We start from the raw sequence: 72089 nt of genomic DNA on the forward strand, positions 1-72089 counted from the left end.
AGGTTTTTTAATTCTTGTAAACGCCAGTTCAAACATTCACATTATATGTGTGTATTTTTTCACATGTATGTTCTTGTATTTGTAACTCCTTCTTTCGAAGTTTACTTAATTTTTAACACTACTAATGACAGAGGTAAAGACATGAAGATAAATGAATAAAAACATGATGCGTCTTATTGCGCCTTTATGTTCTTTTTCTTTTAAATCTGATCATGATTGTTAACTTTGATTGAAGTGTCTTTGATGTTTCTAATGTAAGCAAAACTTGCACCTGAATTTATAAAAAAAAATATATAATTTTTTTTATACATTTCAAATATTTTGTTTCTGCTCAAACTAAAAAATTATATTGTTGGTACTAGTATTAATGAAAACATTTATACAACACAAACACGTTTGAATATTTGTATAATATAGGGATTCGGGGCCATCTATTTTCTAGACCTTATTAAAATCGGGATTGTTAAATTTTCAATTGCAAAAATATTTGATTTGTAAGAGAAAAATAATGCTGGTTTATTTATTTTCTTCATGGTGTTTATGTTAGTTTGTTAAATTAAATCTAGTATATTCCAAACATCACTAGTCTAGGAACTGCTTTGACATCTGACGATGTATTTTACTGTCAACAGGGATAGACCAGAATGCATAATGTATTATGGAGAACACAGATATTGACTATACTGAGTAGGGCAGGCACGATTTGTTGTCTATAATTATTGATCAGATAAATCATTTTCTTCACAAATATGTAATTTGTATTCTCATGTAAGGTCTCTTGAGAATTCGTATCCATTGCAACTGATGTAGGTTAATAAGTTACAATGCGCAAAGTAAACAAGGTAAACAAAGAGGCCACATGTGTTAAGATATGCAGGTAATCGGGGTCATACGCATAATATTTGTGACAAGAAGCATGAAGCTAATGACAAAATCAGTAACTTTTTTAAAACAATAACTTATGTACAGAATTCAATACCAATAAGATAACATTATCAAAATCGTCGCCTTTTGAATATGTTATATTTATCTGGATTTCTGATAATTGAAATTATCCGTGATGATAGTCATTTCTTATCAAAATCTGACACACGTAATGAATGATGTACACAATGTATATGACCTTTCGGCATGATGGTTTTTAATTTCTTTCTGTTGGGTCTTTTGTAAAAAGCGTCAACATACGGTCAACAAATAGTTTAATTTGAAAATCTAAATATTAACACATATATGGAATAACACTTTTTCACAAAACAATAACTACTTCGTCAAAAAATATCCATGAAACCAAAGAATAATAAGATGTCTGATAAAACGACAAAACTTTTGCAAGGATACACATAATTGCAAAACATACAGTGAGAGAAAACAACTGAGCAACACGAAACCCGCATATAACCGGAGGCGGTTCCGAAAGAGTCAGATCCTGCTTTACTTGTCACCGCCGTCCTGTTTTTTTCTTTTAATCTGTATATACAACCAAACTATTCAGAGTTAAGGTCTCTCCGATTCGTCTAATTCATGACAACACAATAGGAAGTTTCAGAAGAAATCTAGCAATCTTGTTTTCTCTAACGAGGAAAAACATTTTTTCAACACCGATTAAGAAAAAATACCACAAAAATTAGAGAAAACAATTCTATCGAAATAATTTTATTGCAAATCATTGAATTATTTTACATACACACTTCTGTGTTGAAATAAATATCATTGATATGGTCATAATTATAAATTAACTGTTCAGTGTATTAACAGAGTATACACAGTCTGCACTAGACTCGTTTCTTTATGCACTACTTTTAGCCGACTAACTTGTGAACTCATGAAGCAATTTTATTCAGAACATTTTCATAGACAAAAAGAAAATCATATTGCAAAGTTTTCACATAAAAATTTATGATATTCTGTCACTCTATGTTATAATTTAGAAAACTAGCCCATTATGTTTTTTTCAAATGTCAACACTCAGGGAGTTATTACACCGTTTTATGCACGAACGTAGGAAGATACAATCTACCTTAAATGTATTTTGTCAGTAATTGGATGATAATAGGGTAAGGAAACAATCTTACGTCTTTTCTTTGATGATATTGTGTCAAGTGGATATGACTGTTAAGTCTGAAGTCTTGCGGACATAACATAAAATCTATTCAAGAGTCAATATCATAGAATTTCTGTCATTATCAACAACCAATATTTCAAGAGAAGTCAAGTTGACCGCCCAAGAAAATGTTCATAATAATAGTCAAGGAGCAAAACGAAAGACTACAACACTGCAACTTATATTTGTTTTTCTTTGGTAGTTTTCATATAACTACATACATGTACAATGAAGATGTACAGACAACATGTATTGGTAACTTTAACGTATTACCGAAAGCACTGGCTTCTTATTTTGCAAATTTCTGTCGTTAAAAAAGGTATTAGTTTAGAATAACGTGTTCGATTTGTTGTTCATACTATTAATAGCAATTGAAGAAACTAGCTTATATCATTACCTAAAGATGCAGCGTAATTTTCGTACGTATGATTGGAACCCGTTGACTCATTGATAACCTTATTTGACCGATTTACAGAAAAGACTTCATAAACGTGTGAATTTGTTTGTTAGCTTTTTGGTCATGAATGTTTGTCTCTAATATTTAATTAACTGTGCATTTGTATTCAGATATCGGAGATCAAATTTATTCGTTCATTGTGTAATCATACGTTTTTTGATTGAGTTAAGTCTGCCAATTGATATTTTATGTATTTTTTTCTATGTTCTGATGTTATGCTATTGTTTCAGAAAAAGGGAGAAGGTTTGGATCCATAAAAACGTTTAATCCCGCTGCAAATGTTTGCACCTGTCCTAAGTCAGGAATCTGATGTACAGTAGTTGTCGTTTGTTTATGTAATATATACGTGTTTCTCGTTTCTCGTTTTGTTTATATAGATTAGACCGTTGGTGTTCCCGTTTGAATGGTTTTACACTAGTAATTTTGGGGCCCTTTATAGCTTGTTGTTCGGTGTGAGCCAAGGCTCCGTGTTGAAGGCCGTACTTTAACCTATAATGGTTTACTTTTTAAATTGTTATTTGGATGGAGAGTTGTCTCATTGGCACTCACACCACATCTTCCTATATCTATATAACAACTAAGCACCGATAAAAAGGGACAATATTAAACTCCAAATAGGTAACGGTATGTGCTGGCTATAGGTCTTAGTCGAACGCGGTAAAAACATGCGATCTTTTTTTAATTCGGGCCGGTTCGTCCTTGAGTTTATATGGTGTGTTTTTCCAGGTATTGTTTGTCATTATATTAACGCTAATTTAGGTACATATATGTTAATCAAGTTTTGGAGATTATAACAGATCTTCCATAAAAATTCAAACGTATTTTTCTCAAAGCCTACTGTTTTGTTGAATAAACAAACATTTTTTTTAGAGGGTAGGCAGGTTGAGTTCGAAGATACAATGTATTGTGGTTAATACAATTTGCAATCTTAAAATCAACCATTAAAATATATTTTAAACGTTTAAAGACATTATTCATCCTAATAGCCATATATGATATAAAAAGAAGGTTTAGTATAATTGCTAATTAAACAAATTTTCCTCGGATTTATGTATTTTAGTGATTTTACTTTTTATTGCTTATGTTTTATAGGATCTTTATTTCAAATCAAGTATGTATTATCTTATATTGACAGTATTTGAAATGGTAGAAAACGCCTGTTCGTATAACATTGTTCTCCTTTGAAATTAATTTCCCTGCATTGTTATCAGCTTCAAAGAAATAATTAATTGGATTGAGAAAAATATTCTAACACGAGTGGATAAAATGTCAGACGTCAATGGTATCTAACAAAGGGGTGTATAAGCCTTAGTGGACTAATTATGCCTTATCGGTCTCTTGTGATAAATATTTTCTTTTTCTTTTCTAAAGATAGATCGAAGGTTAAAACAAATGATAGAAGATGAAAGAATGTGATATTTAACTAGCAGTTTCCTAAGATTTAATACATGAGTAGAAATCGGTCAGGAGTTACTAAACACAATATAATATTTCGCTTATACAACTGCCTATAATATATCATTGATCACCATTAATAGTATCATCTGAACTAATGTAATTTATTAATGTTGATTCCTCAAAGAATGTGTTAAAATGGCAGCTAGTCACATGCATCACAAAAAATAATGAATCTACTAATCAAGCGACATTTCATAAGAATTCAGTAATTTATTCAACATAATAAACAACATGAATAACTAACAGAATATAAAGACAAATAAGATAACACGAAAAAAATTCAAACAGTGACAGATTTTTTATCAAGATTCGATTTTAAGCCAAAAGAGGATAACAGATATATTTATATTCACTTGCATAAGTTCGATTTCTATCTGACGAAGCCCATACGTTGATTAATGTTATTCCTCAGAGATTGTTTAAAAATGGGAGCTAGTCACATGTATCACAAGAAAATAATGCATATAATAATCAAGCGACAGTTCATTATAATTCAGTAATTTATTCAAAAGAATAACTTACATGAATAATGTACAGACTATAAGTTTAAAAAAGAAAACACGACCAAATTGATCTGATTTTGAATATGTTATGTTGATCTGTTGTGAACTAAAAAGGGGCAATGTCTTATAATTTGAATAATTCAAGATGTATGTCCTTTTAGATTGATTTTTTCAAATTGCTGTTGTAAATAGCTTAAAATACAGTCAAACAATACTTTAATTAAAAAAGCGGAAGATAAACAGATAATTGATTAACACCCATCATATTTTTACAAAACAATATAGTTTGCTCGATAGAAAGTAGGCAACAAAAAGTATAATACAATATTTGAAACAACGACAAAATTATTGAGAAGTTAACTATATATACTTGATACTACTCAGATAGAAAAGAAATCTGAGCAACAGGAATCCTACACAAAATCGAAGATAGTTCCAAAAGAACTAAAACAGATTCTGTCCCACTGGTAATACCCGTTCTGTCTGTAATGGTACTTACAAATAAGATGATAAGTTAAATACAGTGATAAGAGATAACAGGATTATAATGACATAATCATGATAATGTTAAACATATTTCTGGAGTTCAGGTGATTGATATTTTAGCCAAAATTCTGTTAAAAAGGGAACATTCTAGTTCAGGATGATGTCTTTTAGACATGTTCCCCATTATTTCCATTCTCAATTTAATTATAAATTATCATATACTTAGCATTGATTGATATGATAGCTTTTGCTTATGTGAAATGAGCGGAAGTACACAATCCATAATTTCCCCGCGGGCCGATAACCCATATCCGGTGCATCTCGTGCAAAAACCCCATGATAGTGCATCTCGTGCAAGTTACTTCCGGTGTTTCCGGTATCGGTTGTTTACTTTTTCATTGTGACGTCCGATATTTTTTATGACGACGTCGAAATTTAAGGGAAATTTTGTGGGGATCGTTTAGTACTTTCTAACAAAATGCCATTGACCAGTACATGTATGAAACATTTTATAGTACAACAAACATGGAGTAATAATGATCATAACAGTCTTTCAAGTTTTCAATGTTTCAAAATGCCTCTATAGGAAATGTAACCATAAATATATATGGAAGTAGCGGCGATGCTTTTGTCGGACAATTACAGTATATTTGATTCATCATTTAAGTTCTTTATAAAGTTTTTGACTGTTTTAGTCCATGCCTTTTTTTTATTTGCCTTACATAAAACTATTGTCGGAAGTATATGATAAAGCGATTAATACATGGACTTTTCCATATCAGCCTGGGTATCTTCCCGAGAACCATATCAGCACCTCGACTCCATCTCGGGCTGATATGGGGGTCTCGGGATGATACCCAGGCTGATATGGGAAAGGCCATGTACTGATCTCTATTTATCGCTGCACAATACAACAATTGAAAAATGTATCAATACGGTTGTTCTTCAATTTATCCAATCACCTTACTGTCCTATACGATAGGACTAACAATAACTAATAAAGGATTTATAACTGTGCAATTTGTTTGAAACAATCAATTCTGAATCGTGTAACATGTTGAACTACTGCATTACAATTTAGTTGTAACCTCACTTTAACTCTTTGCTGACATGAATTATCATTGATTTGGTTATATTTATAAATTAACTGTTTACAAAATTTAGCATTTTGGAAAAACTAAGGCTTTTCTACCTCAGACATAGATTACCTTAGCTGGATTTGGCAAATCTTTTAGAAATTTTGGTCCTCAATGCTCTCCAACTTCGTACTTTATTTGGCCTTTTTAACCTTTTTTTTTATTCGAGCGTCACGGATGAGTCTTTTGTAGACGAAACGCGCGTCTGTCGTATATACAAAATTTAGTCCTGGTGTCTATAATGAGTTTATTCGTTTGCTGAGGATCACAATAATTGCAAAATAAATGGTCGGTTTTTCATTCTATGAATATCTCGGAATGATATACGACAATACTAACCTAACAAATCTTCATTACGTATAATTCTAAGTGAAGAATTTTATATTTTCAAAAAAACAATTATCCTCATAGTATTGCATTAACATAACACATGTAAATAACTGTAATACCATTTTACGCGTTGATTAAGAGAGTACACGTGCGTTTACTTTAAATCAAAAATGAAATAGGCATCAATGTTCACTGCCTGTATTAACTAAAGTTTTGAGATCAACAAAGGTAGTTGAAACGTATAAATGCAGTGAACGTACGTTAACATATTTTGAATATTACCAGACATATAATACATAAACGTAGTCTGCATCAAACTGATTGTGCACTTCTACTGTATTGTTTGTGTACTCATATGAAGCATAATTCCTAGATAACCTTCTCAAACACGAAAATACCATTCATCTTGCAAAGTTAATTTCCCTTTCGTATGTACATGAAGATTGGCGATACTCTGTCATTCAACGGGATATTTATGAAATTATCACTCTATGCTTATCTATAATAATTGCTCTTGATGTGTTTTGTTGTCAACAGTACTTAGATATTATACAGTATTATGCAAAACGGAGAAAGTCAATCAACATAAATTTATTGTGCCTGTAATTGGATTTAAAGGACAAAAGATAACAATTTTTTTTATTTCCTTCTGTTTAATAGATATTATTGTTAAGTGTTCAAAATAAACCAATTATCTTATATTTCTGTAATAATTGACACAACCAATATCTCAAAAAGAAAAATGTCATGTTGACCTCACAATGGAATAATCAAGATATTAGTCTAACACGTCTAAAAAAGTACAATAAATCTTGATTGATTGTCCTTTCGTAGTTTCCATATAACTCTGATGAAGGGAAATTTATATCTGCTGATACATATATCATAGATTTGTTCTGTTCGACGCAAACGCTGAAGAAGTAATTTGACAAAATAGCTCTTTAAAAACTTGTTTTCTCAATTATGCAAAATCAATTACCTTTATTGATTTTGTACATGTATAAACAGAAATTTGTTTTACTTAGCATTAATGACATCAATAAAAGATCCATTTTTTTAACTACAAGTTGAACTTTATCGGCTATCCATTGTATTTAACATTGATAAATTTTAATCTCTACAATCATAATCGGGAAGTTGTTATACAGTATAAATGGTGTTCGCTCGTAGGAAGATAATCTACATAACATGTATTATATCAGCGGTATTTACCAATTCGAGGCGAAGGATAAAAGTAAAGAATATCATATCTTAATATTACTACCTTCTGTTTAGTGGATGAGAGAAATTCAAATATGACTTGTTGCACATTAAGTTATAAAAAAAATGTACTTCAAATTTTCTTGTTACATGTATTGTGACTTTTCTACATATCCCTCATTGACATTATTGACCAATTTAAAAGTATTCCGATGTTTCAGATGATTGTTTTAATGCATAATATAGTTAAGTGAAAGTGGTTTATCTTAAAACAGCTGACTTACGTCCTAATATGATAAAACACATTTTTGTTGCTATTTGTTTTATACATTTAGTCTCCAGGGATGAGAATTGAGTTCATTCCAGATAAGAAATGCGTCCTTTCTTATACCTTATCATACTTTCTTATCCAAATTGTTTTATGTCACCAGCATTATCATACAGCATCCGTGTGAATATTTCCCTCATATTTAAAATCACTTGTGCTGGAAAATTCAGGTCACAAATGAAATCATACGAAACCTTTCCTCAGATAAGATATAGCACTTCGTATTTTAATGAGGATTTTTATAGAAAACAGATCATTTTATATGATTTTTTTTAAATTGAAGGTATGACTGAAGGTGATTCACCTAGTAATTAACTGCAATTATTATGGAACAAAAAAATCATAAACTTTTCAATTAAGTTGCATTTTTTTGTTATAACCATTTCAAAACTTTCACATTATATATTTGTATATATGTGGTATGTAATAAATAAAAACTCCGAGAAAAATTCGACACATAATTTCCCAAATTAAATGGCAAAATCAAAAGCTAAAACACATCAAAATAATAAATAACAACTGTCATATTCAAAACTTGGTAGACATTTACTATGTAGGAAATAATGAGTTAACCCTGACCCAATTAATATTCCATTATATTGAAAACAATGTGTTTCACCTAAGAGTTTGATTGTCTCTCTCGTATCTTTCCCTCTCTCTTGCAAAAAAGGTCAACACGAATGGTTTTTCATTATATCAATTTTTCTATATAGTATAAGACAAGAATAACCTCAAAATATGCATTATATATACTCTAACTCATAAACCTCATATTTGAAAAAAAAGAAATGCGTTATTAACATAATGATATTGCATAAGACAGTGTTTTTATAGCTGAACTCCCTTATCAATGCGTTAAGTACACATAATTCAAAAAATAGAACCGGCACCATTTTCCAGATGACATGTTTACTTCTTGTTTAACTAACGTTTTTAGATCAACATAAGCTTAACACTTTTAGAACATACCCGGACATTTACATAGTAATACCTAGTATGTACCTAACTAGACTCATTGTGCACTTCTACTGACGACATAGTTGTGATCTCATATGATGTATTATTCTTACATAACCTTCTCAAAGACGAAGATAAAATCAGCTTGCACTTTACTATATATATATTGATGACAGTCTGTCACTAAATGTGATATTTATGACACTAGCCCTCTATGTTTGTCAAACATATTTGCCCTTGATGAACGTTTGTTGTCAACAGTTATATTCAGAGTGTTTTTATACCGTATTATTCACGAACGTAGGAAGAACTTATCTACCTAAAATGTATTTTGTCAGTAATTGGATGATAATAGGATAAGGACAGAATTATGAGTTTTGTCTTTGATGATAGTGTGTAAAGTGGATATGACTGTTAAGTCGGAAGTCTTGCAGACATAGAATGAATTCTATTGAGGAGTTAATATCATACAATTTCTGTCATTATTGACACAACCAATATTTCAAGAAAAGTCAAGTTGACATCGATCGGAGAAAAAATACTGATATAAGTCAAATAACAAAACAAAATACTATAATACAGCAACTTTAACTGTTTGTCTTTGGTAGTTTCCGTATAACTACATACATCTACAACAAAAATGTACAGACAAAATATATTGTTCACTTTTTTTTTTGATGAAAGCACTGGCTCCTTAATTTGAAAATTTCTGTCGTTAAAAAAGGTATTAGTTAAAAATATCATGTTCGATTTGTTGTTTATACTATTGATAGCAATTGAAGAAAGTAGCTTTTATCATTTCCTAAAGATGCTGCGTAATTTCCGTGCATATGATTGGAACCCGTTGGCTTATTTATAACATGATTTGACCGGTTTACAGAATAGAATACATTAACGTTTATCAGAGAATTTACCATAGAACAATATTTAACTACAGATGAGTAACGTTATGTTCTGGCGATAGGTCCTAGTCGAACGCGGTAAAAACCTGCGATCTTCTTTGAATTTGGACCGGTCTGTCCTTGAGTTTATATGGTATGTTTTCCGGTTATTTTTTGTCTTTATATTAAAGCTATTGTAGGCAAATTTATGTTAATCAAGTTTTGAAGATTGTACTAGTTCTTCCATAATAATTCAAACGTCTTTTTCTCAAATCCTACCGTTTTGTTAAAAAACACACACATTTGTTTGAGAGGGTAGGCAGATTGATGTCGAAGATACAATGTATTGTGGTTAAAACAATTTGCAGTCTTTAAATCAACCATTAAAATATACTTTAAACGTTTAAAGACATTGGTCATCTTAATAGCAATATAGGACTCTAAAGTGCGATGCTACTCTAAAGTGCGATGGTCACGCTTAAGTGCGATGATATACGCTAAAGTATGATGGTGTCTAACGCTAAAGTTCGATTGTTGTTTTTTTTTGCTAAAGTTTGATGGTATAGCACGCTAAAGTGCGATGGAACAACAGAGAAAGGTTCAAGGGCACTAATGTTAAAAACAAGCCTTTTTGCAAAATCTAGTTTGCTATGATCAGATGATATAACATATAATGCGATAGGCTTTTACATTACCGGTCTGATATGACTGTTTCTAAATTAAGAAAACTGACCTAGAAATAATTGCTAAAAAGTTTTTTTAGGTGCCACAAATTACTATATTTCCTTGAAATGAATGTTTAACAATTCGGGCGTATTGGATTGATTGTTGGTTGCTTAACGTTCAGTGTCAAATAAGTCATGTATGTTCAGGACGAGGGGCGCATTGGATAATTGATGTAGCTTGCCGTTTACACAGCCTATTAATGAATATTCCCCTTTAAGTTGTCAGTTGCACATACAAAATTAGGTCATTGTTGGAATAAATCAAATGTATCTGTACAAGCTTTAATTTAAATGCGAGAGAAAGGGGTTGTTATTCGAGCTTTCCACTTTTTTTTAGCGAGTATTAATATATGTTATATTTTAATACAATGTACACACTGATGAACAATTTATGATTTCCGCTTGAACACGTGTACCTTTATTTTATCGACGTTTATACTCTTCAATAAAAAACGACAATATTTTAACGTAAACGTAAACATAAAATATATATCTGATATCAAATATTTATTTCATCTTCCGGCATGTTCTGTTTTGGTTTGTATAAACGACTGTTAACGTCATAATCCAACTACGTTTCGTACGTATATCATTTCCCGGAATTGTTATCAGCTTCAAGTAAATAATTAATTGGACTTCGAAAAATATTCTAACATGAGTGAATCAAATGTCAGACTTCAATGGTATCTAACGAAGGGATTTATAAGCCTTAGAGGACTAATTATGCCTTATCGGTCTTTTGTGATTAATATTTTGTTTTGTTTTTCTTTTCTAAAGATAGATCAAAGGTTAAAACAAATGATGAAAGATTGAAAGAATGTGTTCTTTAACTAGCAGTTTTTTAAGGTAAAATACATGAGAAGAAATCGGTCAGGTGTAACCAAAACTAATATAATATTTCGCTTATACAACTGCCTACAATATGTCATTGATAATAATTAAGAGGCAATGTCAGAGAGCACCAGGCAGGACTGTTCAACTAAAAAAAAATAATTTGGTCAAACATGTATTTTACCCTTTCAGTATAACATACTGACTGGGAAAATATGATTTTTTTTTAAATTTGTTAATTTGACATTTTTTTTAAGGAAATTCAATATAAGGGCTCAAACTGCTAATTTTCATTGAAATGTATAGGGGAAAAGCCAGTTTCTAACCGTTTTCAATGATCCATCATCGGAGAAAAACAACACTTATGACTAAACTACCTGTATGGAAGTCTAGTATTATGTTGGTGTAAAAAATAATGAAAATAAAAGTTTGGGTATCTTTTGGATTTTTTTCTAAAAATAAGGTAAAAAAATGCTAAAATAAGGAAAATTGAGTATATTGAGAAAAGCCAGTTTCTAACTGTTTTCAATTATCCATCATCGGAGAAAAACAGCAGATATGACTAAACTACCTATATGGAAGTCTAGTACTATGTTGGTGTTAAAAATAATAAAAATAAAATGTTTGGTATCTCTTTGATTTTTAAAAAAAAATAAGGTAAAAAAATGCTAAAATAAGGAAAATTGAAAAAAAAACCAGTTTCCAACCATTTTCAATTATTCATTACCAGAGGAAAACACCACTTATGACTAAATTACCTATATGGAAGTCTAGTTCTATGTTGGTGTAAAACATAATGGAAATAAAACTTTTGGTATCTTTTTTATTTAAAAAAAAATAAGATAAAAAAAAATGCAAAAATAGAGAAAATTGTAAAATTGAAAAAAAATTATGTTTTGGCAAACCAAAATGGTATTAAATCGATTAAGTTGCAAAATATCATAAACTTTTGCATCTTGATTGCATTAATCATGTTTAAGTGATACTTTTTGATGAAAAAAATTAATGAAAAAAAGTTGCAGTCTCATCACCACTTTGTTCATTTGGTTGCCATAGCAACCATAAAATGTATACTATACATTTCTTGTCCTTTTTTGTACAAATTTTCACCATGAAAGTACTTAGTTGGAAAATGCAAGAACATTTTCATTGAATTGGTATGTAGATCATAAGTCAATGCCACAGATACCTACAATACAATTTTTGGCTGTACTTTGACCTTTGACTTCAAAGTAAAAAGATGATTTTTGTTTACACTTTTGTGTCGGGAGCATGATTTGTTTGCCCTGTGACAAAATCTTTTGATATTTGGAACATGTGTGCAGCACCTCAAGATAATGTGTAGTGTTCCATGGACCATCATCCCCAAATTTATCCCAACCTTCCTTTTGGGGGTATTGAACCTTCTTACTAAATTTCATAGAAATCCATTCATTAAAACTAAAGTTAATGTCCGGAAACCAATGTGTCTTTAGACGACAACGATGACGACATAATACCATTATGTGATCCCAAAAATTGTTTGCAGTCATATGAAAACTGATTAGATCCTCATTTTTTAACCTAATATATTCTGAAATCATAACTGGCATGACCATCATGACCATAGACCTTGTCAATTTAATTTTTTTTTTGGGGGGGAGGAGGATTTAAAATCATTTTTCAAAGGTCAGCTTTGGTTAGAGGACGGACACAAGATGAATACATCAGTATATGCACATATATACTTGATAGTGACAAAATAAGCATGCTCTTGGTTTTTGCAAATTCAAATATGATATGCAGAGTGGTTATTTCTTTATTAAAGGCTGTACCTATTACTATAAACTTTTACATTGTATGGTCTCTTAATGGAGAGTTGTCTCATTACAACTATACTACATCTTCTGATTTTATTGTGTTCCATAGCAGTTTCTTCACACCCTTTGGAAATAGAAGCATTGTTTATCTTCATCACTTGGTTTGTATAAAAGTCAGAATAAGACAACAGATAATTCTTCCCATACGTCACAAGGATTATGACGTAAAGATAACTATGATAGGGACCGTACATGTAGCTGTGAAATTGGCAATCATATCAAATCCCCCTTTTTATAAGATGGATAACTTGGCCTGAGTAAATGTGACATATACTTAGCTACAGTGTTAACATAACAATTAGTTTATCATGTTTATTCAATCGATGGATTTTGAACAAGATTCAAATGCATGTACTGCACAAAACAAAAAAAAAACAAGGGCATACCACAATGATACTAATATACATTTTTTTTTTGGGTGCACATATTTCCAAATAGCACAGAAATAAACACAATTATTTTGAAAAATACAACTTTTTCCTTTTTTCCCCCTTTTAACAGATTTGTTTTAATATACATTAATCCCATTTTCTGTTACTCTGTAATAATTTGGATTTTTTTTTAATCAAGTTCAACACATACACATCTTTTTTTTAATTCATATACATGATATTAACCCTTGCTTAACATAAATTACATACATAAATATTTGCCTATAAACACATGAAACATAATAAATATCTAAATAGTTTCAGAAGAAATTGAAATATTCTTTTAGACATCCAGTAGTATTTTAAAAATAAAGATCTATTTACAATAAAGTTGGTAGTCTTATAATTGTCCTCTATCAAAATTGTCATTTTCAACATTGATGTGTCTCATTTACTGAAGAAACTGACCAAATATTACCAAAAGTCAAACATATACATAAAAAACTTAAAAAGTATTCAAATGTTATGTTGGTCACTTTGATGGTGCCAAACTGGTTTCATTTTCATGTGTGTTTTTCTTTTAGCTTAGTCACCTGAAAAAAAAGGAACAGTTAAGCTATACATTTATACATCAGTTTTTTGCTTGAAAATGTTTTAAATTAACTATATTAAATAAGATGAATTTGAATATTATATATACATGTATTCAAGTACACATATTTGAAGTTTAATATAATTTTTTAGAGGATTTCACATTCAGGACTTCATATTCATTTGTAGTTGGAGATTAAAACCCTTCTTGTATATCTGGAGTACATGGTCTCATTAATTTTTGTCTGTGTGTTCTGTGTGTTTTATTTTTTTCTTAAATTAAGGTGACACGGGTCATCTAATAATTGTTTAACAGTTCAATTGTTATGCCTTCTTATTATGATTTGCATTATGTACATGTACATATATGTACTGATGTATAATGTCTAGTATATATACTGGATTTAAGATTCCACATACTTTATCTTATATGGTACTCTATCTAAATGAAGATAAACATGTAAAAAATGTACTTTAAGAGATACTGCTACTCACTTCTGATTTTTTCATATAAATGCAGTAGGTTAACTTCAAAATCAAGTTGATCTATTTCTCTAATTAAAGGCTCCTCTACATGTTAGTCTGTCAGCTGATGTATCTTTTATCTGTTTAAAGAATTACCAGCTTATCAGGTGATCAATTATTCTTTGAATTGAATTTGGAAAATTGTATTTTTAAAATATCAAAATAGTTATTTTATTATCCTAAGAACCTGTGGAAAATATATAATGATCTCTTAACATCTTACCATATCAAAACATAGAAAACTTATTCAACCTTTCAAAGTTACAAGACTTTTTTGTATGATTAATTCTATTTTTAAATGGACAGGTTAATGTACAAAATGATCTAAATGAACAATTTAGAACAGAAAGGTAAATTGTGATTTACTTATTACTTTAAAAGTTTACTTGATATATATTTGAGTCATTAAAACTAACCTTATATGCTCACCATGATCATACATGTACATGTACAAATGTACAATGATGTATCTGTAAATACTAATGACAAGATCTCAAAATAAGCTATTTTTTTCTTCAGTTTTGTACTAAATCTTAAAAGTTTGAAATCCTTGTATCATGTACATGTATCAGAGGCGGAATTGTGGGAAGGGGGATTTTTTGGGGAAAATTTGGTTGCTTATATAGGGAATCATTGAAGCATGACTGGAGCAGGCCCCCTCATGTGTCAGTCAGTGGGCCCCCACTTATGAAAATTTCTGGATCAGCCATTGTGTATATCATGTCCAGATTTTGTTTCTAAGGACATGAACATGATGAAGGACAATAAACAACAAAATTATGAAACAAAGGTATTGCCGTCCCAAAAGAACCATCTAAATAGTGGATTTACAATATTATACAATTATCTAAGATTTGATATACAAGTTTTATTTTTTTAAATAAATATATGCAATAACCAATTTAAAATGTATGTGTCTTTCGTACAAATGTATGTCATAAGGTCATGTAAAATATAGGTACATTGTACATGTATATGTAGCAATCAAAATTACAAAAAAAAATTTACTCTCATTATTTTAAAAGCAACAATTTGCTCCTGCTTTTTAACAAATTAAGCTTACTGTTTACATGTATATCTGACATAAACATATATGACTATCCTGATAACTGTAGGATTGTCTTCTATAAATTGTGACTTGGATGGAGATTTTTATCATTGACACTCATACCACATCTTTTTATACATGTATCTATTCTACATGTATATACAAATGTATTCATTTGTAGTTGCTTACATGTACAGAATGTACAAACTGTATATGTACAACAATGTACATATTAATGATAAACATGATAAACATAATGAATAAGATGACATGGTCTGTTGTGTATATAGAAGATACATGTAGTTGTACATGTGATTTTCTCATTGGCAATTATCATGATCATACAAAATCTTCTTCTTTTGTAACTTTTGAGTCTGATAGTTTGTTTGTTTTTATTTTATATTATTATCCTATTCAACATGTTCAAATAATGTTTGAACATGGTGAATAAAATTGTATAAAATTCCATTCAGATCATAAATTTGCAGATAATAATTTCACATTGTAACTAAAAATATGGGGGAAAGTGGGGATTTATTGAGATTATTAAAGAGGCCTTATGATTATCAGTTGGGAAAACATTGTAATTGGTAAATGACTTCTAGTTTTCAAAATAAAGCAGCATCAAACAAATGAATGTGTCTAGAAAATTCAAACAAAATTTTTATTTTAATTCAATTTAAAAAAGACTTTTTGAAAAGTATGTTTAGTAAAATTTATTTAATCTTCTGAATGCTTTGGTCTGGGACTTATTTATACTAGTTTAAATACTCGTCTGTCTATAAGGATTTATCCTTGTGGTAAACGCATCAACCCGGAAGTTTCCGAATGCTACGTTGCTTTCGCCGAGAAATTTGAATATTCTCACACGAATACAACTGAAGCTGTGTAAGGGTTCTGTTAATCCACAAATCAAAATATGCATGTGATAGAAGAATAATTTCGGAAGAAAATGAGGGCTGTTGTAAGGTATATAGTTATTTATTAATATTTTTAATTATTTTTTATCTAAAGTAGGGAAGGCAATTCAAGATGGCGACTTAGATCCCTTTAAGTTTTTTCAGTATATGGACATGGATAGTAAACTGCACATTGCCAGAAAACAAAGAAATATTAATGGCAACGTTAATTACGTTAATATAGTGATGCAAATAGACAGGAAATAATAAAAAATAAATTAAAAACATTGATTTACAAAATTTTAATCCACTAACCGAGTCCCTGTGATTTATCCCAGAAGTAATTTCAAACTTCCATAATTTAAACTATTACCTGTTCCAACTGGTATAACTGTCGCAAAGAATTCTTTAATACATTATAACTATCATCTGCTTCAAAGAGATCCGCCTTTCCAGTTTTCAAGATGCGAAAAATTATGGCATTTAGATTCGTTGTCTTTGGTGTCCTGTCCATGATATATCATGTACTGTTTTAAGGTGGGAGCAAACTGTATCATTTCCAGCTGAATCATCAAAACTACTCACGGATGGTTTTAAATTCCTCATATTCCACATTTCCAGAAAAAAGTACAATAATTTCAGTCTTATAAATAATCCTCATTCCCGTACAGAATTTGTAACTGCCTATATTAAACCAATGTGTCTAGGAATAGATCACCCGTACATGTATGCAACAATCTCTTGATGAGGGAAATAAGTTTCCCAACACCACAAAGTTATATACTTTTGTTAAATCGTATCAAAATGGTCAATTATGTATAAAAATATGCAGCAGAAGTTCATTTAACAAAACAGCTGATTACAACCTTTATCGTTTTTTTAATTGAAGAGCATCACTTTTGGTATGTCTAAACACCAAAAAGTCGAAAACAAACTGCTGTTTCCCGACAGTTTACTGCATAAGAACATTGACATATCAACAGATACCAGAGATGTTATAATAATTTCCTGCTGTATTCATGGTCACCTTTTAGAATATATATCAATTGTTATATTGTAGGCTGTTTTTGTTGAGAAATTAATACCCATATAACACTATATAAGCAGTCAAATTTACTGAAAAATCAAATTCATTTTTTTATACATAATAACCCAATATGACTTTTAAAAATGTCATTTCCCAACAAAACAAGGTGGGTACATTACAAAAACATCTTTATCTCAAAAAGGCTGTTGAACAAAATTTCCAAGTTCTGCCTGGTTTTCTCTGGCATTGCCTCTTAATAGTATCATCTGAATTAGTGTAATTTAAAACTGGAACAATTGGTGACAGAAGTGACATATTTGAAAAAATAAAACCTTAAAAAAACATACGTTCTCATACCTATTGGAAACAATCTTTTAAACATAACAAAAAAAAACAACAACACCCAAATCGAAAATTAATATATGTCAAATGTTCATGTGATTGAATGATTGGTCTTTGACAGAAGTTTAAAAACAATACAAATATGTTTAGGGGTCCGATGAAGCGCACATCCGGTGTGGAACTAGAAAAGCTATCGGTGGCCGTCGACTGCCACCTGTACTTTGGTCGGGTTTTTGTCTCTTTGACATATTCCCTATTTCCATTCTCAGGTTTAATGGTATAAAATTAAAAGAAAATATACCTTAGTGAACAGTACGCTTGTCTGCTCTTAATATTTGAGTCTAGAAATTCATGTTTCCTAATATCTATACTATGTTTTAATTGGATAGCTATATATATCTAAACATCTGTGGGATTGATGATTTAGTGTTTGGTATATATTTGAAAATTTAACTGTCTCGAGTGGATAAATATCGTATCAAACTCGATTCAGTGGTAACATGTTTATTTACAGTAATTATCTGACATGTCATGTATTTCTCTACATACTTTCTTTGGTCTATCTATCATTTTTGACCCGTCCGTACCCAACGAGTTTTTCATTAACGAATTGTATGGTTTAAACATAATAAATCCTGGTGTTTGTAAAGAGTTATGTGTCAGTTTTAAAGATGTACTGCTACTGATCAAAATTGTGCGTATTGTTCATATTTTGATACATATCAAGTCAGCTAAATTCGTTTAAAATGTGAATGAAATTATTAAGTAAATGCAAACCTCTTTTATTGTATAGAAGATTTTTAAATTCAATATTGAAAATGTTCTGAATGAGAATTTTAAGACTTCGACCGATAAGATGGGATCGGTTTCAAAACTTGAAATTGTATACGGCTTCTAAATGACTAAAGCTAAATGAGAGTTTGTAAAGAATGTACTTTCTATTCAATCAAAAATTAAAGTCTTTTAGTTTCTTGTTCACTGTATCCTTATAGTATTGCGTTTACAGAACGGTTGCAAATACCTTTAATACTTTTTAACGCGTTAAGTTCACAATTTACACGTGCGTTTACTTTAACCTAAAAATAAAACAGGCACCGATTTCACTGCCTGTATTAACTAAAGTTCTGAAATCAACAAGGGATAATTGAGGCGTATAAATGCAGTAGACGTAAGTTATTATGTTCTGAATTTTACCGAACATATAATACGTAGTCTGCATCAAACTGATCTCATTGTGCACTTCTACTGAATTGTTTGTGTACTCATATGGAGCACTATTCCTACATAACCTTCTCAAAAACGAAAATACAATTCATCTTGCGAAGTTTATTTCACTTTTGTATGTATATTGGCGATACTCTGTCATGCAACAAGATATTTACGAAATTATCATTATATGCTTATCTATAATAATTGCTCTTGATGTATTTTGTTGTCAACAGTACTTAGTTATTATACAGTTTTATGCAATTACGGAGAAAGTTAATCTACATACAATTAATGTGCCAGTTAGTGGATTTAAAGGATAAAAGATTAAAAAAAAATCTTTTACTCCCTTCTGTCCAGTAGATATTATTGTTTAGTGTAAAGAAAATAAACCAAATATTCTATAAATTCTGTCATAATTGACACAACCATTATTTCAAAAAGAAAAATGTCATGTTGACCTCACACGGGAATAATCAAGATATTACGCTAACACGTCTTCAAAAAACTACAATACATAGTACTAGATTGATTTTCTTTCGGTAGTTTCTGTATGACTACATACTCTGTTTAATGAAAATATAGTGATCAACTTAACATGCTTAATACGATAACGATAAGCACTGGCTTCTATTACATTGCTTCATGTTAATGACGTTTCGTTTCTGTAATTTGATTCAATTCCAATACGAGCAAACAAAAATCGGAATGTTTTCTCTATGCCTGTTTGTTTTCTACCAACATGTGTAAAAACATGTATTACTGTTTTTGACTTCCTGATAACAAAGAGTGAACACAAGACAAAAGGTATGTTCAAACAAATCTTAACTTTAAAATCTATATTTAAAAAAGATAGTGTTCACAACCCGATCGCATGATCAGTTTACAAATAGATGAACTCTACCAAAGGGGCAATCAAAGCTTAGAAGTCGAACGAGGACCAACAAATACATGGATAAAAAATAAAACTGAAACGAACAACAAGTCTACAAACCAATAGAAAGACGAAATGATAAAGAACGAGAAACATGAACCCAATCAATCCCCGGGAAATGTCATAGTCAGCAGTATGAAAGGGTATGCAGATTGACATATGATAAATACAAATTCAGTGATAACATTTCGACAAGAAAGGCGGGATAAAAGTTGATCCTGTGGAAATGTGAACGAATCCACAGTCATGTTTGATACAATAATTCAATCAGATAATACTGATAATAAATCTATTTATGCGTTTAAACTTATAAGTCATGAATTTCGATAAATCAAACTGTTATAACAAATAGATTTCTTTCAATGAGAGTATGTTTGTTAATACCACTGATTTAAATTGAAGGAGACCATATTTCTTCACCCCTTTAAAAACCCTCCTTAATATTGTATCAAAATTTTAACTAAATCGAAACATTTTTTTCAATTTAGTCGTCGAAAAAGATAATATATGCTAAACAATCCTTAGTTTCAGGATTTCCATTTTGCTTTGTTAACATGCAATTTTGCATTCTTTTCGCAGTCTGCAATACACATGTTCAATAATATCTGTTGACATCATAGGTATGTACTGCTCGACGCGAAAGCTGAAAAATTGCATTGACACAAATTCTCTTTTTAAACTTGCTTCTCAATTATGCAAGTTTGAAATACCACTTTTGAATTTGTACATGCAGAGATTTATTTTACTTAACATTTAGGACTTTAAAAAGATCCATGTACGTCTTAACTACAACAATGAAACTTAAACGTTTACGGTTATTCATTATGTTAAGCATTGTTGACTTTGCAATTGCTACTGTGATAATCAGAAAGTTGTTATATAGTATAAGAAATGATCGCTCGTAGGAAGATAATCTACATCTAAAATACAATGTCGGCGCTATTCTCCACTCCAGGCTAATTATACAGAATATTTTATCTTTATTTCACTGCATACTGTTTATGCGAGTAGTGGATGTCAAGTCTGGTAAATATAAGGAGTGATTATTCGATACTATTTGTCATAAATGGCACACAAAGTAAGACATAAAGTCAAATAAGACATAACATGATATCAGCAGGTTGTTTTTATATTTGACTAAAGATATGTTCCTTGTATATTGTTGATAAAAAAAACCCGCTTAAAATAGTAGGCAATGCATCAGGTAGCACCAATAGTCCACACGACAGAGATTCGTACAAACAAAAAAGTATAAAAATGGTCTAAAATATACATATCTTAATATAATACAAACGATATTGTACAAGTATGATAGGTTTGATAAAATTAATATTTTGTTTATTAAAGCTCGTTTCAATTGTTTTGGATTTTTTTTTTATTCTTATAGTGTTATGAAAATTTTGTAAATATAATAACATCATTTAAACATTAAAAATAAACGTTAAAAATCAATACAAAAAATCACATTAAATTTTCTAGTTAAGGTCTATGCAAAAAAAAGAATAGTTGTTAGTGGTTCCTCTCATCCTAACGTTGTATATGTTACAGTAAATAGGTGAAATTAGGAATTACATGTAATTACTAAAATTTAGGAATTACAGGTAATCCCCGATGCACTTAGTTAATACAAGTAATTCCTGAAACGGCCCAGTTATTACCAGTAATTACTAATTTTAAAATGAATTTTTACACCTATTTACTGACTGCTAAAACAATGTTGTATTATGGTCAGGTGATCAAAAGTTATGGTAATACTAACTAAAAGATCAGTTAGTACAGTACAGTAAATTTTGAATTGTTGATTTCTATAAAAAAAATATCTTGAATAAATGTGGACTTTCAAATATTTGGTTAAATCCGAGTAACTTTAGTTTTAATACAAAACGGTTCAAGTTGAGCATTAAACAGATAATTTTTGACAAATTTCAGCAGACATGGAAATCAGAAATTAAAAATTCTCCTAAAGTATAATGTTTTAATTTTTTAAAGAAAACTTTGAATTTTAAGAATATTTAGACTTACTACCTTATACAGATAAGATAAAGTTATGTAGCGGGTTAAAAACTGGAACGAACTGTTATGTGCATTAGCTTCGAGATATAATTCTTTTTTTTATATTTTTGTTGTTGTTAAATCATTAATATAAATGATATAGTGAAATTATAATTCACTGTTAGCAGCCAATCTGGTTATATTTTGTTAAAATAGCTGAGAAACAAGGTTGATAAGTTGTGCACTTACGAGGGAATATTTGGACCTCATTGAATACGTATTCGTGTGACTTCCAATTCAACCTCTTGCTGGAGATGGGTTATCGATGTATTTAAAAGCTATTAAAGTTGTAAGGGTTTTGCAGAACAGATAGACTACTTTTGCTGTTAATCGCAGGCTCAACAAAAATGAGGGGAAAATATTAAAATTTTAATCTAGATACTATCTTTTGACTAGTACTGTAAGAAGCTTCTGTCAAAATTGGGTAAAAATCCAGGATGGTTTATAAAACCTAATGTTTTAAAAACTTTAACTGCATAGTGTATGAAATGTTAACTGGAGAAAAAAACTCTAGTCCATTTATAAGTAATATACGAAAAAAGGATTCGTTTTACAAACTTTACTTTTGGATATTAACTTATGATCATAAAAAATTGCTTCTGTCCATGTTTGGTATAAAACCAGGATATTTGGAGAAAGTTATTTTAAAGTTTTAAACCACAGTGCATGATGGAGATTTTAGTTTAACCAAATTATTAAAATCAATTTTAGATAGATATCATTGTCCTGCATGCATATATTTACAGAGTTTCAAATCCGATAAAACAACTATTTTCCAGTTTCAATTCACAAACATTAAAGAGTATGCACTTTTGGTGTGCCTTATATTCCTACATCCTTAAGTAAGCTCCCTTAAAATCCCTATCTCTTAACTGTCTTATTTGGTATTTTGAATTATGTTTTTAATTTTAAAACAAAAACATCAAGTTAGTAAATAGCTGTAAAAATGACAAAAAAAATCAGTGATTACCAGTAATCACTGAAACAACTAGTAAATACATGTAATTACTAAATTGGCTAGTAATTACAGGTATTTACTGAAACGTTTAGTAATTACATGTAATTCCTAATTTCATCTATTTACTGTAACATATATATTATACAGAGATAACGAACATTGATTGGAGATGGGCAAAATTATCTCTTCAAAATTATTCAAAGCTAAAACAAACACATGCCGAATTTTATTTATTTGCCACACATATCACTCCTTTAAATATATCGGACCACAAATTGCCTAATTAAACCCAACTGTTATACATGAATTATATAAAACAAATCTACTTTAAAATGAACATATATTATTTATTGCGATTTTGGTTTCCACAATTTTTTGTTGACACTATCAACCAACTTAAAAGTATTCCCATGTTTAAGATTACAGTTTTCATGAATAAAACAGTTAATCAGAGGTGATTTTTCTGAAACCCTATAATAACAGTACTGCGTCCCAATATGATAAAACAAGATTTCGCTTCTACATATGTTTATACATTTACTGGTACTGGCATGAAATACGGATTTTTTGTGTTATTAAAATTTGCTGTTACAAAATATTAGAAATTATTATAAATTAAGGAATGTATCTCCCTCATGCAAAGCTCTGATTCCTTTCACGGATTTGGCTTTACTTTTTGAACCTTTTGAATTATAGCTCTTCATCTTTTATATAAGCTTTGGATTTCAAATATTTTGGCCACGAGCATCACTGAAGAGACATGTATTGTCGAAATGCGCATCTGGTGCAAGAAAATTGGTACCGTTAATTTTATTACTACCACTGGGTCGATGCCTCTGCTGGTGGACTATTAGTCCCCGAGGGTATCACCAGCCCAGTAGCCAGTACTTCGGTACTGGCATGAAATACGGATTTTTTGTGTTATTAAAATTTGCTGTTACAAAATATTAGAAATTATTATAAATTAAGGAATGTATCTCCCTCATGCAAAGCTCTGATTCCTTTCACGGATTTGGCTTTACTTTTTGAACCTTTTGAATTATAGCTCTTCATCTTTTATATAAGCTTTGGATTTCAAATATTTTGGCCACGAGCATCACTGAAGAGACATGTATTGTCGAAATGCGCATCTGGTGCAAGAAAATTGGTACCGTTAATTTTATTAGTGTCTAAAATAAACAAATAAGTTCATTGCAAAGAACCGTGGCGTCCTATCTAATAATGTAATACCTTATCATACTTTTAAATACAAATTGTTTTATTTCACCAACATTAACATACCACATCATTCTAAAAATCTATATCATCTTTAATATAATCTTCGCTAAAAAATTCAGGTCACCAATGAAATTAGTAGAAACACACCTTAGGTTGAATAGAGCACTTTCTATTGTAATAAAGGAGACAGAAAACCTATCGGCATTATTAGTTTTGATGAAGTTGAAAGAAACACTATGTGATGCACCCACTTAACCGTTAATTTATTACGGATAGCAATGATCATCAGCAAATCCAACCTTTTATTGTTTTTTTAATTCTTGTAAACGCCAGTTCAAACATTCACATTATATGTGTGTATTTTTTCACAGGTGGTGTTCTTGTATTTGTAACTCCTTCTTTCGAAGTTTACTTTAATTTTAAACACTACTAATGACAGAGGTAAAGACATGAAGATAAATGAATAAAAACATGTTACGTCTTATTGCGCCTTTATGTTCTTTTTCTTTAAAATCTGAACATGATTTTTTACCTTGAAGTGTCTTTGATGTTTCTAATGTAAGCAAAACGCGCACCTGAATTAATAAAAAAAAAATGATGATTTTTTTTTTATACATTTCAAATATTTTGTTTCTGCTCAAAGTAACAATTTATATTGTTGGTACTAGTATTAATGAAATGATTTATTCAACACAAACACGTTTTGAATATTTGTATAATATAGGGATTCGGGGCCATATATTTTCTAGACCTTATTAATATCGGCATTTTAAATTTTCAATTGCAAAAATGTTTGATTTGTAAGAGAAAAATAATGCTGGTTTATGTATTTTCTTCATGGTGTTTATGTTAGTTTGTTAAATTAAATCTATTATATCCAAAACATCACTAGTCTAGGCATTGCTTTGACATCTGACGATGTATTTTTCTAAAAGCAATTACTGCTTCGTAGATAATATCCAAGAAACCAAAAGATTAATAAAATATCTGATCAAACGACAAAACTATTGCAAGGATTCACATAAGTACAAAACACAACGGTGAGTGAAAACAACTGAGCAACACGAAACCCACATATCACCAGAGGCGGTTCTGAAAGAGTCATATGATGCCTTACTTGTCACCCCGTCCTGTTTTAATGTTTTAATCTTAATATACAACCAAACTTTTCAGAAAGTAATGTCTATCCGATTCTATTGTTCATGACGACACAATAGGAAGTTTCAGAAGAAATCAAGAAAATTTGCATTGTTTTTCACAAATGAGGAGAAATAGTTATCTCCGAGCGATTAAGACATCAGAAAATACCACAAAAATTAGAGAAAAACAATTCTATTGAATTGATTTCAATGAAAAGCATTGAATTGTTTTACATACACACTTCTCTGTTGACATGAACATCAATGATATGGTCACACTTATAAATTTACTGTTCATTTATCTATGATCAGTTTATAAACTTATTATACCTAGTTTGAACTAGACTGGTTTCTTTGTGCACTACTACTAGCTGACTCACCTGTGAACTCATGACGCATTTTTATGCAGAAAAATTTTCATAGACAAAAAAAATCATATTGCAAAATTGTTAAAATGTGTACTTTTATTGAACAGTAGAATGCTTCTGCTACATAAATATGGGCTGTTTTTGACAATACGATGTACATTTATTGAGTATTAGCACCAGGAAGTCATGCTAAATTACTGAAATCTTCACAATTCTAGCATTTTAGTTCAATTTTAGACGGTTCCCGTGTAAAACGAAAGTGGCCGCATTCGTGTTCATCCAAAATATTTATATTGTATGTTGTATTTGATGATAATACATAACACATATAAAGGTTGAGGATGAACACGGATGCAGCAACTTTCATTTTTGACAAAAAACATCTTAAAAGTGACACTTTGCAGCATATTTGGTATATTTTTTATATTTGCGCTTGAATCGGAGCGTTTTTAATGACTAAATTAGTTAAAATCTTTCACATAAATTAATTGAATCAAATAAGATAGACACTTAAGTTTAAAAAAAGTGTTCAACATCTTTCGTCAGATGAACCTGAAATTTGAGGCCAAAATCGGTCCTTACCGGACCTTCTTCTTTAGTCGGCGGAAAGGATAATATATGCTAAACAATCCTAAGTTTCAAGACTTCTATATTACTTTGGCAGTATACAATACACATGTTCAATAATATCTGTTGATATAATAAATTTGTACTGCTCGACGCAAAAGCTGAAAAATTGCTCTGAGACAAATATCTTTTTTTTTTAACTTGCTTCTCAATTATGCAAATTTAAATTACTACCTTTGAATTTGTACATTTGAAGAGATTTTTTTTACTTAACAATTAGGACTTTAAAAAAGATCCAAGAAATTTGTTATATAGTATAAGGGATGATCGCTCGTAGGAAGGAAATCTACATATACAATATAATGTCAGCGCTATTCTCCCCTCAAGGCTACTTTTATTTAGTACAGAATATTTTATCTTTATTTCACTGCATACTGTTTATGCGAATAGTGGATTTCAAGTCTGGTAAATATAAGGAGTGATTATTCGATACTATTTGTCATAAATGGCACACAAAAAAAGACATAAAGTCAAATTAGACATAACATTATATCAGCAGGTTGTATTAATTTTGACTAAAGATCTGTTACTTGTACATTTGTTATAAAAACACAATCGCTTAAAATAGTAGGAAACGCATCATGTAGCACAAATATACTGAACGCCTTTAAAAACGCCACACTCATTTTGTTGATTATTTTTACCAAATTTTGTTTGATTCTCTTACAAATACTTTTCATGCTTACCGTACTTCTTTTTCTTTACAAAAACTCAAAATCTGATCGACCTGTGACTATTGAACATGCCGGTTTTCTTTAATCGCACGAAATTTGGGACCAATGAAAGATTGTTTCAGTTATTTTTGCTTTGTGAAACAGTTCTGTCAATCCTTTGCCTCACTTACACCAGTTAAAAAATGTTGCATCTCCGTATTGCCAAGACTGAGAAATAAAAAGCTGAATCAGCCTTTTACAATACTGCAAACAAGAACACATAAACGTACTGCAACCATACTGTTTGACTTAGAAAGTCGTCTTACTGTCCTTCCGACAACGATACAAGTAGACATGATTTGTCCTGGCCATTCAAGAACAGATCAACGTGTAGTGACAATGAAACGCCAACAGAATTTGATTACGCAACGTCATCTGCCCGACATGTTTACGGCCGCAATGTCAACTGCTCATCAAATTGTCGAATGCCATTTCGTACAGATCCATGCCATAAATGTTACCCGTCAACTGAAATGCCAAAGAATCGACCAAAGGAGAACATTTAAAGCCCGTAAGTTCCAACCGCAAAACAGAATCCAAAACATGTCAGACAGAATTTGTTGACCTTTCTAACAATAATTTTGCCGTTTGTAAGCAGTCATGGCTTTTGACGGTGACACATTCATTCAAAAATAACAAAAAAAATATCTAGTGTTGCGTTTCTAAAGTCGTTCAGTATAGTCCACACGACAGAGAGTCATACAAACAAAAACGAACAATAAAATATCTAATATATATATATATTTATAGCTTGATATAATACAAATGCTATCGTACACATATAATAGGTTCGATAAAATAGAATATAATTAGCATATGTAATATGTGTGATTTACCCTATACACACGCGATAAATTTGAAAATCTAAAATCAATCTGTTTACATGAATCTATGTGGACGACATTGGTCGCGAAAATAAAAGTTATCCGTGCGTTTCAGAAAAAAAGTCGAAAAGGGACAATAGTAAAGAAATTCAAAAAAATTCAAAAAAACAAAAAGTAGCCAATGATGTATCACAAAGGCAAACAGTAAAACTGTAATTGGTCAAATAACAATAACGAAGCGTTTCACCAACAATACATATTGTATAATGAACCCTGCTTAAATACGGACAGGAAATCATGGGCCCTTGATGGATAAACACATATATCTTTTTTATAAGTAAAGCTCGTGTCAATTGTTTTTTTAATAGATTTTCAATTTTGATAGTTTTATGAAAATTTTAAAACTTTAATAACATCAGTTCAACATTAAAAATAATAAAGACACTAACATTGTAGTTAAAGTCTATGCCAAAAATAGTGGTTCCTCTAGAACGTAACGTTGAATATATAAAACATAGACAACGAACAGTTTCGGAGTTAATTTACCATTGAGGGGATATGGGAAAAATTATCTCCACAAAATTATTCAAAGCTAAAACAACTACATGCCGAATATTATTAATTTGCCATAAATATCACCCTTTTCAATTTATCTTATCATAAATTGCACAGTTAAATCCCACTGTTACACATAAAGTTAATAAAACAAATCCATTTTAAAATGGACAAACGTTATTTATTGCGATTTGATAATTGTGTTTGTTGACACTATTGACCAACTTAAAAGTATTCACATGTTTAAGGTTACTGTTTTAATGCATAACACCGTTAATCAAAAGTGTTTTATTTGAAAACATATAATAGCAGTCCTGCGTCCCAATAGGATAAAACAACATTTTGCTTCTAGCAATTTTTATGCACTAGTCTCTAGCATGTCTAGAGTAAGAGATTTAGTTCACTTCAGAAAACCGTTGCGTCCCGACTAATACCTAATCATACTTTTGATTCCAAATTGTTCTAGTTCACCAGCATAAGTCTCCCTAATCATTCTTAAAATTTATATCATCTTTTAAAGTATATGTGCTGAGAAATTCAGGTCACCAATAAAATCATCAGAAACCTATCTTTAGATTAAACATAGCACTTTGTATTTTAATAAAGAAGACAGAAAACCTATCGGCATTAATATTTTTTGATGAGGTTGAAGGAAACACTATGTGATTCACACACTTAACCGTAAATTTATTACGGATAACAATGATCATCAGCAAATCTAACATTTAATAGGTTTTTAATTCTTGCACACACATTCACATTATATGTGTGTATTTTCTCACAGGTATGTTCTTGTATTTGTAACTCCTTCTTTAGAATTTTACTTAGATTTTTAACACTACTAATTAGAGAGGTAAGGACATGAAGACAAATGCATAAAAACATGTTACGTCTTATTGCGCCTTTATGTTCTTTTTCATTTCAATCTAAACATATTTTTTTTACTTTGATTGAAGTGTCTTTGATGTTTCTAATGTGAGCAAAACGTGCACCTGAATTAATAAAAAAAATGTATATGATTTGTGTTTATACGTTTCAAATATTTTGTTTATGCTCAAACTAAAAAATAATATTGTTGGTACTAGTATTATTAAAATCATTTAATCAACACAAACACGTTTTGAATATTTGTATAATATAGGGATTCGGGGCCATACATTTTCTAGACCTTATTAATAGCGGCATTGTTAAATTTTCAAATTGCAAAACTATTTGTTTTATAAGAGAAAAATAATGCTGGTTTTTGTATTGTTTTCATGGTGTTTATGTTAGTTTGTTAAATTAAATCTATTATATATCAAACATCGCTTGTCTAGGATCTGCTTTGACATCTGACGATGTGTTTTGCTGTCAACAGGGATAGACCAGAATGCATTATGTATTATAGAGAACACGGATATTGAATATACTGAGTAGGGCAGGCACGATTTGTTGTCTATCATTATTGATCAGGTAAATCATTTTCTTCACAAATATGTAATTTGTATTCTCATGTACCTACTTTATCGCAACTACGAAATTGTTTTTCCTCAATATTCAATAAGCCGACATTTTCTTTTTTGATTGTCCATACCATTTTGTTTAACGTAAGGTCTCCTGATAAATCGTAACCATTGCAACTGATGTAGGTTAATAAGTTACAATGCGCAAAGTAAACAAGGGGGCCAAATGTGTTTAGATATTCAGGTAATCGGGGTCATCCGCATAATATTTGTGACAAGGACAATACAATCCAACGAAAGTTAATGACAAAATCAGTAACTTATTCTAAACAATAACTTATGTACAGAATTCAATAACAATAAGATAATAGTATGACAATTGTCGCATTTTGAATATGTTATGTTTATCTGCCATTTACGTGAGGATTCCTAATACAGTAAACCAACTTATTTTCGCGGATACTTTATTTCGCGTTTTACCCTTTCTTGACCACTTCGCGGCTATTTAATTTCGCGATTTTCTAATTTACTTGATGAAGTTTAATAAGGAAAGATCCAAAGTTTACATATTCACGACGATATATATTCGCGTTATTTTTCTACTCGCGAAAATCGCGAAAATAAATCGCTTGCGAAAATAAGTTGGTTTACAGTAATTGAAATTATTCGTGATGATATTCATTTTTAATCAAATTCTTACACAGGTAATGCATAATGTACAAAGGTGTATATGACCTTTAGGCATGATGGTTTTTAATTTCTTTTTGTTAAAAGCGTCAACAGGTTATGATACGGTCAACAAATAGTTTCATTTGAAAATCTAAAGATTAACAAATATATGGAATAACACTAGTCTTTTTTTCCCAAAACAATAACTGCTTGGTAGAAAATATCCAAGAAACCAAAAGAATAATAAAATATCTGATAAAACAACACAACTATTGCAAGGATATACATAATAACAAAACAACTGAGCAACACGAAACCCACATATAACCAGATGCAGTTCCGAAAGAGTCATATTCTGATTTACTTGTCACACCCGTCCTGTTTTAATCTTTATATAAAACCAAAGTATTCAGAAAGGAATGTCTATCCGATTATTCTTGTGCATGACGAGACAATAAGAAGTTTCAGAAGAAATCAGGAAAACTCGTTTTTCACTAAAGAGGAAAAACTTTTTCCTCACATCGATTAAGACATAAGAAAATACCACGAGAAACAATTCTATTGAAATAATTGAACTAATTAATTTTGATGCAAAGCATTGAATTATTTTGCATACACACCTCTGTGTTGACATGAACATCATTGATATGGTCATAATTATAAATTTACTGTTCATTTATCTATGATCAGTTTATTAACAAAATAAACCTAGTCTGCACTAGACTGGTTTCTTTGTGCACTTCTTCTAGCCGACTAACTTGTGAACTCATGACGCATTTTCATGCACAACATTTTCAAAGACAAAAAGAAACTCATATTGCAAGTTAAGTTTCGTTTTAACATGTAAATTGATGATATTCTCTCACTCTATGCTATAATTTATAAAACTAACCCATTATGTTTATTCAAAGTATTTGCTCTTGATGAATGTTTTGTTGTCAACACTCAGGGAGTTATTACACCGTATTATGCACGAACGTAGGAAGATACTGTCTACCTTAAATGTATTTTGTCAGTAATTAGTTGATAATAGGATAAGGAAACAATCTTACGTCTTTTCTTTGATGATATTGTGTCAAGTGGATATGACTGTTAAGTCGGAAGTCCTGCGGACATAATATAAATTCTATTAAAGCGTCAATATCATACAATTTCTGTCATTATTGATCCAACCAATATCTTAAGAAAAGTCAATTTGACCTCACAAGAGAATAATCATGATATAAATCAAAGAGCAAAACGAAAGACTACAATACAGCAACTTAAATTGTTTTTCTTAGGTAGTTTACATATAACTTCATGCATGTACAATGAACATTTACAGACAAAAAATATTGTTCAACTTCATGCATTACCGAAAGCACTGGCTTCTATTGCATTGCTTTTTCATTTTGATAGTCAAAAACAGAATTTGCAGATAACAACTTCAAGCAAACTGTCTTGAAATTATTTTAGAATTATCAAGTATGTCCTTCATTTTTCTTCACCTTCATTTAAGGAACTACTGTATTATTTTTTTCTATCTTTAAAGACATATCATATTCAATGTGGTACACACTGAACAGTTTAAACATATTGTTAAAATGTTATTTCGAATAGCAGAAGAATTATTACATATAATCAATAAATCATTTTTCAGGGGTAAATTATGACAAAACTTTTTATGACGTCTCATAACTCAATTATAGCCATGAGCTAATAAAAAAATTAAACTTAAGTTATATAACCATTATGCAACGGTTCCTATGCTGTACTGTCATGCAAGATTATCACCCTAAAATCATCAAATGCATGCTGTCTTTTATCCAGATTGTGTCATGTTAAATCAGTCTGCATGTTCCTGATTGCATCGTTGACATGCACATTTGTATATTTTTGTATTTTGCAGTAACATTTTTAAAATCAAATAAAATCTGTTTATATTATACATTTTCATTAATCTACAGGAAATGAAAAAATGCTCTTTTTATACGAGTTTCTCTTTTTCCAAACTTGATTACAACATTTGTAAATTTAATTTTTTACTTTTAAAATTAAAAATTAACCTTTAACTTTATTGATTATTTATTATATACAAATTTGCAATCGCTGCAGTAATAATCAGGAAGTAATTATATAGTATAATAAATGTTTGTTCTAAGGAAGTTAGTTTACATGAAATGTATTATGTCAGCGATGTAAATCCATCAAGAATAATTAAATAATTATATTATATGATTATAATTACAGGTTACTTTATCTGTATATTATTGCTACTGTTTATGTGATTGTTGAATGTAAATCTCGTTAACATGACACACATTATGTTGAAGAGTTATCATTCGATACTCAGTGCCATTAATGACACAACTTCAAGTGATAAACTAAAAGTGACACAAAAAAACGGAAACAGTACTATACCTCTTTTTGAAAGTCACAAATCTGTTACGAAAAAACACATTCAGGTTCCAATTTTAGACCAATACAAGGGAAGTACGTGTAACGGAACAAAAAGAACGTTGAAGTGCAACCAACAAAAAAAACATTCCAGCATTATACCATATAGCAACAATATTCAACACGAAAAAGAGTCAAAAGGACTAAAACGATCAAAACATGGTCTAGATAACCTGATATAAAACAAACAATATTTAGGTTTTGATTTGCTTTATTTAACAACGAGCATTGCTTTTTAATTGTAATAAACATTGTAATTTGAGATTACATCAATCTATATACGCCTCTCTATGAGGACGGCATTTGTCTCGTCAATACAACTGATCGGTACGCTGGAGACGCAGGAGTATAAAAAAACATCCATACATTAATATTGCAATAATGAGGTATCCACATCAAAGATGTCAAAGTCAAACTGAAAGATAGACTTTTCTCAGAAGAGGTAATAAACATCATAAGGTGGGAAACTAATTTATCATAAGCAGAGAGCACAAAAGACATACAGGAAAACGGCAATAAGTAAATCAACAATAACAAAACGTTTCACAAACAATTCAAATTGAAAAATAAAATCCCACGAAAACACAGCAGGGATGCCATGGGCTCTGACATGGTAACATATTTTGCTTATCTTAGTGAAGCTCGTGTCAGTCTAACAAGATACTAGTTATAAGTGTTATTAAAATTTACACACAAGGCGTATTATCAAAAATCCTGACCACGAATGGGTCATCACCGGTCAGTTGAAAGAATTTTCTCAACGTCATTCCTCTAAAAAGAAGTTCGTATTGAACCTTTGTAAGAATCAATGCTTTATGACCTTTTTTCTTCTTTAAAACATATTCTAGATCATTTATTTCGTCTCCTTACAATGGTCAATTGACCTTGAAGGTGCTGCGTTGTTTAATATTTTTTACCTATTTGTAAGTAAGCTGAGCATACTGCAAGGCGATTCTTCCAATATATATCAGAAGCATTGGTTTGAATCCCGCCAAGGAAGATCACAAATGTTTGGAACTGATATAAAATTGTTAGGCTGTTATCTTAAGACAAAAAATATATATCAGTACATATTTTTACTTAACGTAAATAGTTCCCAAAGGTACCAGGATGATAATTTAGTACGCCAGACGCGCGTGTCGTCTACATAAGACTCATCAGTGACGCTATTAGAAATAGTTATGAACCAAACAATACAAAGTTGAAGAGTATTGAGGATCCAAAATTCCAAAAGGTTGTGCCAAATACGGCTAAGGTAAACTATGCCTTGGATAAGAAGATCATTAGTTTTTCGAAAAATTCAAAGTTTTTGGAAAAGCCTCAACTTTCAGTTTCATCTGACGAAAGATTTTGATCACTTTTTATACCCTTAAGTGTCTATTTCATATGATTCAATTAATTAATGTGCAAGATTTTAACTTATTTAATAATTAAAAACGATCCGATTCAAGCTCAAATATGAAAAATCTACCAAATATGCCAAAAATGTCACTTTTCAGATGGTTTTTGTCAAAAACGAAAGTGGCCGCATCCGTTTTCATCCTCAATCTGTACATATGCTATGTATTATCATCAAATACAACTTCCATTTCAATATTTGTGATGAACACGAATGCAGCCACTTTTGTTTTACCCGGAAACCGTCTAAAATTTAACTAAAATGCTGGAATTGTGAAGATTTCAGTAATTTAGCACGACTTCATGGTGCAAGTACCCAATATATGTGCATTGTATTGTCAAAAACAGCCCATATTTATGTAGCAGAACCATTCTAATATAAAATAACTAAGTAAAAGATTACATTTTAACAATTTTATAAAACTGCTATATTTCCGGGCCAAAAAGAGGTCTTACTGGACCTACTCCTTTATAAAAAATGACCACATAATTGATATTCATGTCAACACCGAAGTGCTGACTACTGGCCTGGTGATACCATCGGGGACTAAACAAGCAGAGGCATCGACCCAGTGGTGTAAATAGTTATCAAAGGTACCAGGATTATAATTTAGTACGCCAGATGCGCGTTTCGTCTACATAAGACTCATCAGTACTTTTAAATTCTATGTTACTTTTATTGTGATTTTCCCTTGCTGACTGTATTGGTTAACTTTAAAGTATTATAATTTTTGAGGTTATTGTTCAAATCCACATCACAGTTAAGTAGTATGGTTGATATGAACACATATAATAACTATCCTACATTCTAATATAATGAAATAAGATTTTCCTTCTATATATATTATACATCAAGCCTCTGAAGTAAAAGATTTGGTTCAATTAAAAAAAAAAGATTTAAATTGTTTTACTTCACTAGCATTACTATACCGCCTCCTTGAAAACATTTATGTAATCTATGAAATTATCTGAGCTGAAAAATTCAGATCACAAATGATTTCAAAAGAAACATATTCTCAGATAAAGTATAGATTTTTGATTAATGATCAACGATTTTTATAGACAATATATCGGCATTATTGGTTTTTGATGAGGTTTTTATAATTTAAGAAAACACTAAATGATTCACCTAACAAACTTTAAATTATTATGGAACAAAAGGATCAACAGCCATTCAATCACTTTCATAGAAAACTGTTTGTCATTTCTTTTAAATCAATATCAAATCATTCACTTGATATATAGTCAATGTGGTAGGTACATTTTGTTAATTCTGTAAAGCGAAGTTGACTTAGTTTTTTAAACTACTCTTTTTATTTTCCTTTTTGTAAATTACAACTTAGGGTTTTATTTCTCGAAAATGTGTTGCGTTGTTTTAAAGGTGTGAGGTTGATGCGTTTTAATAATAGCTATCAAAGGTACCCGGATTATAATTCAATACGCAAGACGCGCGTTTCGACGCATCATTGTAAATATAACGGAATTTGATGAAACTGTCATTAAAGTGAGAGGGTTAGCGCTATAGAACCAGGTTTTATCCACCATTTTCAACATTTCAAAATGCCTGTACCAAGTCAGAAATATGGCAGTTCTTGTCCATTCGTTTTTGATGCGTTTTGTCATTTGATTTTGCCATGTGATTATGGATTTTCCGAAATGATTTTCCTTTAAGTTTAGTATTTTTGTGATATTTTTTCGTCTACATCAGACTCATTAGTGACGCTGATATCTAAATAATGATCAAGTCAAAAATCAGTCAAATAAAAAGCTGTTACCCTATCCTAAAATACAGCTTTTCATATCTGCGAATCTTTTGCAGGTTTTTTTTTCTTTAATGTATAGAAAAACATGTAAACTAATAAAAGGTTATGCAAAAATTGACAACATCATTTACACCACAATGAAAAAGTAAGGACAAGAAGACAATCGAATAAATATTGTTACAATTCACTGTGTGATTGCCTTATTTTTCTATTTACATGCCAACATTATTTGTAACTTTGATTGAAGTGTGATTGATGTGTCTCATAAAGACAAAGCGTTAGTCTGGCTGATTCAAATTAATAAGTACGTGTTTTTATCTATGGGAATATTTTGTTTCTGCCTGGAAATGTATATTGTAAGATGTATTAAGATCACGTTTTTAACATATCAGACGTCTAAAATAGTTGTGTAACACATATCTTGTGGCCATATGCATATATCCTGTTACAATTCATTATATATTTTATAGCATTGTCATATTTTTCATTAGATACATTTGTTTTTTTTAACACCTACGTTACCAAAAGATAAAAAGTGGTTACTGTATTATTGTTATGGCTAATAAATGTTATTAGTGTACTCTATTTATATCTATATCTATCATATCCGAAGCATCATTAACGTTTGTTTTAAGATTGTAACACAGGGATGACTGTTGTACTTATATTTTGACTATTTTATTGATTATGTTTGATGTGCTTTGTTATTTGATTCTTGCAATGAGATTTCCGATAGAATTTTCCTCGGAGTTCCGTTTTTATGTGATTTCACTTTTTACATATACGTCTATACAACTTTGATATTTTTTTAGGAAATTTAACCTTTTAAAGAACGAAATAAATGAGTAATTTTTGTTTTATGGAACTTATTTTCAAACAGTTACAGACTTTTGATCGAGATTTGATTTTAGGCCGAAAAAGGATAACAGAAATATTGATATTCACTTGCACCAGGTCGATTTCTATTTGACGAAGTCCACACGTTAACTAACGTTGATAACTCAGAGATTGTTTAAAAATGGGAGCTAGTCACATGTATCACAAAAAGATAATGCATATAATAATCAAGCGACAGTTCATTAGAATTCAGTAATTTATTCAAAAGAATAACTAACATGAATATTGTACAGAATATAAAGACAAATAAGATAACACGACCAAATTGATCGCATTTTGAATGTGTTCTGTTGATCTGTTATGAACAAAAAAGGATCAATATCTAATATCTTGAATAATTCAAGATGTATGTCCTTTTAGCATGTTGGTTTAAATTTTTGTTTTACATAGTTTTGAATGGTTTAAATACAGTCAAAAAATACTTCCATTTGAACATCTGAAGATTAACATATGAATTTTTTTACACCCAGCATATTTGCACAAAACAATACAGTTTGCTTGAAAGAAAATAGGCAAGAAACAAAAGAATAATACAATATTTGAAACAACGACAAAAGCATTGAGGGGTTAACTAAATATACTTAATACTACGCAGATAGAAAAAAAACCTGACCTACAGGAATCCTACACAAAATCGGAGATAGTTCCAAATGAGTTAACATATTCTGCCCTTCTTGTAACACCCGTTCTGTTAGTAATGGTACTTACAAATTATATGATAAGTTAATTACAGTGATGAGAGCTAAGAGATAACAGGATTATGACGACATAATGTTAAACATATTTCTAGACTTCAGGTAATTGATATTTTAGCATAAATTCCGATAAAAAGGGAACATTCTAGTTTAGATTGTTGTTTCTTCGACATATTCCCCATAATTTCCATTCTCAATTTTATTATAGATTATTGCTGCACAATACAACAATTGAAAAATGAATCAAAACGGTCGTTCTTCAATTCAACCAAACACCTTACTGTGCTGTATGACAGGACTAATAATACCATAATAAAGTATATATGTTTTTAACTGTGCAATATGTGTGAAACAATCAGTCCTACATCGTTGAACTACTGCATTGAAATATAATTGTAACCTGATTTTAACTTTTTGTTTCTTTGTTGAGGATCCCAATAATTACAAAATAAATCAACATGGTCGGTTTTTCATTCTGTAAATATCTGGGAATGACATACGACAATAATAACTTAACAAATCTTCATTAAGAATAATTCAAAAATTAAAAAAAAAACAATTTATCCTTATAGCATTGCATTAACATAACGCTTGTAAATAGCTTTTATACCTTTTCACGCGTTAATTTCACGAGGCACACGTGCGTTTACTTCAAATTGAAAATAAAATAGGCACAAGTTTCCACTGCCTGTATTAACTAATGTTCAACTAATGTCGAAATTTTATCTCCATGCCTTTTTGTTGTCTACCAAATCTGTATTACTGGTTTTGACTTCCTGATAACAAAGAGTGAACACAAGACAAAAGGTATTTTTAAACAAATCTCAACTGCAGAATATATATTTCAAAATGATAGTGTTTACAACCCGATCGTATGATCAGTTAACAAATAGACGACATCTTCCAAAAGGGCAATCAGAGCTTAGGAGTCGAACGAGGACCCACAGATCCATGGATGAAAAATAAAACTGAAACACACAAAAAGTCTACAAAACAATGCAAGACGAAATAAAAAAAGAACGAGCAATTCAAAGTCTTGCTTTACACAATAACTCCATCCGATAATTGATATACTAAATCTATTAATAACATTTAAACTTATAATTCTTGAATTGCGAGAAATCAAACTGTCATAACAAATAGCTTTCTTTCTAATTTAAATTGAAAGAGACTATCCTTTATATTGTATCAAAATGATTTCGAAACTCGAAATATTTTTTGAATTCGGAAGGCGGAAAGGAAAATGTATGATGAACAAATCCTAAGTTTAAGGATTTTGCGATTTGATAATTCAATACTTTGTTGATAGTATTGATCAACTTAAGTGTATTCCCATGTTTAAAGTACTGTTTATATTTAGTAGCAACATGTTGTGTTATCATTATTTGACGCAGGACTGCTATTATAAGTTCAGTATTTTTGTGATACTACTTTTTAATGCATAAAAACAGTTAATCAGAAGTGATTTATCTGAAAACATATAATAGCAGTTCTGCGTCACATTATGATAAAACGACATGTTGCTTCTAAATATTTTTATACATTTAGTCTCTAGCATGTCTAGAGTAAAAGATTAGGTTCATTTCAGAGAACCGTGGCGTCCTGACTAATACCTCATCATACTTTTAAATCCAAATTGTTCAAGTTCACCAACATAAGCATACCACATCATTGTTTAAGTCGATATCCTCTTTTTTATTATCTGTGCTGAGAAATTCAGGTCACTTATAAAATCATTAGAAACCTATCCTTAGATCAAATATAGCACTTTGTATTGTAATAAAGGAGACAGAAAACCTATCGGCATTATTAGTTTTGATGATTTTTTTATTATATGTTGAGAAACACACTATGTGATTCACCTAATAAACTGTAAAAATGATTAGGGATCACAATGATCATCAGCAAATCTATCATTTTATAGTTTTTGTTTCTTGTTAAAGCATTCTCAAACATTTATATAATATATGTGGTTTTTTTTACCTTAAAAACCGTAAAATCATTACGGATTAAAATGATCATTCAATCTATAATTTTCATAGTTTTAATTTCTTGTGAAAGCCATCTCAAAAAGACACATTATATATGTATTATTTTGACAGGTATGTTATTGTTTTTGTAACTCCTTCATTTGAAGTTTACTTTAGTTTTTAACACTACTTTATGTTATTTAAGTTTTGGTTAAAGACAGCATCAAAGTGTTGTTCTTTCTTTAACGTTCTTGCCACACATCGCGCCTTTCCGTTTTTATTCATACAAATCTGAATATGATTTTTTTTTTATTGAAGTGTCTCTGTAGGTCTAATGTTAACTAAAAGTTCATCTGGCTTAATGATTTTTTTGTTTATACATTTCGAATATCGTGTTTCTGTTTAAACTACAAATTTATAGTCTATTGAAAGTATTACACTCGTGTATTTAACACACACACGTTTTGAATATTTGTATAAAATGTGGCCTCGTGGCCATATATCCTGTTTCAGTTCAAAATTTGTATTATAGACTTTTTTGATATCTGTATTGTCAAATTTGTGATTAGATACGTTTGATTTGTAAGAGAAAATAAACATCGTTAATGTGTGATCGTCTACAGCGAAGACATGTTTTGTGTAAGTTTGTAATAATTACATCTATAATATCCCAAACATTATCAGTCTTAGAACTGCTTAGAACGTCTATAGCGAAGACATGTTTTTGTCTAAGTTTGTAATAATCACATCTTTTATATTATATATATCGTTTTAAACACCTTCGTTGCATTTAAAAAATGTTGTCTTTATTAACCCTGTTTATGCATGTATTTTACACATTTCCAGGGTTGAACAGATCATTGCTGTAGAACACTACATTAAAAACAAATAAATTGATACAGTCATTCTTAAGTTTGATTTCTTCTCCGATATGTTATACTACCAGAATAACATGAAATTACTGTGGATTCATTTATTTTCGTGGGTATCAAATTTCGTGTAATGCTGAAACTTGCATATTCGTAAATATTTGATTTCGATGTTTTGCCAATCTCTGTACACCGAGCTCATAAAAAAATTGAAGTTCGTTGAACATTTGAATTCGTGGTTCACTTATACCAACGAAACCAACAAAAATTGGTATCCAACGAATAATAATAAATCCACAATAATAGACTATATATGGCTATAACTTTTAAAATAAATCTGTTAACTACTGTGATATAAATCAGTTATTACCTGACTTTAACCTTATGTTTGTTTGCTTCATATCACACAAAACACCACAGTCGGTTTGCAATTCGATCTATCCATCATATTACCCACCTAATTTGTGAACTCATGACGCATTTTCATGCACAACATTTTCAAAGACGAAAAGAAAATCATATTGCACTTTCATATTATATTGATGATATTCTATCACTCTACGTTTATCCATACATTTGCCCTTGATGAACGTTTTTTGTCAACAGTTATAATCGATTACCTATTGGAAACAATATGTTAAATACAATTACATATTTGTTTAGGGGTCCGATGAAGTGCACATCCGGGTGTGGGATTTTCTCGCAGACTAGAAGAGCTATCTGTGGCCGTCGACTACCAACTGCACTTTTGTCGGGTTTTTGTCTCTTTGACATATTCCCTAATTCCATTTTCAGGTTTAATGGTGTAAAATTAAAAGAAAATATACCTTAATGAACAGTACGTTGGTCTGCTCTTAATATTTGAGCTTAGAAATTCATTTTGCCGTATATCTATACCATGATTTAATTGAATAGCTACATATATCTAAACATCTGTGGGATTAATGATTTAGTGTTTGGTATATATCGCACGTATCTGTGTGTACGAGATTTTGAAGTTTCGCAAACTCGGTTGGATCAGCATTAGCCTAACAAAAAATGTGACATTGTGACAAATTATTTGCAATGCAGGTTCTGATAGATATAGGAAGATGTGGTGTGAGTGCCAATGAGACAACTCTCCATCCAAATAACAATTTAAAAATTAAACCATTATAGGTTAAAGTACGGCCTTCAACACGGAGCCTTGGCTCACACCGAACAACAAGCTATAAAGGGCCCCAAAATTACTAGACGTGTAAAACCATTCAAACGGGAAAACCAACGGTCTAATCTATATAAACAAAACGAGAAACGAGAAACACGTATATATTACATAAACAAACGACAACTACCGTACATCAGATTCCTGACTTAGGACAGGTGCAAACATTTGCAGCGGGATTAAACGTTTTAATGGGCCCAAACCTTCTCCCTTTTTCTGAAACAATAGCATAACATCACAACATAGAAAAACATACGATAAAATATCAATTGGCAGACTTAACTCAATCAAAAAAAAAACGTATGATTACACAATGAACGAATAAATTTGATCTGCGATATCTGAATACAAATGCACAGTTAATTAAATATTAGAGACAAACATTCATGACCAAAAGGCTAACAAACAAATTCAAACACACTGAGAAATATTTAACCAATCAATGTTCACTTTAGAAAAAAACCATGCATAGCGCAAACGATAAACCCGGTCAATGGTGCTATTCTTACTGCTGTTCGGAATTGTGCAATTCCAATGTATGAGTTGTATTCTCAAAGTCGAACAACTGTTGGCAAGCATTTTTTTCTTAAATATGTTTGACAAGGCTAATTCATTTAACTCTGTTTGACTTTCCTCACGACAGGTATACCTCATAACAGTTCCAACGAGAACATATTATGGCCAGGGTTAATTAAAACAATGGCAGGAAAAAGAAGTTATGCATAGTTTTATTACAGTTTCTCTAATCCATACACGATTTATCATTTTCCTGAATTGTTGATTATTTCAATTTATTTAACGCATGTTTCGTTCGATCTCAATTTTTCATTGGTCACAATTTGATAATGACGTCGAATTTTCTTGCATTTTTCTTAATTAGGCAAAGGCATCCCTTGATGGATGACGTCACATAGAAAGAACACATCTTTTGCATATCATTTGAAAAGAATAAAAAAGTGTGCCTGCATATTGTTTAAGAATTATCAGAGAAGTAGATTCAACCACCAAATATCGTACTGCACGTTATTTATATATTCTCGACGAGCTTTGCGATTTAAATTTGAAAATCTGCAGTGAATAAATATCGTATCACTCTCGATGCAGTGGTAGAATGTATATTTACAAATATTATCTGACATCTCATTATTTCTTTCCTAACTTCTTCGGCCAATCTAACATTTTTGGCCGGTCCGTACCCGATAAGTATTTCATTAACAAATCATACTCTGGTATATACATAATAGACCCTGGTGTCTTTAATGAATTTATCTGACAGTTTCAAAGAGGCACTGATATTGAATTTAAAATTATTAAGTTAGTGCAAACCTTTTTTATTGCATAGAAGATTTTTAAATTTAATATTGAAAATGTTCGGAATGAGAAATGTAAGACTGCGTGATTCAACCCAAGCTCTTAATTTTAAGTTTTCGTATTGTTGAAACAAATAAGAGGGGATCTGTTTCAAAACTTGAAATTGTATGCGGCTTCTAGATGACTAAAACTAAATGAGAGTTTGTAAAGAATCTACTTTCTATTAAATCAAAAATTATAGTTCCTTAGTTATTTGTTTACTGTATGAATGCTTGTGTTCTAAATACGTCTCTGTCAATTAAAGTTAACAAGATCAGTCTGAGACAATTATAATGTGGTCTGAACTTCCTTGTAAAGTAGAGTTTTGTACAAAAATGATACTCGTTTTTTCAGGAAATATACCAAGGTCAACTAATGCAGACAGATAAAGAACATGTTATTTAAGTAGAAAATTATAACGACAAAATGTAAAAAAAAGTCCTTGGTAGTAATGTCAAGGTGCTTATATGAGACGGTTAGTGAACACTCCCCTTGATATAAAGGTAGCATCCCCAGGAGAGCAATTAGATCAGAGGAAAATGATAAAAATATAAAGACTCCGACATGTTTATTAACTACTTGTCCCTCTGGTGTGCCTGGCTGTTAAGGCGAACAGTCCTGTGTGATTAAGAGACTCTCTAAAGTCACATGATTGTAATTGGTAACTTGGTCATTAAAATACAGTCGAATAATCGTTACAAATGAGTTTAAATACGTTTTTTGTGGAATATCACTTGAAGCGAAATTTGAAAGTATATCGCCTAATAGCGATGAAAACGACAAAGAATTGACATAGTTATAAGGATTTAAAGAAAATTATGAATGCATATTCTATTGAACCTAGCTTTACTTTAAACAAATTTTATCAGCTCCCCCTTAAACGCTACCCATGAAAAAATACAGACATATTCGAACTAATTGAACAGATGTGAATAAGAAGTTCAAGAGAAACACCAAGGCCAGTTTTGCCTGATGGACATGATATAGTTTATTTTCCCCCGTAATTTATTTATATAAGAGTAACTTTTTGAAACTCATTTTTTTATTATTTAAGAACAGATCGGTCGAGATAGTGCAATTTTTTATTTAAAGGTTCATTGATTTTGCCTAATAGCAAAATCTTCAGTCTTTTACAGACTGTAAAAATGCATATGCGTGAATTGATAATATTTATAAAAGCATTGCTTCGTTAATTTAAGAAGATTGATAAGAAAAGAGAGTTGTTAGATAAAAAGTAAAATCACAAAAGATACTGAACTCAGAGGAAAATCAAATCGGGAAGTCCATAATCACCTGGCAAACTCAAACGATAGTAAACATGACACAAAATAGAAAGCTAAATAATAAACAGCACGAACCTAGACAAAAACTAGAGGTGATATCAGGTGCTCTGAAAAGGTAAACAGATCCTGCTTCACATGTGCCACTCGTCGTGTTGTTTATGTGATTACAAATCCGGTAAATAGTCTAATTAGGTAGGTCACATTCATGAAAGGAATGAGGATTAATACAAAAGATTTTAATAATTTACAAAGAGGTTTCTCGGAGCTGGGAAGACCCACAATATACCGTTGTATTAAAGACACTTATGTAGTTTAGGTATCCAATACAGTGATGGAAAAACCAGGTTTTTTTTTATCTTTGGTTGAAATTCCAAAGGAACATTAACAAACTTAAGATTATCCAGGATTTTCCTCTTTGGTAAGTGTCGTGAGGGTATATGTTGAGTTTCCAAGTGAATTGTCAATACCTTATTCGTTTATCAAGCCGTTAATGTTATTAGTTTTACACACACAAACGATGTTGTTTAAAGCTTTATCTCCCGGGACAACAACATTTGTCATGAAAGTAGGATAAGTGATTTGCATCATTTGGGTCTTTAAAGATTGAGGTAGCATGGGCAGTGATGGACCCATTCAGTTTCGTAATTCTGATTCGTATCAACAACCTCACTGCTTTAATTCATTCGGAAAGAGTGTCTACGTCTTCCTTCTCACGCTTAGCCCATAATTAGCCATACACAATAAGCTATATACCAGCAATACATAGATTAACAAATACTTAAAATAATCTTTAGCATATATTTTTAATACTCTGTCATTAAACCTGATAAGGGTAGTCAACATTAAATGTAGATGTACTGATTTGAAGCAATTCATGCTACTACTGATGTCAGCTGCGATTGAATGCAGTAGCTGTTACAATAATTCATCTTAAAGTATAACAACACATTTAATCGTAATATAAAATATAGCCAGCTTCTATTTTGAGTTTATAAACAATAGCTTTCCATTCTCAAACAGGACATTGACATGATGTTTATACGCAGATGATATCAAATTGTCATAAGGTTAAATACTTATTTATAATTGCTCTTTTCTGTCGTTCTATGTTGTGTCACGAATGCTAGACGTTATCTAAGAAACATTTTTATGTCCTTTGTTTGTTTTTTAGTCTGCTTTGATTATATTTTTTTTTCAATTGAAGTCTACGATTTCTGTTACTTCAAACAACTAATTGATTGGTTTTAGGATTTGAGAAATAATATTAATGTTTGTGGATTAAACAACACGCTTCCAAGATGTCTATCAATAAGAAAATTCAAACATTATACAAGAAATATGAACTGAATGAACTAAATGATTCAGTCACGATAAACGTTTTTATAATTATGATTAAAGCATAAATATCACAACTTTAAACCAATAAATGAAAACTTCATATGATGATTTCATACCGGTTTACTCAATAAGAAATTGTCAATTTTGTTTTATATTTCCGATGTATTACAAGAGAAATGACATCAACATTCTCTTTTATAATTGATTGAACAATAAAGTGTCAAATGTGGAAATTGAAATCATTATCAGTGTACACAATAATCATAGTGGGTGCATTTATTTCATCGAAGTGTTCAAATAGGTTTATTCTAAACAATTGATTCATTGTCTTTATAATAATAGAATATACTAGCAAGCTTAACTGACGTCTAAGATTTCAAATTATGTGCTGAAGTATAAATGAAGGACATATTTGGATGTCAAAACGTTACGGCACCACAAAACAAGATATGGAATATTGAAAATATTGAAACAATTGATACAGCGCTAAACGAATTATTGTAAATTATAGACTTATTATACTGTTCTTTTTTTCCAAATGATCGTTCGATATTTTACCCTTTTTTATACGTTTTCTAATTAGCAAAATACTGATAATATAAACGATTACACAAGGACGAAATAAAATAATTAATGGCAAATATTGAATCAAACCACAATTGAAATTGTCTTTATTCCTCAGATTTCTTAGTGTCTGTCATGAAAATATATCTCGTAAGTCAAACCGCTTATCTTGATATGCCAAATTAGCTTGTAGAAATAAGACAGACAGACGTAAGAAAAACAGCAAGGCCATGTTTACCTGATATACATGATCGAGTCCTTTTTTTCATAATAAATGTATTTTGAGGGACTTTTGAAGCAACCTCATTATGTGAGTCTCGACGTAGAAAAAACAGCTGAATATCTTCATGATTTTTATATACGCATGTTGCCTGTCATATAAGTGAGAGGTTTAGCGTTATAAACCCAGGTTCAATCAACCATTTTCTACATTAAAAAATGCCTGTACCAAGTCAGGAATATGACAGTTGTAATGCATTTGTTCAATGGGTTTTGATAATTAGATTTTGCAATTTGATTAGTGACTTTCTATTTTTAATTGTCCTCGGAGTTCAGTAATTTTGTGCTTTTAATTTTTATGCAAAAATAATACAAATATAATGTAAAATTAAGCAATTGTAAACGGTATTTCCGCCTTTGAAAATGTTTGTGTGTGTGTGTGTTTGTTTGTTTGTTTGTTTGTTTGTTTGTTTGTTTGTTTGTTTGTTTGTTTGTGTAAGGGGTCTATATTATTGTGTTACCAGAGAAGTTCTATGTTAGGCTTGGAACGGTTTTTAAATTTATTTCAAGTCCCGCGCGCGACATTCGCGCCAGATTGAGGACACATCATGTGACGTTGGTTTTTAATAACGAAACACTTTTTATTTCTTTTCAGGTAGGGATGTTGTACAGACAAAATGTAAAGAGACGGAATGCACACAATGTAATCTCTTTTGTCATTGTAGGAAATTGACATTTGATCACAGTTCACAGGCAGTGCATGCTTTAGGTTTAATTGATCCAGTGTAACTTTAAAACACGTTTAATGATTATTTTCCTATAATTTACATTTTTCAGCAACAGTTTGTAACACGGATTAGTATTTCAATCTAAGAAGGGTAATTTTATTGTATAATTTTACTGAGATTTCCAGGTCTATCGGATATGTATTTTTAGAGTATATCTAAAAACAAGCATATGGAATTTTTTTTTCAGAAGAGATGTAAGAACAATATTAAAATTCAAGTTTCTTGAATAATTCAGAGTTTTTTCCTTCCATATTGTTTAAAATGAACTGTCATAAAAAAAACTGTCATACATATTGATTGATTTGTTGGTTGGTTGATTGGTTGGTTTATAACTTAGGCAATTGCATAGGGTTTCTTGGAACAAGCGGGGGAAAAACCAAATTAGACTTTGGAACCCGTATTAAACACACGAGACGGAAACATGCATGCAATGATTGATAAGTTAGTTGATTGATTGAATAATTAGTTGGTTTATTGGTTGATTAATTGGTTGGTTGATTGGTTGATAAATTAAACACGTGGGAAAAGGGTCTCTTGAAACAGGCGAAAAAGAAACAATGAAGATCTTGGACCCTATATTAAAGACACGAGATAGAAACATGCATTGATTGGTTAATTGGTTGGTTGGTTTGTAAATTGATTGATTAAACACGTTGGATAGGGTCAATTGAAATAAGCGAAAACGAAACAGATCTTGGACCCTATATTAAACACACAAGACGGAAATATGAATGCACTGATCGATTGATTGATTGTTTGATTGATCTATTGATTGGTTGGTTGGTTGGTTAGTAGGTTAAACACGTTGGATAAAGTCTTGTGAAACAAGCGAAAAAAAACAATGAAGATCTTGGACCCCATATTAAACACACGAGACGGAAATATGAATAGACTGATGGATTGATTGATTGATAGTTTGATTGATTGGTTGGTTGGATGGTTGGTTGGTTTGTTGGTTGGTTGGTAGGCATACAAACACACACTAAACCCTTAAAATAGTGCCAACATCACATAATTTGCCTTTTTTACATGACCTTGACCTTGACCTCAATTTCCTTTAAATGGACCAATGACTTCATATGAAAAGACTGTAGACCTCTACGACTTTTTAACTTATGAATCGATCCAACATATCGCCTATCTTAAATTCTCAAAGAGAAATAACTCCCATAAGGTGTCTTCCGATCACTCAAGTCAAAATTAACCAAAAAATTCTCAAGAGTAGACGAACAATTTGGTGAAAACAGTTTGCTAAAATCTTACGGTTTGTAGAGGTATAGTCATAGCAAGAAAAAGGGGACACGCAGATATAACTCCTATGAGAATAAGTGTTCGGTCACTATGAAAGAGTTTTTAAACCCCCATTACTGTACAACATCATTGGCAAAATATCTACTCGATATGTTGTAAGACAAAAAAGCACCTTAGACGACAAAAGAAAACAAAATAATCAGAAGAACAACAAAAGGTTTTTCCACGAAAAGTGGAAAGACCTTATTATTGACAGTGAGCCGAATTGACGTCTGACGTACTGGCGATTAACAAGATACATGTATAGAGTATCGAAGATATGAAACAAAAAGACAGCTCTGAACGAATCATTTAAAATTCTTAACGAAATGTACTACTGTAAACCAACTTATTTTCGCGAGTGATATATTTTTGCGACTTTCGAGAGTAGAAAAATAACGCGAATACATTTTTTTTTAAATTTATATCATTATTAAACTTTATAAAGTGAACAAGAAAATCGCAAAAATAGATAGCCGCGAAGTGTTCGTTTGTTACAAGGTAACTTACAAATCAGTAAGTGTTTCTGGAAAAATATTTTTGATCAAACATCAACAATAGTGTATCTTCAAAAGCCAACATAAACCTAGCTATTTGTGATGCAAGTTTATCTGCACGTCCCTTATATCGAGTCCCTTATATCGACTGTAAATTGTGTTTTACTTAAAGACATAACTATTTGCATTTCTGATGTAAACCATTAGTGTCCTTATTTTACAGATAAAATTACTGTCGTTTTAAAAAAAAAAGTAAATTACATAATACAAAACTCCAAAGGAAGTTTTAAATGGACAGTCCTCTTAACATTACAAAAATAAAGAATTCAAACACATTTAACGAATGAAAAACAATTCGCATAATTCTCATGTTGCACATGCATTTCCTTATGTAAATAATGATAGACTAAACCTGGTTTCACAGCTAGCTAAACCTCAAACGTGTGTGATACACATGACATTGATCGTTATATCAGTTTGTACTTTTAGAATATATATATAAGCCATATCGGTTAGTTAGTGTATATAGCTAAAATAAACCATGTTGCAGTCGTACATCTTCATGGTATCAATTGTAGATTTTGATAATCATCAAGTTTCGCTTCGTTTATAGTTTAGTCTAGACGTCATCTAATTAAGTAAAGAGCTGACACAAAAAAAACAAGGATGAACTCAACACGATATAAACCTAAACATAAATAGATATATGAAATTTGTGCACATGTTTTTTTCTATGTCTGTTTGGTTTCAGTTTTAAGGTAAAAAAAATAAATTAATTTTCGATTATCTCTGTATAAGAATGATTATTTTTGTGGATCGAATCAAACAATCAAATAATTTACCTTTGTGTCAATTTCAATGATGACACTCTTTTCTTTTCATAGCCTAACACGCATCAATCATGCATTATCCATCTCTAGTTAAAGGGTTAAATTGGAGTTATCATGAATACGGATTCAATGAGGTCGAATAATACACTTGCAAGTGACTAATCCATCATCGATGTGTCTTAGCTTAGTTTGACATAAATCAACAATACTGGCTGATAAAGGCGAATTATCATTTCAATATTTCACTTTCTTTAATGATTGAACAAAACAAAATATAGTTTGAATTGTAGCTAGTGCCGCTTAGAGGAATATAGAAATAAGATTTTTTTCAAATAAATTTGAAAACAGTAAATTTGTGTGGATTCATAAACTCTTTAACCCCTTCTTTTCAATACTAGTAATCAGCACTTAGAAGAAATATCATAGCTAAGGAAACTAATTGTATTATAAAAAGTATTATATTTTTTTAAGTATTTGTTATATGAATGAGAAATACTAGTTTATGTTACAAGTCACTTTTAATTTTAGGTAATTGTTGTATCAGAACATGCATTGAAAACTTATAGAATTACGTCATCCTAATTGCAAGATTATATGTCTTTGATTCCGTTGTTGTTTCTTTTTAGGTATAAACAGCTGTCATGCAATAGAATACCATTTATTCAAGTGAATACTAAAAAAATAACCTCAAATTAATTGGTGCAAAATACTTATATTAGTACCTAGTCGTGATATAGAATAATTGTTTACTGATTTCCTACGTATGTAATTAAAATGTTTATTCCTTTTCTGCATGCATAAATGCCAGACAATAACACGTGTTAAAATGACTTAATATCCTGACGATTGAGACAGCAGCCTATGCCACTGTTGTCATATGAGTTCAAATGCTTTAGCCGTTAAAATTATTCTCCTAATAGTACTGCAACGAAATTTTAAGTAATATTCAATTGAGCCAGACTCTAATTTGATTTGGTGAACAATAGCCTTCCATTCTCAAACATGACATTGACATGACGTAATGTCAAACCGTCTTAAGGGTCCTCATTAATGGTGCACTTTTCTGTCATTCTTTGTGTATTTCACGATTTCTATAACTATGTTTAACTACAAAAATAGATTTATACGTTATCTTATTAATTGTATTCTTTTGTGTTATTGATGACAGACTGCGAGTCAAACCGTCATAAGTTTATATAATTATCAATCATTGTTCGTACGTGCTTTTTTTTCTTTTTTTTTTTTAGGTTGAGTCACGAATGCTAGAAGTTATTTTAGAACTATATTTTCACATCATTTTATATAAGTCTGCTTTAATGATCTTTGGCTTAGATGATAAAAAGTTTATGAGTATTGTCACTTCAAACAAATAATTGATTGGAGTTAGAATTTAAAAAAAAATATTAATGTTATTGGATAAATAGACAAGTTTCAAAGATGTCTATCAATAAGACAAAAACAAGCACAACACAACCAATATGAACTTGATGAACGCAATGGTAGAATCATGATACCCGTATTTTTCTTTTATGATTAAAACAATATTGACCACAGCTTCAAACCAGTAAATGTTTGAAAATAGTCATATGATGTTTTTAAAGTGGTTTTCACAGGAAAACATTTGAAATAGGAAATTGTTAATTTAATTTTATATTTCCGAAAAATATCTGTGCATAGAAATAAAACCAACATTCCATTCGTAATAGATTGAACACTACAGTATTATATGAGGAAATGGTGAATAAGCCATTATCTTTGAAGACAACAATTACAGTGGTTACATTCATCATGTTAATTTAATGGTAACGTTTAAATAGAGGTATAGGGGGAGGGTTGAAATCTCATAAACAGTCTAGTTAGTCTTGTATTTAGTAAGCTGAAGGACGCCTCCTGGTGCGGGAATTTCTCGCTATATTGAAGACCTGTTGGTGACTTTCTGCTGTTCTGTTTTCTCTGGTCGGGTTTTTGTCTCTTTGATACATTCCACATTTCCATTCTCAATTTTATCTGGATAACAAAAGAATATAGCAGTATAGTATATGTATGCCTGATGTACTGGATTTTAATTGTAGGAAGTATTTTGATGTTAAAATTTTACGGCACCGCAAAACGAGATATGGAATATTGAAAATAAACAAACAAATAGTACAGCGCTAAACGATTTATTTTAACTTTAAAACGGATTGTACTTTTCTTCTGTTATTACTTTCGTACATTTATTTTGAAATCGAAGTTTTCTAATTATCGAGTAATACATTAACGATTACCAAAAGGAAGGAAAAAATCACAAATATTGAATGAAACCTTTATAACTAAAAACCGTATATCTGAGGTTGCCTGCCGTATGAATTATCTGCATCTCTCTTTTAAAGCTCACTTAATTGACATTAGAACAGATCCGCAGTAAGAGATATCAAATCGTTCAGTGATGAAATCTAGAATATAACTACTATATATGATATTCCTTTAAATTGTGCGATTAGAATTTTCATAAAACTTTTAATCCTTTGTTAATAGATCACAGTTAGTCAAAATGTTCATATTAGAGAAGCTGTTTCAGTCAAATTGATAGGTTTCTCTTACATGTAATACCTTAATACTGGTTTGTATCTAAATATGATACTAGAAGAGAGAAAAACGAGTATGTGGTTGCCTTTGAACAGATATTTCGTCGATACAATAGCGAAACAAAATGTTGACTTATATTGTCCAGCAGGAAAAATCTATCAATACCCCAGCGACATAAAAGAAAGACGAAAGATACCAAAGGGACAGTCAAACTCATAAATCTAAAACAAACTGACAATGCCATGGCTAAAAATGAAAAAAGACAAACAGAAAAACAATAGTACACATGACACAACACAGACAACCAAAGAATAAACAACACGAACCCCACCGAAAACTAGGGGTGATCTCATGTGCTCCGGAAGGGTAAGCAGATCCTGCTCCGCATGCAGCACCCGTCGTGTTGCTTATGTGATTACAAATCCGGTAAATAGTCTAATTCGGTAGGTCAAATTCATGAAAGGGAAGGGGATTGTAGTTACGACGTAAGGAACATATCCGATATCATTTGTGAAACGGTTATTCCATAACGGTCAACCGACTCGTGATGGCGTCCGTAAAATTCACGAAGGGATGATTTCAACTTCACCATCAATTACGACGCATAAGATGCGTTCAATTGCAAATCACTAATCATCACTTAATTTTGCAGTTGTTCAAAGAAAACGAAAAGTTTATTTCCTTTCAACAAATCAAAATTAAAGTTAGAATTTGATAAAAAGATGGAAAACGACACTAGCTAACAGTTAGGTATTTGAAAAGAAGTATCTTGTTTTTGTTTTGAAAGCAATGTATTCTGACAGAGTATTTTTCTTTTAAATTTCTTTTATAGTCAGGAACACATTATAAAGTGTTATGCACAAACGTGGGAAGATTATTTACATAAAAAAGTATTATGTTAATATTTGGATGGTGATGGCATCATTATTAAGTCTTACTCGTCGCAGAAACAGAATAAATTATATAAAGTGGCAATATGCTGGAATTTGTGTAAAAAATTGACATTACCAATAATTCAACATAACAAAAGTCAAGTTTACCTCAAAAGGAAATAGTCATGATATTAGTCTAACAACATAACAAGCAACTACAATACATCAATATGAATTGTTTTTTTTTACTTTAATATGTTTTAAGCGTCAATGAGTCTTATTTAGACAAAATGCGCGTCTGGCGTATAAAATTATAATCCTGGTACATTTGATAACTAATGTATAACTACATTATCTGTAAAATGAAATTTACAGACAACACTTATCGATCAACTGAATCAATTTCAGAAGGCACTGGTTATTATCAAATTGCTACCATTGTAATTTTTCTGCACAAAGTGCGATAGATAAGTGTATAATTTTGGATTATATTGTTGTTCTTAATATTGATAGCAATTATATAAATTGACTCTTATTGTTTCCTATACAGGTTATATAATTTCTGTATACAATGGTTAGGTGGATGGTTGGGATTTCGCTAGCATGTTTAACCCCGCCACATTCTGTATGGGTGTGCTTGTCCAACGGCCGGAGCATGTAGTTCAGTGTAGTTCGTTTTTTAACCTTAATTAGGCCGTTAGTTTTCTCGTTTGAATTGTTTAACAATCGATCGTTGCAAAAAATTTACTTGAATTCGATATTAATTTCAATACAACCATCTTTAACTTCACAGTACTGTTAGAATCATGCGCAAGTTCATACTTGTTAAGCAATTTCAGCGCACGCATAGGTAAAATACACATTGTAAAATAAAAACCTAAGGCAGAATTTAAATTATAAGAGTATCAAAATCATTCAGTACACTTGTACTTTTTATATCGCTTTAAATATTAGCAAATGACAAAGTAAGTGTTTATTCCGTGATTGAATGGTTGTTGTTTATCACATTCCTTAATCATTTATTGTAGACGTGTTTCTTGTGCTTGAATGGTACACCACCTCTGAAGGTGATGTTAGGTAATGTCGTCCGTTTAATCAATTCACATTCTGTATTTGCTGTCTTAAATCATTCGGGACATCACAAAGTGTCGTTTGCTACTTTTTATAATATTTGTATTATGTTCATTATTCGTTTATAAATCAGGTCGTTGTATTTAAGTGGGAACTTATCATTTGATTAAGGGCTTTCCGTTTGGAATTTTCCGCGGAGTGCAGTATATTTATGTTTTTTAACTTTTAAACATCGATTACCGATCAGCCAATCTTTAGTCAGAGTACGTCATTGCGCCCTTGAAAGATCTGTTTTTCAGGGTGTGAATATTTACTGCAAATCTAACTGTTAGAACGAGTAAAAGTCATACCCTGTTTGCAAAATATTACTCGAATATGCAGTAAAGTTAATTATCTGTACCGAATGTTCCTCTGTTTGGTAGTACTACATTCCTTTAACATGCATGTAGTGTTGTAATTTATGTCATATTTTTTACCAACGGCGTATAAACGGTATATCCATGAACTAGATTCGAACCGCTTTTTGATTGAAATGTTCTGTACCAAGTCAGGATCTAATAGTGTTTTTCGTTGTAAATTTTTGTTGGTGATTTTTATCATCGTTTCATTTGGTTTAATTATTTTGTACAATTCAGTGTTTCCCTTATGCCGGTGTTATCCTCTTATACGTGATGTATTCTTCGGCTTACAAATAAGCAATTTTTTATTTCTTGTAACCGATTGATGACACTTCACAACCGTACATCTTGTATGACTCTTTCATGATACTAAACCATCTTTTTTTTTAATAACTTTTTCCTTTTAATATATGAAGGTATCGTTCATATTTTTAGAACGTTTGAGATTACATGAGTATTGAATGATTATTTGAGAACAAGATCGGTCGAGCTTGTTCAATATGTAATTTTAATGTTGACTGAGTTTGCCCCATAGGAAAAAATCCAGACTTTTACAGACTTTAAAATGATTATGCATGGATGGATAATCTGTATAAAAGTGTTGCTTTATCAATTAAAAGTGATGAAATGAGAACAGAAATGTTCGATAAGTGCATATAGGCTGCTTAATTGATGAGTTATATGTGATACACAGTACCCTATTGTTGGTATTAATTAGTGATTATTTTGAATTAAGTATTTTCCAACACATTGAATAAACAGTAGAATTGGTGCTTGACAACCTTTTTAATCCAATTCTACTTAAGCATCATCGCATAGAAAAATATTCATAACTATGGCAACACCATTGAAGTATTATAAATTGTTTGATATTGTTATATTAACGAGAACTACAAGTCCATTCTACAAGTCATTTCTTATTTTTTTGTCATGGCTTTATCACAAACATGCACGTAAAAACTTATTAAACTACTTCATTCTTACAGCCAACAATACTTCTTACTTTTAGATTTTTTTCATAGAATACCATTAGTGAAGTAAACAATAACAAATTAAACCTTAAGAGCAGAAAGTGCAACTACAAAACAATCTTTACTTATGTCGATATCCAGTCTTGATGTGGAACAATTAAGGTGGTACTACAACTATAGGGAGATAACTCTGTAAAGTTAGCTCCACGTTTTAACTAATTTGTGTTGTTAAAGGAATATTAAGCTTCTCAATGATCAAAATTGGTGTTTATCAAACTGCTATATAACCTGTGTAATTTTTCTGACAAAATTTTATGAAAATTAAACGAGCCAAATTAATTTTAGTGAAAGTGTTGGGTACCACCTTCATTACGGATTTCCTGCGTATATAATGACAATATGTTGTCCCTTATGTCATCGTCTAGTGCAGACGTGTTATTAAAACTATGAAGACCATGGCCAATATTATGTAAACTGCTTCCGTTTTTTATAACTGTGAAATGGTTTACATGTTTCTGAATAAATTCGCAAATAAAACTGACATGCCTTTATGATTTGTTGCTAGTAAATATTAAAATAATAATGGCTATACTTCAACATGTCATTTATGGAAAACACTCAAAGACAATTAACTATTCAGGGTCAAACAACCTTTGTGAAATAGTATATACATATCTAACCGCATACTGGATACCACCGATTTAAATAGAAGAAGTTATTAAATTAGATCCAATCGAAACACAAACTTTAACACTTAACTTCGTAAAGTATGACATAAATTGGACCAAGACTGGGATGGCAGCATACATCAAAATCGAAATGAGACACTTATGATGAAAAAAAAAATTGCTAGCAGTTATACAGTAAACAAACATATTGAAAAGTAAAAAAACAAATACAATGAAATTGCCTTTAAATATGTCTCAAAATACTACATGTTATTTATCAAAACAAAATAATACTGTTAACATATGTAAACAAATGTTGGCACACATGTTGAAGTGCATACAGAGTTTTGCAGGCAGTCATTAAACTCTTTAACAAGGACATCGTAATTAATTGTTAAAGAAGTACATATATTTGTTTATCATATATTTAGTACAAAATACAGCAATTTTGTATATTTAATAAAGGTTCTTTTCTCCAGTCTACATCACCTACCCTGTATCGCATACCCCGTATCGCATACCCTGTATCGCATAGCAAAATCCGTATCGCATACCTGGCGTGACGTCATTATTAAAATCTCGTCAACGTTTGACCTATGACGTTCAGGTTTTTCAGGCTAAGGGGGGAAAATGATTTCTATAAAAAAAAAAGTCCTATCATTTCAACTAAAATCAAAATATCTGAAGTTTTATTGTTTATTTGGTCATAAATTCGTGAAGTTTGATTCTGCAAAAATGCATTTTTTTACGATTCTAATTTGGTTTAAAAAAATATATATGATAAACAGAATAATACATGGCAAAATCCGTATCACAAGCCGTATCACCCTTGACCAATCCCTCCCTCTGGCCTAAAGACCCTCTGGCTGATATTGGTATCTCGAGATGATACGGCATATGATACGGATTTTGCCTTGTATTATTCTCTACATATATTAGTTTAGGGGCCAGCTGAAGAACGCCTCCGGGTGCGGGAATTTCTCGTTACATTGAAGACCTGTTGGTGACCTTCTGCTGTTGTTTTTTCTATGGTCGGGTTGTTGTCTCTTTGACTCATTCCCTAAGAAAATGTTTTTGTAAAGAAAAAAGCTAATAAAAATCGAAATATCGAAAAAACGGATACATTCAAACATCTTAAACGGATGGATATATAATCTACTATCTTATAAACTGTTAAAACAATGCACCATTGTTTAAACAATGACTCATAACGTTCTGGTGAACTAGTTTGTACACCAACAACTACCAGAAACTTTAAATTATATTTTGAATTAGCTTTAAACACTTTTGAGAAAAAAAAAACGATACATAGAATACACAATATTAAGCATATATGTTAAATGATTTCATAATAACTGATAAGGGTTGTCTTATTACATGTACATGTCCCGACAAAAGACGGCGGCATATGCTACTGATGTCAGCTGAGATCAAATGCGTTAGTCATTACAACTATTTATCGATATTTAACGTAATATACAATTAAGCTCGCTTCTGATTTGATTTGGTGAACAATAGCGTTTCATTCTCTAACATTGAACTGACGTTTGTTACCAGATAATGTCATACTGTCATAAGGTTATATAATCATTAATTAATAGGTGCACTTTTCTGTTTTTCTTTGTTATGTCACGATTTCTAGAATGTATCTTAGTACTATGTATAACTACAACAATAGTTCACGTTAGTTCTGAAAATAGATAATTTATCATTAATTTTGTATTCTTTTCCGTAATTGATAACCGTCTACGAGTTAACCCGTCATAAGGTTATATACTTACTAAGCATTGTTCGTGTATGTGTTCTCTTTTCTTTCTTTCTTTGTTGTGTCACGAATGCTAGAAGTTTTTCAAGAAATATATGCTTCCGTACTTTAATATTCAGTCTGCTTTGAGAAGAAAGACAGCTGGATACTCTCATAAATAAAAGATTATTTTGTTTTACAATTCTTACATTCTTTACAACATTATTCTAATTTAGCATGATAGGTGAACAAGTTGTTTTCGAAAAGGTAAATACAAAAACAATTAATACAGAAGACGACAATTACAACACAAACAATTACACGAGCAAACATATAAAGGAGAACCAAGCTGGCATTTACATAAATAAATCTATAGATACAATTGAAAAAGGATATATTTGCTCTACGAGGAAACAATAATTAATATTCAGTATGATTCTCTCACCAGGAATTAAACATTCAATTCTAGTCTGTCAACCGTTCAGTCGTTGGACGCTATTTCATCTTATTTAAGAATTTGAATATTAACGTGAAAACCAAATGTTAATGAATTAAAGTCACCACCTGAAAGTGAAATGACTATTGAAACATATTTCGGCTGATAAGTACAATTCGGTGGTTTTGATTCACAAATGAAAGTTGCATTCAATCGTATGTAGAATCCACAAGTGTAGACGACTTGAAAACTTATATGTAAAAGACAAATGAAAACTTTTCTAATGTGCTAAAGTTTCCACCAAACAGTTACACGATTTATAATGTTTTAAAAATATCATCAGTTCCAAAGTCAGTAGACCATGACTGAGATTACAAACCATAATATCAATGGTAATGACCCATATATAATAAAATGAAAACTTCACACTAGCTGGCCAATAAAGTCTTTTTCAAACGGCATACACACTTTTATTAGGTATTATAAAATTATATGACGACTTTGAAAAAAAACTACCTTTTAAGATTTAAGAATGTCTCAAAAGTTGTCACATAAAAAAACAAAATATGTGTTAATAGATTGTCGTGTACTGAAAACATGTAAATGAAATTAAATGCATCCGATTACCTCAGGACCAACTCCATTTAAAGCCAAATATGTAAGTTGACGCTAATAATTCTTTGTGTAAGTGAAATGGCAAAAAATGCATGAAATATTATTTAAAAAGTTATAATTAAAAAACGATCAATGTGCAAGAAAATTGGTACTGTTAATTTGAATACTACCCCTGTGTCGATGCCTCTGCTGGTGGACTATTAGTCCCCGAGGGTATCACCAGCTCAGTAGTCAGTACTTCGGTACCGGCATGAAAATACGGATTTTTTGTGTTATTAAAATTTGCTGTTACAAAATAGTAGAAATTATTATAAATTAAGGAATGTATCTCCCTCATGCAAAGCTCTGATTCCTTACACGGATTTGGCTATACCTTTTGGACCTTTTAGATTATAGCTCTTCATCTTTTATATAAGCTTTGGATTTCAAATATTTTGGCCACGATCATTACTGAAGAGACATGTATTGTCAAATTCGCATCTGGTGCAAGATAATTGGTACCGTTAATTTTATTAATGCTTATGCTTTAAAACGTACAAATAGTTAGAAAATAATCTAACTATATTTACGTGTATAAAACATTTAAAATTGACATATACACTCCCACGGATGCATCTGATATTAACAATTCACGCCAATTTGTATTCAAGTTATTTCTTTTATTTATAAAATATTTCATTTACAATCATGTGGTTATTTACTGTAAGAAACAGTTTAACAATGTATCATTGGTTTTAAATTTGGTTTGATATAGCATATAACATTTATTGTATTGTAGTCGGAAATTGGCAAAGATATTTTTGTGATCATCAGTGTTATTCCATACGTGGTAGAAATTCAGGTCATGATTTCAAAAAGTAATAAAATATCCGAAAGGGATGAGAAAAACTGATTGATATATAACCTAATAACTTGTAAAACTATTTTACAATTATTGGTTTCGATATTGCCTTGAGAAATAATTAACGAATTTATAGATCAGGAGCTGAAAATTACATATAGTACGTTCTTCCTAATATGCGATAATGTGTATCTTGCTTTACTCATGTAACTAGAGGTTTGTGAGAAAATCATTTGCTAAGAACTCCATCGTACAGCGAAAAGTTATTACATTTTAATACGTAAGTTTTGAAACGAAAATTCACATAGTACATCAACAACTTAACATTATCAATCATAATTTGTTGTAGCTTAACAAAAGTGGCAATATGCCGATTATAAAAAAAGTTGCCAATAAAGTGTACAATTTTACACAACTAAATTTGGCGCCTGTTTAAACGTTTGAACCCGCTGTATTTGTTTGCACCTGTCATAAGTCAGGAATCTTTTGTTCAGAGGTTGTCGTTTGTTGATGTTGTTAATTAATTTTTTTTTTTGTTTCTCGTGTGTAATATAGTTTAGAGCGAGGTTATTTCTTCACCGGTTTGAATGGTTTTACCGTACTCACTGTTCAGCTTGCTGATCGGTGTGAACCAGGACACAGAGCTAAGCTTTTACCTATAATGATTTTTTTTATATAAAAAGTGACGTGGTTCGAGAGTTGTCACATGGACATTTTTACTACATCTTTTTATATATATCTACTGATTGTCAAACTGAAAGGTTGAGCGAATATGGATGTAGAAGAAGGAAGGTAAACCGTATTACTGGTGTATGATAAGATCATGTGCAGCAGATTTAACAATTATAATTGATCTTTTAGACATAAAGAACTCGAACATTATATGAATGTTGTGTAATTTTCCTTTTTAATGATTAATTCCTTGTTAATCTCAAACCTGGCGTCGTTGACATGAATTTAATTACCAGATTATGTCAAACAAGTTTGCAGTAGTGCTATGCATATATTTAGCTTTGGTTGTGCGTGATATGTCAGTCCTTCTGTGTTTAAACCCAACGATTGTATTTATATAGAACTATATATAACAATGATATATACAAGTCTAAATTGAAATTTACGTTCAAACCTATGATTGCGTTGAATAAAAACCGCAATTTTTGTTTGTATGCATGTCAAACAAGTTTTGTAGAAGGGTAGAAATCTAATCTTATCCCATCTAACTTTTGTTTTCTTTTAACCTTTTGGGTACAATTGAACAGCCATTAACTTCTACTGTCTCTATTATGGCCTTATTTTACGTTTTATCAATATATTCCCGTTCATGTAATCAAGTATTCTTCATGATGTCTGCCTTTGTGAGATCAATTGAAAATTCAAAGACTATTTGATAACAGATCAGTCGATCAAGTGCATTATGTGCTTTCAATGATCATAAATTTTGCCTGATAGGAAAGTTTTCCGAATTTTACAGACTGTAAGATGCATATGCATGGATAGATAATCTGTATGAAAGTGTTGCTTCACGAAATAGAGAGTGATTGGATAAGAACTTTAACATGTTCGATTAGTGCACATAGGCTTTTATGAGAGTTCTAGCTAATTCTACATTTCAAATCACTGCCAATGTGTTGTCATGGCTGTATTACACAAATGCATGTAAAAACTTTTAGGCGCAATTCATCATTACCGCAAAGTTTTACGTCTTTGATACTTTTTCTGTTTCTTTTTATGTATGAAAAGCTTAATAGAATACTATTTATTAAAATGAAGAATAAAACTGTTTTCCTCGAAGCAACAAGTGCACAATAATTATGTCAGTAGCCAGTGGTGATATAAAAACAATTAATAACTGGTTTCCTGCGTTTGAAATGGCGCCCTTTATCACGTTCATTGTATGTCCATGCAACAATACATAGATTATCAATACTTAACACAATTTTGTAGATGTTCTAAAAAAAGCCTATGCCTAGACAATCTGTCCTATAGCTATATAACCATCAATGAATTGGTAAACTTTTCTGACTCTCTTTGTTAGGTACGACATCAACAATTAAATGAAGGATAACAAAAATTCATTTACATAGTTTGAGGGTGGGAGTCAAAATTGCTGCAAGTTTTGTTTAATTGACATTGATTTTATGTATATATATCTTTATTGGTCAAAAATGAAAGGTAGGGGTTGGGGTAGGGGTCATTGCAAAAACTATATGAAGTAAGTTTTTTCATCCTACATTGAATTTTTGATGTCGTCCCTTTTCTCGGGAAAGCTAGGAGATGTCGAAAAGACGACAGAAGATACCGAATGGACAGTCAAACTCATTAATCGAAAATAAACTGACAACGACATGGCTAAAAAATATACAAGACAAACAGACAAACAATAGTACACTTGACACTACATAGAAAACTAAAGAATACGCATCACGAACCCCACCAAAAACTAGGGGTGATCTCATGTGCTCCGGAAGGGTAAGCAAAATAGTCTAATTCGGTAGGACACATTCATGAAACGGAAGGGGATTGTAGTTACGACGTAAGGAACATATCCGATATCATCTGTAAAACGGTTATTCCATAACGACCAAGTTACTAGTAAATAAGAAATATATATTTCACATCATATATATTTTTTAGTCTTCTTTGTTGATATTTTGATTAATTGATAAAAGTCTACGATATGAACTAGTAGTGTTACTTCAAACAAATAATTGATTTAGAAAATAATAATAATTCTAACAGGTAAATTGACGTGCTTCTGAGATATCTATCAAAACAAAAAAGCAAACATTCACAACAAATATAAACTTAATGAACTAAGTGGTGGAATCACGATAGACATTTTTCTATAATGAAAAAAAAACATCACAGCTTCAAACCAATATATGAACCTTTTGAAAATCTTTATACGACGTTTTCATACTGGTTAACTCATTAACAATTTTAAAAAGGAAATTGTCAATATATATTTTATATTTCCGATACAGTGTTTGCGCTTTGAAATAAAACCAACATTGCATTTATATAAGATCGAACAATAAATTGATAATTGGAAATGGAGAATGAACCATTGTTATTGAAGACAATAATAATAGTGGTTGCATTCATTTCATGATATCGTACCGATCATATTGATCTTCTCTGAATAATTCATTCCTTGTCTTTATAATAAGGGAATATGCCTGTGAGTCAAATTGACTTAAAATGTGGTGGAGTATAAGGTCAGGACGTATTTTGATGTTAAAGCGATTCTATACCACAAAACAAGATATGGAATACTGCCAATTATGACAAAAATAGTACAGCTCAATATGAATTATTGTAAATGAAGGATATATTGAATTCTTATCTGTCATTCATTTCGTACTATATTTTGATTTTTCTTTTTGTCACCAAAGCGTTCTTATCAAAATATTGATTAAAATATCGATTACAAAACGAATGAATAGAATAATGAATTGGATATAGAGGTAATTGGGATCAAAACGCAGAATATTGTTAATTCTTTTAACAATGAAAGTCTATTACATGTAGCAAGGAGATATCAAGCTTTGCAATGATCAAACTAACAGTTTTTAAAACTCAACTGGGTAATTTAATTTACTTGAAATTTTAAGCTTTAGTCAACTTATCAAAGTAAACATTTTGTCAAAATTTCATGAATATTTAACAAGTCAATTGTCTTTTTTTCGAAATGTCGGCTGACCCTTACAACTTGCGTACATATAACTATGACACTGATAGGCAAGGAAAAGATGAGTTTGTGGTTGTCGTTGAACAGAGTTGTCAACGCAATAGAGAAAAGTTTTGAAAGATATTGTTTAACTGTAAAATTCACCAATACCCTCGGCGACATAAAACGTGATGTACGAGATGTGTTCAATTGAAAATCGACATTATGAAGATGTTACACGAATAACGAGCAAACGTTACACGAATAACGAGCAAATGTTACACGAATAACGAGCAAATGTTCCACGAAAAACAAAACGTTTATCATGTGGGTGTGCTATTAACCAAACAACCTTTAACATGTTTAAGTTATTGTTTTAAAAAAGAGTTCGAAAAGGAAACGAACTCACGACAAACTATTTAACTTGAAATACAACAAAAACATTTAACGTAATATATAAAGCCAGCGTCTGATTTGATTTGGTGAACAATAGCCTTTCATTCTCAAACATGACAATGACATGACGTTTGTAATCAGATAACTTCAAACGGTCATCAGGTTATATAATCATTAATTAACGGGTGCGCTTTACTGTCTTTCTTTCATTATGTCACGATTTCTCGAATGTACCTTAGAACTATGTCTAACTACAAAACTAGTTAATTTTAGTTCTTAAAATAGATGTATGCGTCCTTTAATCATTTGTTTTCTTTTGCGTTATTGATGACAGTCTTCCAGTCAACCCATTATAAGGTTATAGAATTATTAAGCATTGTTCGTGTATGTGTGTTATTTTCTTTCTATCTTAGTTGTGTCACGAATGCTAGAAGTAATTTAAAAAATATATTCTGATGTACTTTTACATTTTTAAATCTGTTATGATGATCTTTGGCTTAATTGATAAAAGTCTACGAGTATTGTTACTTCAAACAAATAATTGATTGTATTTATGATTTAAGAAAAAGTATTAATGGTATTTGATAAATCGACACGCTTCTAGGATGTCTATCAATAAGAAAAAAACACAACGAAATATTATTTTGAAAAAGAGTTTGGACATGAAACGAACTGCCGACAAAATATTTGACTTGAAACGAAGTACCTATGTTGGTTGAAAGAAATATATACTGATAGATGTAAAAAAAAGATGTGGTATGATTGCCAATGAGACAGCTGTCCACAAGAGACCAAAATGACACAGACATTAACAACAATATGTCCCCGTACGGCCTTCACCAATAAGCTCATACCCCAGTGTCAGCTATAAAAGGCAACAAAATGATAATGTAAAACAATTTGAACGAGAAATCTAACGGCCTTATTTCTGATAGAGCATTTCATTTAATATTTTTTCTTTTAAATTTCTTTTTTAATCTAATTTCATCTTTATCTTAAAAAATGCATTTGTTAAGTCCCATTAGTCAACGCACTGTACAGTATGGTTGTTCCTGAAATATTCTGTTTTATATTATTCTCTTATACTTACAGCATGCAATTGATCGATTAAGATAGTTAAGAGGAATAATGTGAACTCAAATAAATAATTTTAGCCATTCCCATGTGTATATACCGAACCACTGACAATAATATAGTCAGTGATTGTTTGAGATCATCCTATAATGTTTTTTTCTTTGTTTATAGACACTTAAAAAGTTTTAAGGATGTTTTATTTTGTCAGTGAGTTCCAATTACAGTAAATTATGATGAAAAGATGTATTATATTGTTTTCCTAGTTCAATCACCATGCCAAATACCTCTTTAATCCTTATGTCAGTTATTACTAGTTGGTCTACTAATAAGTGTATATTTTAGTGACAATAAGTAAAATTGGGCATAAAGCCTAAATCATAGGCAATAAGCTAATGGTTAGGCATTAAGGTATTGCCTGAAATCTTCAGGCATTCAGCTTTTTTCCTAAAATCTGATGATGATAATTCTACCTATTGTCGAACATAATTTCAGGGAATTAGTGAACTCTGCAATTTTTGTATTTTATGATGATTTATTCCCGATATAAAGTAGTTTCTTATTTATTTTACTAATATCAGTATATATTCATTTGACAGTACTTTTCATATTCAAGACAGAATTAACTCGTAATTTTAATTTTTGTAGTATTACAAAAACTCAAAAATATTTAAAAAAGTGATTGCATCCAATAAAAAAGGAGAGATTCTATATGATAACTATTTGAAATGTTTCCTTTTTCACTAGTCAAGATGATTTGAAATGGTCAAACATTACCATATAATTTTTGTTCTCATAGAATTTTTCTAAATTTTCTTTTGTAAAAGTTTTAATATTATTGTTAAATTACCTACAGGCGAATTTGTCCATTTCTTTCTCTTTTTTTTTGGAGCGTTAGCATTAATCGACAACATGTCTATGTATAGTTACACAATTTTGTATTTGTAACAATGAAAACATTGATTTTCCAGGCCCCTCCCCTCCTTCAAAAAATATCCAACAGTGCACCTGGAGAAATCAGATGCGGATCAATGCCACAAAGACAGTTCGTAACTACCATAATAAGCACAAATTCAGTTTGTTAATCTATGAAAATAATTGCAACTAATTAATTATTCCTCCTCTTAAGAAATATTATTTTAGCGATATTTTAATTCACTTCTCATCATGTTATTATGTAACACATATATCTTTATTTAAATGAATAACTGTCTTGTATTTACCCGGATTTATATGTTAGGCATTAAGCTAAATACCTGCACACATTTTTCAGGATTTGAGCTTAATTCTTAGGATTTAAGACTTATGCCTTTCATCATTTGACAATGTTCTTAGTGCATAAGCGTTAGTTCATTGCCTAGGAGTTAAGCTTTATGCCCAATTTCACTGATTGCCGCTAATATATATAACCAACAGATATATTCTTGTGTACAATTTGGAAATTAGTATGGCGTTCATTATCACTGAACTAGTATATATTTGTTTAGGGGCCAGCTGAAGGACGCCTCCGGGTGCGGGAATTTCTCGCTACATTGAAGACCTGTTGGTGACCTTCTGCTGTTGTGTGTTTTTTTATTTTGGTCGGGTTGTTGTCTCTTTGACACATTCCCCATTTCCATTCTCAATTTTATTACTTTCTAATAAAACCAAGTGTATTTTTTTTATAATCATTGAGCATGATTACATTTCCCCTGAAGCATACATAATTATCAACATGAACACTAGGTATTGACGACTCTATAATTGTCCATTTATTGCCTTCAGCAGTTATTTTGTTCCTAAATGAGAAGACAGAAACCTGGATACTCTCATAAACAAAACGTTATTATGTTTTACAATTTCTACATTCTTAACAACTTTATTCTTATTCGGCATGAGAGGTGACAAAGTTGTTTTCCGAATGGTAAATTAAAAAAAAACAATACAGAAGACGACAATTACAACACAAACAATTACACGAGCAAACATATAAATGAGAACCCATCTGCTATGTGAATGTATAATTCTATAGATAAAATAAAAAAAAAAGAATATATTAACTCCAGGAGGATACAAGAATGAACATTCAGTATCATTAGGATTTAAACAACCAAAAATAACGAGTCAACCCATTATAAGGTTATAGAATTATTAAGCATTGTTCGTGTATGTGTGTTATTTTCTTTCTATCTTAGTTGTGTCACGAATGCTAGAAGGTATTTAAAAAATATATTTTTATGTACTTTTATATTTTTAAGTCTGTTATGATGATCTTTGGCTTAATTGATAAAAGTCTACGAGTATTGTTACTTTAAACAAATAATTCATTGGAATTAGGATTTAAGAAAAAGTATTAATGGTATTTAATAAATCGACACGCTACTAGGATGTCTATCAATAAGAAAACAACACAACGAGTTATTATTTTGAAAAAGAGTGGACATTAAACGAACTGCCGACAAAATATTTGACTTGAAACGAAGTACCTATGTTGGTTGAAAATATATACTGATAGATGTAAAAAAAAAAAAAAAAAAAAGAAGATGTAGTATGATTGCCAATGAGACAGCTGTCCACAAGAGACCAAAATGACACAGACATTAACAACAATATGTCACCGTAAGGCCTTCACCAATAAGCAAAGCTCATACCGCAGTGTCAGCTATAAAAGGTAACAAAATGATAATGTAAAACAATTCAAACGAGAAATCTAACGGCCTTATTTATGACAGAGCGTTTCATTTAATATTCTTTCTTTTACATTTCTTTTGTAATCGAATTACATCTTAATCTTGAAAAATGCATTTTTTTTTAGTCCCATTAGTTAACACACTGTACAGTATGGTTATTCCTGAAATACTCTGTTTTATATTATTCTCTTATACGTACAGCATGCACTTGGTCAATTAAGATGGTTAAGTGGAATATTGTGAACTCAAATAAAAAATGTTAGCCATTCACATGTGTATATACCGAACCACTGACAATAATATAGTCAGTGATTGTTTGAGCTCATCCTATAATGTTTTTGCTTTGTTTATAGACACTTAAAAAAAATTATGGATGGTTTTTTTTGTCAGTGAGTTACAATTCAGTAAATTATGATGAAAAGATGTATTATATTGTTTTCCCAGTTTAATCACCATGCCAAATACCTCTTTAATCCTTATGTCAGTTATAACTAGTTAGTCTACTAATAAGTGTATATGTTAGTGGCAATAAGTAAAATTGGGCATTACGCTTAAATCATAGGCAATAAGCTAATGGTTAGGCATTAAGTTATTGCCTAAAATCTTCAGGCATTAAGCTTTTTTCCTAAATTCTGATGATGATAATTCAACCTATTGTCGAACATAATTTCAGGGAATTAGTGAACTCTGCAATTTTTGTATTTTATGATGATTTATTCCCGATATAAAGTAGTTTCTTATTTATGTTACACTCATTTGACAGATCTTTAAAATTTAGTATTTTTCATATTCAAGACAGATTTAACTTGTGTGGTATTACAAAAACTAAAAAATATTTTAAAAAGTGATTGTATCCAATAAAAAAGGCGAGAATCTATATAATAACTATTTTAAATGTTTCCTTTTTCACTAGTCAATCTGGTTTGAAATGGTCAAACGTTAACAAATGATTTTTTGTGCTCATAGAATTTTTCAAAATTTTATTTTTGTAAAAGTTTTAATTTTATTGTTAAATTACCTACAGGCGAATTTGTCCTTTTCGCTTTTTTATTTGGAGTGTAAGCATTAATTGACAACATGTCTATGTATAGTTACACAATTTTGTATAGGTAACAATAAAAACATTGATTTGCCAGGCCCCTCCCCCGCCTTTCAAAAATATCCGACAGTGCACCTGGAGAAAATCAGATGCGGCTCAATGCCACAAAGACAGTTCATAATCACAATATTAAGCACAGATTCGGTTTGTTAATCTATGAAAATAATTGCAACTAATTAACTATTCCTCCCCTAAAGAAATAATCTTTTATCGATATTTTAATTCACTTCGCATAATGTTATTATGTAACAAATATATTTTTATTTAAACGAATAACTGTCTTGTATTTACCCGGATTTATATTTTATGCATTAAGCTAAATACTGCACATATTTTTCAGGATTTGAACTTAAGTCCTAGGATTTTAGACTAATGCCTTTCATCATTTGACAATAGTCTTAGTGCCTAAGCGTTAGCTTATTGCTTAGGAGTTAAGCTTTATGCCTAATTTCACTGATTGCCGCTAATATATATAACCAACAGATTTATTCTTACTTTCTAATAAAACCAATTGTATTTTTTTTATAATCATTGAACAGGATTACATTTCCCCTCAAGCATACATAATTGTTAACATGAACACTAGGTATTGACGACTCTATAATTACCAATTTATTGCCTTCAGCAGTTATTTTGTTCATAAATGAGAGGAAAGACACCTGGCTCCTCTCATAAACAAAGCGTTATTATGTTTTACAATTCCTACATTCTTTACAACTTTATTCTAATTTGGCATGAGAGGTGAAACACTTGTTTTCCGAATGGTAAATACAAAAAACAAGCAATACAAAAGACGACAATTACAACACAAACAATTACACGAGCAAACATATAAATGAGAACCTAGCTGGCATTTATATGCATATTTCTATAGATAAAATAAAAAAAAAGAATATATTTACTCCAGGAGGATACCAGAATAAATATTAAGAATGATTCTATCATTATGATTTTAACAATCAAAAATAACAAGTAAACCTTTCCGTCATTGAATTAGGGACTTTCCGTTTTGAATTTTCAGAGTTCAGTATTTTGTGATTTTACTTTTGACGTTATTTCACATTTATTTTGAGAATTTGTATATTTACGTTACATCAAAATATAAATGATTTAAAGTCACTACCTGAATGTGATTTATTTATAGAAACCGGTTGTATCGGAAACGTACAAATCGGTGATGTTGTTACACATATGAAAGCTTTCGTTTAGATGCATTTTGTCATATAAAAGATCCCCAAGTGTAGACTAAGTATCTTCTATACTATCAAACGAGAAGACCTCATTTTGGGTGTCGCTTCTCTTCTTTCCACAATTAATTGATCAACACGCCTCTGTGTCCTATAGGTACAATACACAGTGTCATTTGTCATCCACTCATATGATTATTCAGATTGAGCTAATTTTGGAGAAAAACGAGAAAAAGTCATCCGAATATTGTCCCGTCATTGGACGAAATTTAAAGTCAGAGTAGACTTCCGGTTTGTGTTTTTCTGTATACTTTGAACATCCATATACAAAGAATAAAGTGTATTTTCACTTATACTATTAAACGAGAAGACCTCATTTTGGGTGACGCTTCTCTTCTTTCAACAATTAATTGATCAACACGCCTCTGTGTCCTATAGGTACAATGCACAGTGTCATTTGTCATCCATTCATATGATTATTCAGATTGAGCTATTTTTGGCGAAAAACGAGAAAAAAGTCATCCGGATATTGTCCCGTCTTTGGACGAAATTTTAAGTCGCTATCATTTTCAAGTTTACTATCCACGGCAGTCACAGAGTTTATTAAATAGAGAGGGTCTGTATACTATATCAATGACCACTATGGATCGATTAGTAAGTTCGAATTGAAAGTAAATACACTATATTTATATAGTAATGAATGTTCATAATATACAGATAAGCGCTAAAAATATTCATACGAACTTTTGATACCTTTTCAAAAATTCTCCAGTCATAAAATCTTTTACAAAATTCATTGATTACAAAAAAAAGATGTGGTATGATTGCCATATTGAGACAACTCTCCACAAGAGACCAATATGACACAGAAATTAACAATTATAGGTTACCGTACGACCTTTAACAACGAGCAAAGCCCATACCGCATATTCAGCTTTAAAAGGCCATGAACTGACAATGTAACTAAAACAATTCAAACCAGAAAACTAGCGGCCTTATTTATGTACAAAAAAATGAAAGAAAAACAAATATGTAACACATAAACAAACAACAACCACTGAATTTGCTGAAATTCTCAAGTCTTTCAATATTTTACAAAATTCTTCCAACCACACTTTACATACTTTAAACTACGCTCTGAATGATCGCGATTTCACGGGTGTGTTCTAGTAGTCTATTAATACTCAGTTTTTGTTCACAGGACTGCAAAAAAACTTTCATACAATTAGAATGTCATACTGGCTTTAAACCACAATTCTGTACAGCAAATGTCTGTTTTAAGCCCGGATTATGTCAATTGTCTCCATTTTTTTTCTGGTAATGAATAAAGCATAACGTCTTATTTTCAGCTACCATGGACTTCATCATTTATGAATTTACACTGGAATTGGATATTTTTTTTAATATACTTTAACCCATCAAATTATTAACCATGACATACAAATTATCAACCCATTCGTTATATCACAATCATTTAATTCATATGTCTTTTAAGTCTTTGAATCCATTAAAACTTCAATGAATTATATGTATTGGGATGGTAAGTGTTGCTAGTGGCCCATGGTGTTTAAATGATAATCAATGTTTCCTAATAGAAAAATATTTAGAACGTTACAGGATAGTATATTTAGCCCATTGCAGGATAATCTGTATAAAGAAAGC

This window comes from Mytilus trossulus, chromosome 5 (genome assembly GCF_036588685.1).
Source record: "Mytilus trossulus isolate FHL-02 chromosome 5, PNRI_Mtr1.1.1.hap1, whole genome shotgun sequence".
NCBI classification, from domain to species: domain Eukaryota; kingdom Metazoa; phylum Mollusca; class Bivalvia; order Mytilida; family Mytilidae; genus Mytilus; species Mytilus trossulus.